Source organism: Sarcophilus harrisii, chromosome 2 (genome assembly GCF_902635505.1).
Source record: "Sarcophilus harrisii chromosome 2, mSarHar1.11, whole genome shotgun sequence".
Classification (NCBI taxonomy): domain Eukaryota; kingdom Metazoa; phylum Chordata; class Mammalia; order Dasyuromorphia; family Dasyuridae; genus Sarcophilus; species Sarcophilus harrisii.
The window spans coordinates 632,575,105-632,642,056 of NC_045427.1; the positions used below are offsets into that span (position 1 = coordinate 632,575,105).

The 66,952-nt window shown below is 48.4% G+C and overlaps 1 protein-coding gene and 1 pseudogene across 2 annotated transcripts; one reads left to right on the plus strand and one right to left on the minus strand.

Annotated features, from left to right (window-relative positions):
• The first annotated feature begins 7,132 nt into the window (after window positions 1-7,132).
• On the plus strand, window positions 7,133-49,698 carry LRRC20 (leucine rich repeat containing 20). Of its 2 annotated transcripts, none has more exons than XM_031956826.1 (5): window positions 7,133-7,221; window positions 12,747-12,894; window positions 25,746-25,895; window positions 43,548-43,715; window positions 46,972-49,698. In XM_031956826.1, exons 2-5 carry the CDS (start codon window positions 12,813-12,815, stop codon window positions 47,127-47,129), a joined length of 558 nt encoding a protein of 185 aa, XP_031812686.1. In that variant the 5' UTR covers window positions 7,133-7,221; window positions 12,747-12,812; the 3' UTR covers window positions 47,130-49,698. The 2 variants fall into 2 exon arrangements, with proteins under 2 accessions (XP_031812686.1, XP_031812687.1); XM_031956827.1 differs by lacking the exon at window positions 7,133-7,221 and adding an exon at window positions 11,513-12,526.
• Window positions 27,410-28,364, minus strand: LOC105749281 (annotated as a pseudogene).
• Window positions 49,699-66,952: the final 17,254 nt, after the last annotated feature.

Genomic DNA, 66,952 nt, shown 5'->3' on the forward strand with positions numbered 1-66,952 from the left:
TTACCTGTAGAGTGGGAGGACTGTACAGGAGGAAGTATGTTAGAGTGGGTAGGGCCTGAACTTGGATCCATGAAGACCCAGGTTAAAGTCCTGCCCAGATCCTTTTCTAGCTGTGACCCTGAGTAGCCCTACCTCATAGAGGGGTGAAAATGAACATGTATAAAATGCTTTGAAAATCTTAAAACACTCTATAAATGCTAGTTATTTTTCTTTGAATTATCCATCAAATGAAGGGGCTGGAGTCAAAACCTCTGAGTCTGAGACCTATGATCCTGTGATCCTATGATGTGATGGCCAGAAGGTCTCTCAGTCCTGGTCTAGAATAGGGTGCACCTTCCCTTTTAAAGTAGCATGTTCCATTTGAAGGAGCTCTGATTTTAGGGAAATTTTTCCTCAGAACTTCCTTTGCAGAATCTTCCATCCCTTATTCATAACCAAACCCTTTGGGCAATAAACTTAATTCTCTAAAAGGTTTGTACTAGGATTCCAGTTCTGTCTGATGTGGATTTTTCCTTGGGTGAGAGCCAGCAGCCACCAGTTCTGTCAACTTTTTCCTTCTCTTTCCTTCCCTTGACAGAGAGAGAGAGAGAGAAAGAGAGAAAGAAAGAGGGGAGAGAGAGAGAGAGAGAGAGAGAGAGAGAGAGAGAGAGAGAGAGAGTTGCTGCAGGTATGTCTTCAAGGACCAGACTTGCAATGCACCCAGTTAGGCACATGCTGTAGGAGTTAGACTCAAGTCCTGTTGTATTCCACATCTATGGACATGGCCACTGCCCTCCCAGGCTGGGTTGCAATTACATGAAGTTCCCAGCATCCCATTACATACATGTCCCAGTAAATGTGAGTTCCATGAGGACCAGGACAAAGTAATATTTTGTTGGGTATCTCCTCCAGGTCTATAACACTTATATTCTTTTGACATTATCACTTGGTAAGAATCATGGACTAATAATTCTCTGAAGAGGTGAAGCTAGAGATCTCCAAAGGGCAATGGAGAGATATATACCCCGGTTATGCTATTCTTTCTGTAACTGGAAGAAGGCTCTTCACCACTCTGGGTCTCAGTTTTCTCATCTATAAAATGACTAGATGCCTTTGAAAAACAGAAAGGGGCATATAAAGGATGCTTGCAGATGTAAGCAATGATGAAGATATTTTCAAAGAAACCTGAGAACACCGGAATGAACAGATGCAAAGTCAATTGAGCAGAACCAGGAAACAATTTACACAATAACATCATTGTAAAGATAATCAGCTTTGAAAGATTTAGTAACTCATCAGCACCACACCAATCACAATTCCAAAGGACTCATGATGAAACATGGTGCCCACCTCCAGATAGAGAACTGATGGACTAAGAGTGGAGTTTGAAGCTTATTTTCTTCTTTTGGGGGGTAGCAGATGTGGGGTGACAATAGGGTGGGTGGGTTACATGGCTAATGTGGGCACTGGTTTCACAGATTTAAAATAGGTCTTGATTTCTTTGCTTTAGCAGGGGAAAAAGTTTGAAATTACAAATAAAATTAAACTGAACTTTTAAAAATGCCATTAGATAAAGCAAACAAGCATTTGTTAATCACCTACTACATGCCAGGCATATTACAGGACCACAGATTTAAAATAGGTTTTAATTCTTTGTCTTAGCAATGGGTAGGGGACTGAGGAGAAAAGTTTGAAATGAAAATAAAATAAAACAACTTTTAAAAATGCCATTAGACAAAGCAAACAAGCATCTATTAATCACCTACTACATGCCAAGCACTGTGCTAGGCATTAGGAATACAAAACAAAATGGAAATATATTCTGTTCTAAGATATTTAAGCTAGCCAGGTCCTACTTTCCTCATTTGTTAAATGAAATTGAATTAGGTGACCCAAGGTCTCTCTCTTCCAATCCTAAATTTACAACCCACAAGCTAATAATAGGCTTTGAGCAAGTGTTTACTGAATGATTGCTTGCTAAGGAGTTCCTTGGGGGCAGGGATCATTTCAGTTTCAGCCTTATATTCCCAGTCTGGCACAGAGTACCGTGTGTGCTCTTAAAAGATATTTGTTGATTTGAATGGACTCCCTCTTCTATAAGGATTGAGGTCATCTGATTTCTGAGAATGTCCATCTTGGAGAGGGCTATCATCCTTTCCTTTGGTCTGGTTTTGTCAACCCCATTTAAAAGTGATTTAGAATAAAAAGAAGGGTAGAGACGATAACTAGAGAGGGTGGGCAATTGGGGATTGGCTCAGGGCACCAAATTGAGACTGTGTAAATACTTAACAGTCCTTCAGCAGGGAGGAGACCACAGACCCAGTAGGAATCATTAGAATAGGAAGCACCAAGCAGTGGGCTGAGATTCTCGGCTCCCTTTTCAGTTCTAAGCAGGAGCATTGGTCTCCTTATCATGAGGCCGGGTCTTGCTCATAGCCCACTTGGATGGCATCTTGGCAGAAGAGAAAGAACCTGGGCCTTGGAGGCAGAGGACTTGGGTTTCAGTTCCACCTCGGATACTTCCCACTTGTGTGATCTGGCTCAGGTCAACTTCTCCAGGCCTACTTTTTCCTTATCTGTAAGATAAAGAGCTTGGTTCCCAGCTCTTGCTCTCTGGCCTTCCAAGAACTTCATGCAGTTTATCCTGGGGCCAAAAGTTCCTAGTTTCATGTCATGTGGAGTTGTTTCAGTTCCAATGTCAGAGTGATCAGAAGAGAGTGAAGAATGAAATAGAGTTTAGTGGTTAGGCTCAAATACAGTGAGAATGTATCCTGGAAGTGTCCAGAATGTGAAACTGGAGAATCTGGCTTCAAATCCTGGTCCTGGCCCTCACTGCTGTGTGATATTTAACTGCATTGCAGTTTTCCAACTTCAGTTCTAAATTTGGACCAGCAGGTCCAAAGAACCTCCTATATGTGTATAGAAGGGGGCTCTTATTCAGGTATATTTGGATCTTATGGCTTTCTAGAAGAAGTCAAAGTGATAAGAGAGAAGTCTGCGCTTTGAGGAATCCTTCATAGAAAAGAACCCTTATCTCTAGACTGAATAGTCTATTTCATCTCCAGGACAGACCTAGGACTCCTTCTGATTCTGACCCTATTTTGTTTGTTTGTTTGTTTTTTAAATTTTCAATAGCATTTTATTCTTCCAAGTAGATGTAAAGAGAGTTGTCATGTATTTTTGTAAGACTTTGTGTTCCAAATTTTTCTCCCTCCTTCCCTTACCTCTCCCCTCCCCAAGATAGCAATCTGATATAGGTTAAAAATATGCAATTCTTTTAAACATATTTCCATATTAGTCATGTTGTGCAAAAAAAAATCAGGCCAAAAGGGAAAAAACACAAGAAAAAAAGAAACAAGTAAACAAAAAAGGTGAAAATACTATGCTTTGATCCACATTCAGTCTCCTTGGTTCTCTGGATGCAAATGGCATTTTCCATTTCAAATCTATTGGAATTGATGCTGGAGTCACATCTATAAAGGGCCTGAGCATAGGATGATAAAGGAGCAGATACAACCAATAAGACCTGAATATAGACCTAAAAAAGATAAGACTTCACTTGATCGATCCATGAAGTCTGCCATGAGGCAACAATGTCGATCTTGTTCATTATATCTCCTCTCTACAGGGCAGCACATAGTAGGAGGTTTCAGGGACTGCAGGAAGCCTGGCTGCCAGCTTAGACAAGAGATCTCCACTTGCTTGACCAGCCTTGTGGAAGCAAGTTAAAGGGCATGGCCACTTCCTTATTGCCAGGGAGACGGCCTCACAAAGAGTCTTGGGTCGAGGGGTTGGAGGAGCCTCTGTCTGGAAGGGAATGACCTCAGCTTCTCCATAGCTCTGCTGCTGTGCTTTAATACACTACCCATAAAACCTGGGAAGTCAACTTTCTTAGCTGTCCATAGCAATGGAAATACAAGGGAGTGGACAGCTCGGAATCCCAAAATCTCAGAGCTGGAAAACACCTTAGAGCCCTGAAAGCAACAATTATAACAAGAATGTGTGCTCCTCCCCCCAAACAACATACTTGATAAATTCTTTCCCGCCCTTTGCCTGAGGGTCTTTCATGATGAACTCATTTGACATAATAATCATGAGAAATCACTTGTACCACTAGCATTTCTAATTTTGAAAATGGAGCAACCTGTAGCATATGTCTTACAAAGTGATCATTGATATTAAATGTGATTATGAAGAGCCAAAGATAAAATGTGCACCATGCACTTGGTAACCCTTAAAGCACCATATAAACGGCAGTTATTACAAGACAGCCCATTTTTCTTTGGAAGAGCTGCCATTGTTAGGAAGTCTTTTACAGCTAAAAACCAACAATCCAGATTTTTGTCTGGACCTGTAATATTTCAACTTGTTGGGAATTTCCACACAAGGGAGGGTATGGGAACTTTCTTTACACAGGGAATCTTGAACATGTTTTTAAAAAATATTTAGATAACTATATTTCAATTTTGTTTTTTGTAATTTTGTTTTATGCATTAAAAATACGATTCTGAGAATTGTATGGGGTATAGAAGGGGACTGAGAAGGGATCTATAGGCTTCCCTTCACTGTCAAAGGAGACTAATACAAAAAGGTTTAGAACCCCTGCTTTTCTAAGAGGCAGAAGGATCACTCAATAATTTACAGTCTCAGAGAGCCGCCTAGAGTTTCCAAGTTTTAACTTACCTGGTCTTCTGCCTCTGGCTTATCCCTGGCCCAATCTGAGCCCCTCTTTTGATTGTTTTAACCTACCAGAACCTTTACTCTCTAGGCATAGCCCTTGAAAGCCTAGACCTATCACTGCTATGCTATGGAAGGTATTGGAGGGAGGACTGCTGAAGAATGTATTATAGGCATTTTAGCATCTATTTGCATAAGGCACCTTGTTACTAGGTGATTTATAAGGTGTCTTCCAGATCTTGATCTATGATGCTATGTTAGGTGTTAGGGACATGTTAAATAAAGCAACAACAGTTACTTGGCCTTGAGGGGGCTTATATTCCTTAGTTGGGAAGAAGGAAGAACATGTACATACAGGAAATATATACAAAATAATCTAAAATAGAATTTTAAAAAATTAATGAGCATTTATTGTCTCTTCTTATTTCTCCTTACCCAGACTGAAAAAAGAACAACAACAAAATCCTTATAAAAATATTTATAGTCAATCAACCCAACTTCCTGCATTGGTAAATCCCCCCAAAACGTAGATCTTATTCCTCACCGTGCGTGGATAGCATATTTCATCATCAAGTCTCTGGAATCATGGCTACTCCATTGTTCAGAGTTCTTAAGTCTTTCAAAGTTGTTCTTTAGAATGTTGATGCTACTATATACACTCCTCTCCTGATTCTGCTCGCTTCACTTTGCATCAGTTCATACAAGTTTTCCCACACTCCTCTAAATCTTCTAAATTTCACTTTTAATACCTTTTTATTTTTGAAATAGATTGCAAAACCTTGTGTTCCATATTCTTCTCCCTGCCTCCTTCCCTCTCTCTCTAGAGAGTGAGTAATCCAATATATGTTAAACATGTGCAATTCTTTTTATTTTATTGTATTTTATTTATCATAGCTTTTTATTTACAAGACATGTGCGTAGGTAATTTTTCAGCACGGACAGTGGCAAATCTGTGCCATTCTTCTAAACTGTTTCCCCATCTATCACGCTGCACAAGAAAAGTCTGATCAAATAAGAAAAAACAAGAGAGGAAAAAACACACAAGCAAACAACTACAAAAAGGTGAAAATACCAGGGAGAGTCCCCATAGTGCTCTCCTCTCAATTCAGTGAGAACTGGTCGGACTCCCTTTATCATGTAAAAGAGCCACGTGCGTAGTAGATCATTCTATGGCTGTGTACATGGCCTCCTGGCTCCGCTGGCTCCCCTCGGCATCAGCTCCCGCCGGCATCCCCGGGCCTCTCTGAATCTTAGGGAACAATAGTTTTCCTTTCCATTCACAAACCGTGATTCATCGGAATCCCTTTCTGTACGAGCAGACATCAGCATTAAAGGGCTCCTTTGACAGCAGAGTTGTGGATGGCTCAGAGCAATTCTCACGCACTGAGAGAACAATGGTGATAAATCACCCCCTTTGCCCTTCACCGGATCGTGGCGGCGGCAGAGCGGGAGCGGTCCCGGAGACCCGAGCTTGCCGTCTGATGTTAACCCCTCCCAGGTGCTTCCTCTTAAAAACGGTGTAGTCGGCACCCGTACAACGGGGGTGCCGAGAGGTGCGGTGCTTGCAAACCTTCAAACGCTCCGTGAACGCTGCCATTGTAGCCACGGCGAGCCTTCTCTTCCCCGTCAGAAAGTCACCTGCTTTTCTTTTTCTATCTCCGCCTTAGCCCAGGATTTATACATGGAAAGCGCTTAGTGTCATCCGTGTGTCCCCCCACCCACCTGCCCTTCCCTTCCTCCCTCCGTCCCCTCACTTCTTCACCCACCCACCATCCTTCCATCCCTCTATTTGTCCATCTTCCATCCGTATATCTCTCCCTCCATCCCCCACCCATCCCGCCTTTTATCCATTTACTCCTCCCTCCATCCCCCACCCATCCCGCCTTTTATCCATTTACTCCTCCCTCCATCCCCCCATCCCTCCTTTTATCCATCTGCCCCTCCCTCCATCCCCCCATCTCTCCTTTTATCCATTCGCCCCTCCCTCCATCCCCCCATCTCTCCTTTTATCCATTCGCCCCTCCCTCCATCCCCCCATCTCTCCTTTTATCCATTCGCCCCTCCCTCCATCCCCCCATCTCTCCTTTTATCCATTCGCCCCTCCCTCCATCCCCCCCATCCCTCCTTTTATCCATCTGCCCCTCCCTCCAGTCACCATCGCTCCTCCCACACTGTCACCGTTCCCCTTCCTTCTCTTCCCCCCCCACGGTCCCAACCAGCCTTTCCCCGACCCCTTCCGTCCCGGCCTGGGAGGCGCCAGAGGAGATTCTTTAGAGAGAGGGGGAGGGATGGGAGGGAGCACGCGCACCGTTTTCTCCTTCGGTCTCTTTCTCTGCCAGCCCAGGTGGGGCTGGAGAGCGTGGATTGGCTGCTCGGGGATTAGAGGACGGCCTCTTGCGGTTCTCGCAGTCGCGGATTGGCAGGAACTAGATGGGCACGCCCAGACTTGCGTGCGCCACGCCCCCTTCCCCGCCCTCCCGCCGGCTCCGGAGCAGGGGGCGGGCGGCGGGTGTCGCGAGCCGAAGTGAGGCACAGCGGTCGCTGGGGGCCGGAGCCAGTCTCGCTGTAAGTGGAGGAGAAGGCAGCCCCCAGCGGGCAGCCGCTCTCTGTGCCCCGGGTTTAAAAAAAAAAGAGAAAGAGGAAGAAAGGGAAGCGCCGCATGACGTAATACCGCGAGGAGACCTCGGGGAGGGGGAGGGGGAGGGGTAACCGGAGAGGGAGAAGGAAGACTGCTCGCAGGGCCCCGCCCCAGGGCAGGCCCCGCCCCTAGTCCTGGCCCCGCCTCCAGGGGCGAAACCATCGTTAGCCGAACACCGCCCCCTCGCCATTTACGCTCCACCTCCGGGACGGCTCCGCCCCCGAGCCTTCTGCAGGACTGGGGGGCGGTCTGGGGGGCGGTCTGGATCCAGGGCGGGGCCGGGGTGGGGGGAAGGGCGGATCCCCGGGGGCTTTGGGCCGAGGGACCTTCCTCCGCTGGCGGGTGGAGAAACTGAGGCAGGGCTCGGCCGGGGTCCTCCCCCAGCTGTAGGAGCCTGCCTCAGTTGTTTCTTCTGTCTGAGGGTCGGAAGGGCCCCAGCTCCCGGGGCGGCTGTGAGGCAGTGCCGTCTCCGCCCTCACTGCCAGCAGCGCCCCGCTCTCTGGAACTTTCCAAACGCGATCATTGCTTCAGTTGCAGGGGTCTGCTGGCAATCCTGCCTTATGACCGCACAGCTAGAACTGTGAGCGCCCCCGGGTTGCCCCCAACATCTGACAGGCGGGGAGGCCGAGGCCCGCACCGGCTCCTGCCTGGCCCCCCCCCCCACTACCAGAGAGGGCGTCTGACCAGAGTCCTTTGCGGGGAGCTGTGGGACCTCTGCCTCTTTCTGCCTCAGCGGCGCTGGCTGTGACTGCCCGCAGGGGCACGCGGGGCCCCGGGAACGCCTTGTGGGGGCGGCGGGTGGGGGTCTTCCTGGCGCGGGGCTTGGGGCAGGTCGGGGCCTGCTGGTCTCCCACCCGAGTCCCCTTCCGGGAAGGAGGGGCTCCTTTGCTTAGACTCTGGGGACGGTGGGCTCTCTGTCGGGGGCCCATTGAAAGCCTGCCCTCCCGCGCGGCCCGGGCTGCTTGGGCTTCCCAGAGGCTGCCCAGGGCCCAAGTTTCCCTCGCCTGGCCCGGAAACTAGATGTAGGAGCAGCTGGCCACAAGCGGGGCCGTTGGAGGGCGGATGGACTTTTTTATACCAGCCCTGGGGACCCCAGAGTAGGGCCCTTGGGAGCAGGGCTCTGAGCCTGACTTTCTGCCCTTCCTACAGTGGGACACCGAAAGCCCCGCTGGCCGACGTTGGACAAGCTCCTACGGCAGGCAGAGGGAGGCGGGGCAGTGCTGAGAGTCTGAGCAGGGCGCGGAAGGCTCCTGGAGGGGTGGGATGTATGTTTCTAGTCCTGAGGCACATGGGGAGTTCTTGGTCGGGCTCTCTGGAGCTGCTGCTCTAATAGTGGGCCCCGAGTCAGGAAGTCCTGAGTTCAAATCCTGCCTAGTTATTTAACCCTCCGGCCCCAAGTCCCTCATCCAGTAAGCTAGAATTTCCAGTGAGGTTCTGTGCCCAAGGATGGGTAGTATTGCAGGATTGGAACTCAGGACCTCTCATTCCAGATCATTATTCCAGAATTCAGACAGACAGATTTTTTGGATTGAGGAAGAGGATGTCACCACATATTCTAATGTTGGGCTGGGCTGGAGATTATGGGTCAGTACTGAGGGATCGGTTTGTCTGTGAAGGGAATTGGATCTTTTTTGAAGGCAGCCAGGAAAGAGGTAGGAAATTAGGGAGGCAAAGGGCGTGATCCCAGGGGCATCTGAGGAGCCGGGAGGGGACAAGGACACCCGAGGATGGGCTGGCCTCGGAAGCCAAAGGGCCCCTCATCCTCTAGGAGCAGGCTGGGATGGAGAGTGATGCTGAAGAACAGCGTCGGGCAGAACACGCTCCTGCACAGACGGTGTCCGGATGCTGTCTCAGAACCGAGGGGGCAGCGTGTCTGAGGGGCTGAGGGGCGTCGGGAAGGGGAGGTTAGGGAAGAATGCGGGGTGGCCACTGAGGCATGACTCGAGGCAGTGAGCTTTCAGGAAGGACCCCGCCCTCAGGGAGCTTACAGTGAACAGGGAGAAGCCCACCCGCAAAGGGAGGGGGCCAGAGTGTCAGGGCAGTGAAGGAGTGAATTCCATGGCCTGAGCGCTTTCTCCAAGGGGAGAGTCCTCTGGGAAATCAGCGACAGAAACTGGGGAGAGAAGGCCGGAGGAAAGGCCCGGCTGAACTTGGGTCAGAAGCTGTGGGGGGCCCAGTCAGCCTGCTGCCAGAGGCTGGGGGGTGGGGGAGGACGTCATGTCTCCTGATTCTGAGGCCGGCAGGGCCCCCTCCATCGAGGACTCGGGCCCATGAGAAATGGATTAGAGAGTTGTGACATCAGACGCCACGGGGGCTGGCCGGGGGAGGTCGTTTGTGGGGGGTCAGGCAGAGCCTCCTAGAGAGGGGCCCTCAGAGCTGGACTTTGAAGGGCGGCAAAGGAGACCAAGAACAGCCACAGCAAAGGAGGGGCCGGGAGGAAACTGGCAGATCAGTCCAGTCTGGCTGGACGAAGGGATCCCAGAGGTAGCTGAGATGGAGACGTGTCATGAGGGCCGTGAAGGCTGCGCAGAGAACCTGAGCATTCTTTTATTCTTGGCAGGGAGCCCCAAGAGTTTGGAGCTTTTGCCTCATACCAAGTGGTTCCCATTGGACACTGTGGTCAAAGGTTCCATCCTGGGAAAGTATCCAGGGGAAAGAGGGGAGGAGCAGGGAGTTGGCTTGGAGCATTGGGCCTGAAGTCAGGAAGACCTTTGGCTTCAGACATTTCTGGCTATGTGACCGTCACTTCACCATTGTCTGCCTCAGTTACCTTGACTGTGAGATGGGAATATAATAATCAGTTTTGTGAAGAGCCAATGAGGTGGTGTTTGTAAGGCTCTTAGCACAGCACCTGGCATTTACTGGGTTCTGTGGTTGGGCAGCCAGGTGGCACGGGGGTAGAGTATGGAGTCAGGAAGACTCATCTCCCTGACTATAAATCTGGCCTCAGACACTTCCTAGCTGTGTGACCCTGGGCAAGTCACTTATCCTTGATTGCCTCAGTTTCCTCATTTGTAAAATGAGCTGGAGATGGAAATGCCCTCCCTTCAGTATCTCTGCCAAGAAAACCCCAAATGGGTTCCCCAAAGTGGGACAAGATTGAGATGACCAAACAGTTGCAAGGTGTACCTCTTTTATTGCCCTTTGCTTTATTATACTTCTCAGATATTGCTTGCTTTTTTTTTTTTTTTAAACAAATTGAAGGTTTGTGGCAACCTTGGGTTCAGCAGATCCAGCGGTGCCATTTTCCAACAGCATGTGCTCACGTTGCGCTTTCTAATTTTGGTCATTCTTGCAATATTTCAGACTCTTGTGTCGTCATCCCATTATCATCACCCTCCTTGTTGTATTTATTATGGTGATGGTGATCAATGATCTTCAGTGTTACTGTTGTAATTGTTTTGGGGAGTCATAAACCACAGCTATATAAGATGGCAAATTATTGATCAATATGTGAGTTCTGACTGCTCCACCCACTGGCCATTCCCTGAAAACCAGCAATATTGAAATTAGACTGATCATTGCTCTACCACGGCATCAAAGTGTTCTGATCAATGTAGCAGACTTCATTTTGTCTTATTTGAAGAAGTTATCATAGTCGCTCCAGCCTTTAGCAGTCAGCACTCTGATCAGCATGGAGGCAGGACCCTCCACTGGCAAAATTATCACTCGCTGAAGGTTTTCAGGGGTCGTCAAACTTTTTAAATAGGGGGCAGTTCACTGTCTCTCAGACTGTTGGAGGGCCGGACTATAGTAAAACAAAAACAAAAACTTTGTTTTATGGGCCTTTAAATAAAGAAACTTCATAGTCCTGGGTGAGGGGGATAATGTCCTCAGCTGCTGCATCTGGCTTGTGGGCCGTAGTTTGAAGACCCCTGGCTTAGATGACGGTTACCTTTTTTTTTTCTTTTTTAGCAAAAAAAGGATTTAAAAAAATGTTTTAATAGTTTTTTATTTTTCCAAATACATGTAAAGATGGTTTTCAACATTCATTTTTTCCTTCTTTTCCCCTTTATTAAAGCTTTTTATTTTTCAAAACATATGCATGGACAGTTACTCAATATTAGCTCTTGCAAAACTTTGTGTTCCAATCCCTTCCCCTTTCCCCCATCCTTTTCCCTAGATAGCAAGTAGTCCAATATATGCCAAACATCAACATTCATTTTTGTAAGACTTTGCATTCTAAATTTGTCTTCCTCCTTCCCTTCCCTCTCCCCTCCCCAGGACAGCAAGCAATCTGATGTAGGTTAAATACGTGCCATCCAGAAAAGTAATTTTATGCTATATACATTGTGTTTTAGACAAACTACTGTAACACACTTAATATGTACACACTTTAGTATAAACAATTTTTATATGCACCGGGAAACCAAAAAAAAAAAGAAAAAAAAAAACAAATCTTGTGGCTTGCTTTGTGCAATTTTCACTTTACTGTGGTGGTCTGGAACAGAACCCCACAGCACCTCCGGGGTCTGCTGGTGTATGGGAATGCTTGTTACCTTCCCGTGGCTTAGCCCTGCTGCTCTCTGACTCGGCTGGGCTGTCCCTGGGGGAGGACTGGACGCAGCTCAGAGGTGTTTCCCTGTGGCTTCATTCTCCTAATCCCTTGGTCTGAGGCTCTCCTAGGGTGAGAACCCAGGCCTGGGCTGCTCTTGGGAAGCATTCATTTCTACAGCCTTGTACTTTTCCTCCCTCCTTCTCCTTTGTCTGCTGGGGATTTTCAACATCTGCGGCCCATTTTCCTGAGGCTTCTGGAGGAGTCTTGCCAAATCTAAAAGCCAGTGACAGTGTTAATGATGAGTTATAGCCTAAAGCTTGCACTCAAATGTTTGCATTTTTAAGGATTTTTTTTAAGGAAGATTGGGTACCTTAATTGGGTACCTTGAATTAAGGTACCCCAAAGGAGTTAGGCTCAGATGGGTAGAGAGGGGCTGCTCTGGTCCCACAGACAGGGTGAGAAGGTGGAGTGGATTGATCCTCGCCTCAAATGCACGTCCTGCAGAGGGGCCAAGAATCTCATTTCATCTTCCTGACCTTCTGTCTGCACCCTGGAAGTCACCGGGTGTGCCCTGCTCAGCCAGCCTGGCTCCAGCCCTGGTATTAGCAGCCAGATGATTCAGAGCCCACACCCCAGGGTGCTCACAGCCCCCGCTCTCATCTTGCCATCTCAGGTTTCACGCTTGGCTCTGCTGGCTGCTGAGATCACCATTTGTTGCTCTCCTCAGCAGACAGGTATGACCTGAGTTGCTCCTTGCCTCCCCAGCGAGGGCAGTGGGATGATGTGGATGGTCACTTGGGGCTCTGGACCCTCCAGGGCCCAGGCGAGTGGGGACCCTCGCCGGCCCGTGTGTGCATCCCCACGTGGGGCGGCCTCCGTGGCGTGGGGCCGTGTGGGGTCTAGCTGCTATGGAGCACCTGATCCCCACCGCCTTCTCTTTTTCTTGGGCGGCAGGTCCCCGCGTCTCCCTCCCGAACAACCCGTTGGCGGTGCTTCTCTGACAGGAAGGACTGGGTCTGCATGCTGAAGAAAATGGGAGAAGCGGTTGCCAGAGTTGCCAGGAAGGTGAACGAGACGGTGGAAAATGACTCCGACACTTTGGGTGAGTGGGGAGTCTGCTGGATCCTATGTGTGCCCGTGGGGGTTTAGGGAAACAAAGACGCCTTTCAGCAGAAAAAAGGCCTCGGAAAGTGCTCTGTGCTACCGGGCTCTTGCTGTCTCACCCAGCCTGCAGCGAGCCTGCAATTCCAGCTCCCTGAATGTTCTGGGTAGGCCCCTTCAAGGGGTATTTTTAGCATGAGTGGCAGCCTGTTAGAGGGCCCACCTGCCCAGTGAAACAGAGAGGCCCCACTGATAGAACTGCACGGACTTTTCCCAGCTGCAGTCTGGCTGGAGGAAGCTGCAGGGCCCGAGGTCCCCGACTCTGACCACAGCCCGCAGACACCGGCAAGGCTCACAGGATGTAAAGGACTCCCGTGTGGAGACTTTGTGACAGCTCGTCGTCCTGCCCCGGGGGCCTGGTGCCCGAGTCCTCAGGCATCTCCCCGCACTCCCAGGACCCAAGAGGTTTTCCTGGGGGCTGCCCAGGGAGACCCCCTGAGATCACCCCAGAGTTGCTTGGGTTTACTGTAAGGGTTTCATCTGAATCTCTCGCTCACCTTGTGTTTGGATAAGTGGAGCTCTCGAGGTACAGGATAAGGACCTGCTTAGAAAGTCCTCCCTGGGGAGCTTCCGACTGTTCAGCTTTCAGCTTCCTACCTTAGACTGGGAGAGGAATCCCAAGTGTTCCAGTGGTGGTGGTTCGACCTTTGCTCCGGAAGAGAGCCAGTGACATCCCAAGGGCCTCCCAGACTCTGTGCGGGGCACATGAGCCAGGTTCTGGTCCGGTTAGAGCAGCACAGAATGTGTCTCAGACACCAGTGACGCACTGATGGCTCTTCCTGAGGGAGGACTCTCGAGGACCCACAGGGATCTGTCCTGGGCTTTTGAGGACCCACGGAGATCCATCCTGGGCTCCATGGGGATCCGTCCTGGGCCCTCGAGGACCCACGGGGATCCATCCTGGGCCCCGGTGCCTTGTGGACTCGGATGGCCACTGATTCATGACTTGGAGGATGACATCAATCAGGGAGGTGGGGCCAGCCCATGGAACAAAGGGGCCAGGTTCAAGTTACTTCTGCAGAGCAGTCACAGGCCATCTAGGAAGGGGGACGTTCAAATCCACAGAAATATCTTTGACATCTGTGCTCTGTAGCACACGGAGTAATTTCTGGGCGGGAAGGGAGGGCTCCGCGGCTGGAGGACAGGCATTTGGGCTGAGCCTTGTAGAAAGCCAGAGAGCCTCTGAGTCAGGCTGAGGAGGAAGTGGGCTCTGGGAGGTACCAGAGAGGTTCCGGGGCAGGGGTGTCGGAGCCCCTAGCTGGACCCTGGCGGGTGTCTGAAGAGCTTAGATTCAGTAGTGGGATTCAGGATGGCAGCGGTAATGAGATCGCTCTAAGCAGGGACTTTTGGGGCTTAACTGGGAAGGGAGGTGAGGAGGGGGGGCAAAGGGGCTACAGCATATCCAGGAAAGAGAAGAGGGAGATGAAGGGCCATAATCGATGGGACTAGCCCCTGGGGCAGCCTTGGGGAGGCCAAGAACCTGGACCTGGAACAAGAGGAGCAGTTCTAGAGAGGCATCTGGCCTAGGGCATAGGAGACATGGGGAACCTTAAGGTCAGCCTTTATTTTCTCAGGGGAGCCTTGGGTGGCCAGTCCTCCACTATGAATGAATGAATAAGCAAATGGAAAAGTATCGATAATGTGCATTCTGTGGGCCAGGCACTGGGCAAGTGGCCTAAGGGCCTGCCCTCAAGGAAGGGTGGAGCTCAGGTCTGGAGGGCCCTGATTGAGGGTAGACCCAGCATGACTGGTGGCTGGACCAGGGGGGATGGACACTCAGGGCTGGAGGAGGTGAAGGCTGGGGAGGTGCAAGAGCACCTGGAAAGCAAGTAATCGCCGGCATGATAACAAATGGTCTGAGGCCCACTAGGACACACGTGAGCCCCGGGAGGAAGGCGCCGCCGCCATCTCTGTACCTCTGGGCCTCTTCCTTCACTCTCTCAGGGCTGGGCCCTGCAGCCCAGGCGTCTGTGCCCCAGTCAGAGAGACCTGGTGCCAAGCGGTGCCGGGGCCCAGAATTCAGGTTTGGCCCCCCATACTCTGGGTGAGGAATGGGGGGCAGGCCCCTTAACCCCTGCCTGCCTCAGCACGCCCCCAGTGGTTGTGAGGGTCAGACACAGAGTTGGGAAAGTACTTGGCAAATCCGCAGTGGCCAAGCCCCAGCCCTGCCAGGGCCTCTGCACTGCCTCCCGGGGCCGTTTCTTCTTGGGTCACGTCTGCCAGTCAGAGCAGGGCCAGGGAAGCGCTCATCAGTGACTCGGAGCATCGGAGAAAGAGAGCTTTCTTCTGTCCCAAACGCCTTCTGTGGCCTTTTTTTTTTTTTTTTGAAAAATAATTTTAAATTTATTTTAACAGTATTTTATTTCCCCAAAATACATGCAATGATAATTTTTTTCTCTTTTTTTTTTTTTTTTTATTTAATAGCCTTTTATTTACAGGATATATACATGGGTAACTTTACAGCATTAACAATTGCCAAACCTCTTGTTCCAATTTTTCACCTCTTACCCCCACCCCTCCCTAAATGGCAGGATGACCAGTAGATGTTAAATATATTAAATATAACTTAGATACACAATAAGTATACATGATCAAAACATTATTTTGCTGTACAAAAAGAATCAGACTCTGAATTATTGTACAATTAGCTTGTGAAGAAATCAAAATGCAGGTGTGCATAAATATAGGGATTAGAATTTAATGTAATAGTTTTAGTCATCTCCCAGAGTTCTTTTTCTGGTATAGCTAGCTCAGTTCATTACTGCTCCATTAGAAATGATTTGGTTGATCTAGATTTGCTGAGATGGCCTGATCCATCAGAACTGGTCATCATCTAGTATTGTTGTTAAGTATATAATGATCTCCTGGTCCTGCTCATTTCACTCAGCATCAGTTAGGTGTAAGTCTCTCAGGCCTTTCTGAAATCATCCTGTTGGTCATTTCTTACAGAACAGTAATATTCCGTAATTTTCATATACCACAATTTATTCAGCCATTCTCCAACTGATGGACATCCATTCAGTTTCAGTTTCTAACCACTACAAAGGGCTGCCACAAACATTCGTGCACATACAGGTCCCTTTCCCTTCTTTATAATCTCTTTGGGATATAATCCCAGTAGTAACACTGCTGGATCAAAGGGTATGCACAGTTTGATCACTTTTTGAGCATAGTTCCAAACTACTCTCCAAAATGGTTGGATTCGTTCACAACTCCACCAACAATGAATCAATGTCCCAGTTTTCCCACATCCCCTCCAACAATCATCATTATTTTTTCCTGTCATCTTAGCCAATCTGACAGGTGTCTTCTGTGGCCTTTGACCTCTATCAGCCAAGAGGGGCCTCCCAGCCTCCTTTTAGCGGGGCCTGCTCCTGGGGTCCAGGAGGGCCCGATACGTGGCACAGGAGGAGGACCTGGAGCTGCCCTCCCCGAGAGCCGGCCGCAGGCAGGCGCCGGCCTCCCAGTCCTTCTTCCTGGGGTCTCTGGGCCTTTGCCCGGGCGCCCTGCAGGCCCCGTACGCTTCTTGGAGGGGGCAGCCTCCTTCCTGGCCCAGCTCAGGCAGCTCTCCCCACCCCCTCTCCGGAGGGCTGTTCTTTCCCCATCCTGCTGGCTGTCCCGGCACAGCCTCCTGGCCCAGCCCAGGCTGCTGCAGGCAGGGAGGGTTTGTGTCCTGTCTCGGCGGCCCCGACCTGCAGCCAGAAGGGAGCTCCAGGGCCATCCTGTCCAGCCCCCCCCCCCATCTGTAGCTGGGCAAATTGAGGCAGAACCCCCGGATCTCTGGCTCGGAGGGGGTCGGGTCCTTGAGGATGGGGACCTTCTTGGTACGCCCCAGAGCCTGCCCTCCGTGTGCCGGCACTGGCCAACGCTTCCTGAGGGAATGCTGTGCCAGGGACTCTGGCACCTGCACTTGTGCCCACGGACGTGTGTGCCCCGACCCTGCCGGCCGGGGGCGCTCAGCCTCGGCCTCCTTGTTTTTAATTTTTAATGATAGCACTTTCTCTTCAAAACTCATGCAAAGGGAGCGTTCCACGGTCGCCCTCGCAAAGTCTGGGGCTCCCAGTTTTTCCCTCCCTCCCCCACTCCCCCCTCTAGACAGCAAGTGAGTGGAACTTTTAAAAAGTATTCTGCCAGCTGTCTCAGCAGAATGGGTTTCTTTCCTGTCCTGGGCTCCAAGGGCTTCACCAGCCACTGCCCCAGGAGCCCAGGACTCCCACGGTTAAGAGCCCTGGAATTAGGGGCAGCTCGGTGGTGCAGTGGGTAGCGCTCCAGCCCTGAACACCAGCCCACGGTGTTCACAGGAGGGGAGTGTAAAGTGTCTGAGGCCAGATTTGAACTCTGGCCTCAGACACTTTACACTTCCTGGCTGTGTGGCTCTGGGCAAGTCACTTAACCCCAGCTGCCTCAGGGGAAAAAGCCCCAGGATCGGCAGAAATCATGCGTTTTGTCACATCCTACACAACTACCTTCGCTCTGCCTTGTGACACCCTTTCCCTGGGCTCCCCCGGCCTTTCCCTGAGCAGCCCCCGGCCGGCCCCAGATTACCATCCCATTCACAGATTTCTCACAGTCGCACAGGGGCTGGTGACCGATAGGGAGCTCGTTTTGTGCCGCGTCCGGGGATAAAGGGGTCAGATCGCTTGCCGTCACGATGGGCAGAGGAAGGGCCGGAGGGAGGGAGACAATTGGGAGTTCAGGATTTGAAAAACAAAATTAGATTAATGTTTTTTAAAAATCACAAGACAAGATCTGGTGAGTGTGGAACAAGGAGGGGGGCCTGGGACCGCCCCTGTGGGCCGTGGAGGGGAGACGAGGGCCGGCCCAGGGCTGGGGATGCACCGGGACCTTGCCCCCAGAGGCCGGCTAAGAGCCGGGATTTCCGAAGGGAGTGGGAGGGAACGAGGTCTCCTAGCAAAAGCCAGGGGCCTCCTGCCGGTCACCTGGTGAAGGGGGCTCTCGTTGGCCCGCTCATACCCAGGAGGTACAGGCAGCGCGGTGCCGGCAGGTGGCGCCCTCCTCCAGGTCTCAGAAGCTCTGCTGGGAGCAGATGGGGCTGGGGCCGGGAGGGGAGTGAAGAAGGGTGGAGGATGGGGAGGAGGGATAAAGGAGGAAGGATGGGGAGGAGGGAAGGGGAGGAGTAATAAAGTAAAGGAGTAATAAAGGAGGAAGGATGGGGGAGGAGGGAGGGAGCATAGTGGAGGGCCTCCTTCCAGTCCACCTCCCTAGTTGGGGAGGCCCTGTGGGGCGGCTGCTTTGTTGGACAAGGCCCTTCATCTTTCTGAGCCTCAGTTTCCTCTGCTTTAAATGGAATTGGAATGAGATGCTCTGGCATCTTTCTCTGAGCCTGCATCCTGGAAGCCTAAGGCTGCCTCAGCCATGAGGAGAAGGAGTCAAGGATACTTTATACCGTTGGGGGGCGAGGACACAGGCCTGACTTTCCAAGGCAGCAGCAAGAATGGAAGACCTTGGCCCCGATTTGGCTCTGCCACGTGCCCCCGGAGCCTTGATCGTCTGCAGAATGAGCGGGGTAAATGCCTTTGGAAAGCCTTCCAGGTCTAGAGCAAGCATTCAGTGAGCCCTGGGCTGTGTGACCCTTCTCAGGAAGCCTCTGTCTCCTCCTCTGTAAAAGGAGGGGGTGCTGGTCCCATCTGATTCTCTGAGAGGTGGGCAGAATCTCGCCCCCTTCATGAGGAGGAATTTGCCCCTGACTTCTTCCCCTCAAGTTTCTGGAGTTCTCTTCAGCCACTTGTGTAGCTGCCGCCCCAGTAGGGCTCCCCCACATCCAGCCTCTCTCACTGATTTGTTTTTGTGCCCATGCTACTGCCAGCCTGCCCCTCCCCCAGCTTCCAGGGCAGGGGGCTCACCCTGCTTCTCCTCAGCTTTTGGGGAAAAAACCCTCCCAGAGCCCATGGCCATTAGTCATTCAGTGAGCTTTTGTGCTGCTGAGGGCGAGGCCTCCCGAAGCGCATAAACGTGTTGAGGGAAGAATTCAGCCTCTGAGAGATAATTAGAGAATTTTCTAACATCAGAAATCCCATACTGGCCATAGAATGAAAATGTTCTGCTTGAGAGACTCAAGGATGTCATTTGTGATATCAGAGAAGCAGGTGCTGGTGAAGAATGGGAGTCTTCAGCCAGGCGGAGATGATTTCGGAAGTCTTTTGGAGCAAGTGTTGAGATAATTGTGAGGTAAAAGCAGGCCGGTGAGGAAACAGCCCAAAGAAGTCCTGCCTGGCTTTACTGTGCTTTTCTTTTTGCTGCTTCCTCTCCCCCAATATCTTCTTTTGTTTTATTTATTATTTTCCCTCAGTTACATTTAAAATAGCTATAGTTTTACATTTAAAAAAATGTTTAGTAAGTTCTCTCCCTTATCTTCAACCACAGTTAGGAAGCCACATGTGAAATCATGCAAAACACTTCCATAAAAGTCATGTTGTGAAAAAACAAATCTCCCACCCTAATGAAAATTAAAACCTTCAAGAAAAATAAAATTTTAAAAAAAGAGGGAAAGAAAGAGAAAATGCTTCAATCTGCATTCAGACACAATCAGTTCCTTCTCTGGCTAGCATTTTTCACTGAGGAATTGTGGATCATTGAACTGCTGAGAATTTTGCTGCTGTTTTAGTGGAAAGTCCCCCTTATTCCTGGCATGATGCTGGTTTTGTGGCACAACCTAGCAAGAATTCTGTTCTAGGGCAGAAGCTCCTAAGCTACCATCCATGACCTTTTACAAATGAGGAAACCAAGGTCCAGAGAGAGGAAGGCGCCTGTGCAGATCAGCCAGCCAGCAGTCTAAGGTAGAATTTGAACCCAGACTTTGTGGACTCAAGAGTCCAGTTCCCTGTAAGAGGGGTCATCAAGTCAGCTTGTGCCGGGAGGGACTAGGAGGCCAGGATTCCCAGCTTGATCTTCACTCCCTGGGCTCCTCTCATGGAAAGCAAGGAAGGAGCACCCTGACAGTGGGGAGGGTCAGGGGTCCCAGGGGAGTGGCCAGCTGGGGCCTACGGGGTTGGGCTTGGCCTGGCACAGCCTCAGAGAATGTGGCTGCCTCCTTCCCACTGTGGGCCTTTGGTGAAAGCCGTCAGGGAAGGGGGTGTGGGTGACGGAGGGCCTCCTCCCTGACCGTGAACCACAAACTCTCTGACACCTGCCCATGGCCGCCCCCTTTGCCCCTTTCTGGAGGTTGCCCACTGCGGGGCAAGGCGCGGTCAGCCAGTCATGCTGCAGTCATTGCCGGGGTTTGAGTGTACCCCCCAGTCATGCCCATTCCCGTTCCCCAGCTTTCAGCCCCACTGCTCTGCTCCTTCTCTCCGAACTTGGTGCCCAGGTCCTGAGGAGGCCCCCCTGCTGTGGCCTGTTCTAGGCAGGGGCTCCCGGCTTCTTGGGGGCAGAGAGAAGAGCTGGGTCCATCGCTTATCTTACTGGGAATGCTTCCAGTTTGTCCCCACCACATAAGATGCTTGCTCATGGTTTTAGATGCTACTGATCATTTTAAGGAAAACTATTTATTCCTATACTCTAGTATTTTTGATAGGAATGGGTGCTGTATTTTCTCAAAAACTTTTTCTGCCTCTATTGAGATAATCATAGGATTTCTCTTAGTTTTGTCATTGATAATGATTGCTTATGCTGATAGTTTGCCTAATATTGAACTAGCCCTGCATTCGTGGTAGACGTGGTCATAGTGTATTACTCTAGTGATAAATTGCTATAATCTCTTTGCTAATATTTTATTTAAAATTTTTGTATCAATATCCTTAGGGAAATTTGTCTACAGTTTTCTTTCTCTGTTTTGACTCTTTGTGGTTAGGGGTCAGCACCCTATCTGTGTCATAAAAGGGCTTCCCATTTTGAAAGGGGAGACAGTCCTGGAAGCAATGATAATATGTGTGTGCTGCTTTAACATTTGTTTACGGAGTCTCTGTTGTCACATAAGGTAAATGTCACCCCAAGTTTGTGGTGGAGACGACTGAGGCTGAAGGCAGGTCAAGGCCTTGCCCAAGATCCCACTCATTGTCTCAGGCAGGAGTCACAGCTGGGTGTCCCGCTCTCACCATTGCTCCTCCTGGCTTCTCGTTTCACTCTAATTTCAGAATGTATCTCTCCCCTCTCCTCCATTCACTGAATCAGTTCAGGTAACAAAACATTAAAGAGAGGGAAAAACCTGCAGCCATTTAAAAATGGGTATCTTTTATTTTCACAGTTGCCTACATTTCCCTCTTCTTCATCCCTCTCAGAGGGGCATCCTATATAATAGGACTTTTTAAAGGGAAAAAAAGAGGAAATTAAAAAGAAAAAACTTGATCACAGTTTGAAAAAAATCTGTAGATATGTGTGGTGTCCCATTGCATGGCTTCCCCACCTCCATCAAGGGGGGGCAGGGAGGCGCCATCCTCAGCTTTGTGCTAAGGCCCTGTTTGTTCTTGGCGCTTGTGTGACGTTCATTTTTGATGGGCTTGTGGGGTTGGTCCTGCTGATATCATTGTGCCTGTTGTTTTCTTGGTTCATCACTTGGTGTCAGTTTGTGTGAATCTTTCAGTGCTTCCCCTGGGTTGCCATATTGATAGTTTTTTACTTCACGGTGCTGTTGTGTTCACGGCCCAGAGTTTTTCCCACTTCACCCCAATGAGTAGGGAGCTTTGCTATCCACACAGAGGCTGCTCCCCAAATACATGAGAACTTTCTTTTTATCAGTAACCCCCTTGGGAGATATGATTAGCAGTAGAATCTTGAGGGCATTTTTTCCCTTTGGTATAATTCTAAATTGCTTTCCACAATGGTACTGATTCAAGTTCCCATCAACAATACATTAATGTCTTCCTAGATATTTTTTTTTTAAGATTTTTATATAAAGCTTTGAGTTCCAAATTCTATCACTTTCCCTCCCTTTACTCCCCCCTCCCTGAGAAAATAAGTAATCAGATATAGATTGTGCACCTTCAATCATGTAAAATATTTCCATATTTCTCATTTTTCATAAGAATACTTGAATAAAAGAAAAAGAAAGAAGAAAGGAAGGAGGGAGGGGAAGGAAAAGTGGAAAGGAGGAAGAAAGGAAAGGAAAGAAAGGAAAAAATAGCATGTTTCAGTCTATAGTCAAACAATATCAGTTCTTTTTCTGGAGGCCACTAGAACGCTTCATCATAAGTCCTTTGGGATTGTCTTGGATCATTGTATTGCTGAGAAGAGCTAAGTCATTCACAGTTCTTTTTTGAACAGTATTGCTGTTCTCCTGGTTGTGTTCACTTCGTCTTGCATCAGTTCATGTCAGTCTTTCCATGTTTTCCTGAAATTGTCCTTGATTGTCATTTCTTACAGCATAGTAATATCCTTTCACAGTCATGTTCCACAGCTTCTTTAGCCATTCCCTTATTACATGGGCATTCCCTCAGTTTCCAGTTCTTTGCCACAAAAAGAGCTGCCATAAATATTTTTGTGCTTGTGGGTCCTCTTCCCTTTTTAAAAATCTTTGGGACATAGACCCAGTAGTGACATTGCTGGATCAAAGGGTATGCACAGTTTAATAGCCCTCTGGGTATAGTTCCAAATTGCTCTCCAGAATGGTTGGATTAGCTCACAACTCCACCAACATTACATTAATATCCTGATTTTCTGACATCCCCTCCCTTTTTTGTCATATTAGCCACCCTGATAAGTGTGAGGTGGAACTTGCATTTTAATGTACATTTCTCTAATCAGTAGTGATTTAGAATATTTTTTCATATGACTGTAGACAGCTTTCATTTCTTTGTCTGAAAATCTCCTTTTAACCATTTATCAGTGGGGGACCTCCCACAAATTTTGGGGGGGTGAGGTAATTGGGGTTAAGTGACTTGCCCAAGGTCACACAGACAGTAAGTGAAGTGTCTGAGGCAGGATCTGAACTCGCCTCCCTGATTCCAGGGCCCGTGCTCTCTCAGACACTGTGCTATCATTGTTATGTCTGGAGTATGTAATGCTTCCTTTCCCCTTCATATACTTCCGGCCCTTAAAGAAAAAGGCCGTGTCTTTGACCTCATTTGCTTGGCCTGGTGCCAGCTCAGCCCTGCGGCTCCGGAGCTGCGCTTGCTGAGAGCCAGAATTGGAAGGGGGGACTCTCGGAACCAGGGCTGGCCCGTAGGATGTGGCCCTGCTTCCTTCTTAAGGGGAGTCTAGTGTCTAGGCCAGAGGGGAGTCCAGAGGGGCACAGTGTTTGCATTGGTTTCAGTGCTTTTGGGAATCAAGACCCAGAGATCTCTCCTTTTTCTTTCCTTTTCCCTTTCTTTCCCTCCCAGAGGCAAACCAACAAATATTAAGCACCTGCTATATACCAGGTCCTGTGCTGAGGGCTGGGGATACAAAGAAAAGCAGAATCCAAAAACCTGGTCCTTGTCCTCCAGGAGCTCTGGTATACCTCAAATCTCTTTCCACCTTTTATCTCCCGGGGCCGGGCCCAGCATCCTCCATCTTGTCTGCCTGCAAGGACCCCGCTGGAGGCCACCCGGCCTGTTCTCTGCTCCTTCTCCCAGGGACTTAGCTGACATTTATTTACTGGAGAAACCTGCGTGTTAAGCTGGGCGTCTGGTTCTCCCCTGCACCCCCTCAGCGGGGGCTCTTAATTAGGATTACTGAGATAACATTTGTCAGCCTCCCTGCCCTTCCTCAGTGAAAGGTGCCCTTAGCCGCATGAAGGCCTGCCCTGATCAGAGGGGTTGGCCTGTGCCTGCTGCCTTTTCTTTTATAATAATTTTAATTACAAGGATGATGATTCTTTGTGCTACTGGGGCCAGTCTCCAGGGAGTACGTTGTCCAGGGCAGGCGAAGGAAAAAAGGGATGTGTCCTGGAGGAGGGGGCCGCCGGGGGGCACCATAGTGCTGAGAGCGCCCGACCCGAAATTTCAGATCCTGCCTCAGACACTTCCCAGCTGTGTGACCCTGGCCAAGTCACTTCACCCTGTCTGCCTCAGTTTCCTCATCTGTACAGTGAGCTGGGGAAGGACATGGCGACCACTTCACTGTTTCTGCCAAGAGAACCCCAAATGGCGTCACAAAGAGTCGCACATGATTGGGCAGCAACAACAGAATAGCGGGGAAAGGACTAGATTTACAGTCAGAGGGTCTGAGTTTGAATCCTGGGTTTGCTAATGTGAAGTTGTGGCAAGTCACTTAATTTCCTTTTTTAGTAGCATGAAGAGCTTGGAATATATAATTCCTTAAGGGCCCTTCCACTGCTGACGTTTTGTGTTCTCCAGCCCTACCCACCTGGATAGCACGTCCATGTCAGCGCAAATACTTTGTAACTCAGTCCCTCTCCTGACATTGTTTCTAGGTTCATTGCCATCACCACGGACTCCAGTCTGTCACTGGCCTCTTGGAATGGGGGGCTTAGAATTGAACTCAGTTTTCCAAATACAAAGTTCCATTTCCCCCCAGAACTTCTCTAACTCCCAAACTCCCTTCACAGCAATTATCCGTGTTCTTCATCTGGCCCTTGCCCTGTGCCTTTATGTCTTGCAACTGCAAAATAAGAGCTAGACCATAGATATCCAAATGGGTGCCACAGTCAGTCTCTTCTCAAAGATAGACATATATGAATTTTTGTTTTTCATACTGGATTTAGAAGCAAGTTTGGATAGTATAGAATTGTTTTTACAAAATATGGTCACAGCAGATTGAGCAGCTGCTTTCCGTTGTTCTGCCTAAAGATAGCAAAGCTTTCCATGACTAGGACAAGGCAGCAATTTCTGATATACCCAGAGCCTCTTGTGGTGAGATTCTAGAATGATTCTAGGATGTGGCAAGTTGCAGAATAGAAATTCTCAGCCTTTTTGTGAGCTGCTTCCTTTGGCAGTCTGGCACAATCTGTGGACTCTTCTTAGAAGAATGACTTGTTGCCTGTATTCATAATCGAAGGAAATGCTCAATTTCAGTTTAAAGATATATTTTTTCCTTGCCCAAGTTCACATACCCCTGCAATCTGTCCATAGCCTCCTTGGAGATGCGTAGATCCTATGGTCAGAATTCCTGCTCTAGAAGCGTGGCAGAAAAGGATAGGCCCAGAATCCCATTTTCACAATGGTGATCTCCCCGAGGGCAGGAACCACATCTAATATACAGATATAAAAAGCGGGTGTGTGTCTGTACGTGTGTGTGTACATATCCTGTATCTCTGTAGCCTCACCGGCTGGCAAAGACCTTGGTGTTTGGGGTAGGTCTGAGGGCAGATCCAGCCTCAGGTGCTTCCTAGCTGTGTGACTGTGGGCGAGTCAGCTTCCTCACCTGTAAAATGAGCCAAAGAAGGAAATGGCCAACCAGGGTAGTGTTTCTGCCAGATGGGATTGTGATGGGTCAGACAGAACTGAACAACAGCAAGGAAAGGAGGGAGGGAAGGAGGGAGAAAGGGAAGGAGGGAGAGAGGAAAGAAGGGAGGGAGGGAGAGAGGAAGCAAGGAGTCATGCATTTACTTTATGCTCTGTGCCAGGCAGTTGGCGAAACTTTTTGCCAATATGATCCCATTTGATCCTCTAGTAACTGGGAAATAGGTGCTATTATGATTTCCATTTGTGGTTGAGAAGCAGAGGCAAACTGAGGTGAATGAAGTTCCTTCACCAGGGTCAGTGCCCAAGGCCTGTTTAGACCCCAGCTCTTGAAGCTCTGGGCCTGCAGTCTGGGCACTGTCCCCTGGGTTCTCCTCTTCACCCTGCTGCCTACTGCGTGGGTGAGCCGGGGCCATGGGATGGGAGGGGTGTCTGGGGGCCCTCGTTCTGTTCTCTGCTCTCTGTGACTCTGCCTCCTCCCTTCCTCTTGATACAGACTTGGCCGAGTGTAAGCTTGTCTCCTTCCCCGTCGGCATCTACAAAGTGCTCTGGAACGTGGCCGAGCACATTCGCCTCATCATTCTGGCCAACAACGAGCTCCAGGCCCTCACCAGCAAGTTCATGAGCACCTTCAGCCAACTCCAAGGTAGGTGCCCAGGCACTGAGGCCAGAAACGGGGCCTCCCGGCCTCCCTTCAGCTCTCTCCTCCTGGCTGGCAAGTCAGGAGCTCCCGTGTCCCAGGGGCAGGGTCCAGATCCTGTCTACACTGCCTTCCAGCTCTGTGACCGTGTGTCCCTTTGGACAGTCACTCATTCAGCATTTTAAAATTTTTATTTATTTCATTAAATATTTTTCAATTACATGTTGAAAATTTAACAAATATTTAAAAAATTTTGAGTTTCAAATCCTCTCTCCCTTCCTCCCACCCTCCCCATTCCTTTAGAAGGTAAGTGGCTCAGAAGTCCTTGAACCTCAGTTTCCTGGGCTGTCTAGTGGCCCGTGAGGTCCCTTCTGACTCTGAAGCTCTGATCTTATGGTCATGGTCTCCACAACAGGGCAGGGGCATGGGAGAGGAAGGAGCTCTGTAGCCCTCCTTGGCTTACAAAGTACTTTAGTGTCTCACCTCAGTTCAGAGAAATGGGTGCTGTGATTCTCCTCATTTTGTGGGGAGGTTCCATAACTGGCCAGGGGTCATCAGCAGCAACTACATGTTGGCCCATCCTGGCTCCTTGCCCCTCTGATGGACACCCCCTGGCTTTAGTGCTATGCTGGAAACCTGTCATTTGCTTCTGTGGGCCAGGCAGTGGGGTAGGGGGTTCATCTAAGCTTGTTCTGTGGACCGTGCCCCAAAGAGGCCTTGGCCCTTGTAATGGTCCTGCCCTGGGCCTGAAGGCCCCGGCACTGGGAGGGCCCTGTTTTCTCTGCCGCTCTGCTTGAGGTCCCCACTGCTCTGGGTGGGATTGGGGAGAATGTAGCTGTTGCCAGGGCTGGCCTCTGAGCGCAGGAGTGATGGGGGCCGGGGTCTAAGTCGGCAACTCGGCTCCCAGTACTCCGCTTTATGGCAGCCCCCGCCCTTGGCTCTTGATGGCAGCATTGCTGTGCTCCGCCTGGGCTGTCTGTGCCCTGGGCTGGGGGAGCGGGGGGAGGCTGGGGTAGTGGTTGTTTGGATTGAGAGTCGGTGGGCAGGCCCTTTGGGGCACCTGGTGGGGCTTAAGTCTGAGATCATACAGCAAAGAAATGTCTGGGGCAGGACAGACCCTCAGTGTTTGCCTCACACTCACCTGATGCCTGAAATGCCGTACAGTTCTTCTATATATATTTCCACATTTATCATGGTACACAAGAAAAAACAGATCAAAAAAGAAAAAAGTGACAAAGAAAACAAAAGCAAGCAAACAACAGCAAAAAAGATAAAAATACTATGTTCCAAATTGCTCTTCAAAATGCTTGGATCATTTCACAGCTCCATCAACAATGCATTAGTGTCCCAGTTTTCCCACATCCTTTCCAACATTTGTCATTATCTTTTCCTATCCTTTTAGCCAATCTGAGAGGTGTGTAGTGGTACTTCAGGGTTGTCTTAATTTGCATTTTTCTGATCAATAGTGATTTAGAGTAATAAAAAGCTATTATGGAAAATTTTTAAATAAATGATAGGAAAGACAAAGTGCAAAAAAAATTTTTTTAATTAAAAAAAGGAAAAATAAATTTGCCATGAAAGTCCTTACACCATGCTTGGCATAGAGAAGCAGGAGAAAGAACCAGAAGGACACATAAAAATAGCATTCCAACTGCAACTCTTGTTTGCTTTCCTGAGCTTGTAGGTTCACAGTTCAGTCGCCTTCCACTTCAGACTCAGATTCTTCTTCTGCATTCTGGAGCCACTCAACAGATTTTTTCAGTTGCTCAAGAAAGACACTTTCCCCTTTGCAGCATGGTACATCTTACATCACTTCAAAATGGACTCTTCACTCATGACTTCAGCTTTATTAAAAAAAAAAAAAAAAAAGCACCACCATTTTCTGGAAGGCTTTCACTAAGTAACTGTCATAACAGTATTCCTGAATCCTCAGTAACAGTCAGCTCAGACTGACCTTGAGTAGTAAAGGCAGCAGGTAGAGCTTATGTTGCTTCCAGTGCTCGACATCTTGCTTTGCGACCAGCATCTCCTTTTCGTTCTATTCCACAGTGCTCATTACGCTTGACCAGACTATGCTTATAACAGTCTGTTGTATTTTTCCTTATCTTGACATGCAAAATGATATCCTTAAGTGCATTCATGAGACATTCGTTCTTGAAGTTCTTTTTGTAGCTCTTTATGAGCTCCTCTAGTTTGCTGGTTCTAAACAAATTCAGAAACTTCTTTTAGATCTGCTTTGGTAAAATATTTTGTGAGAAGATCAGCACTTTGTTTGTTAGGAGGAAAAAATTCCATCAGTCTTTTGTCCATGCTGACTTTTTTGAAGACTGGAAGCTACTGCACTGATCTCTTTTTCATTTAACCATGATTTAAACAGCTTTACAGTAAAGATGCTAAAACACCTTCTTTAATCAAATTCTCATTTAAAAGGCTGTTAAGAATGCATGCCCTGTGTGCCACTTTTGGGTCTGTACCCCAAGGAAATCATGAAAGAGGGAAAAGGACCCACATATGCAAAAATGTTTGTAGCAGCTCTTTGTGGGATGGCAAAGAATTGGAAAATGAGTGCATGCCCATCAATTGGGGAATCACTGAACAAGCTGTGGTATAGGAAGATAATGAAATATTATTGTTTTATAAAAAATGATGAGCAACCAATGATCTTGTGATGAAGAGAGCCATCTACATGAGAGAGAGGACTGTGGGAACTGAGTGTGGATCGCACACAGTATTTTCACTCTTTTTGTTGTGATTTGCTTGCATTTTTGTTTTTTTCTCTCATTTTTCCCTTTTTGATCTGATTTTTCTTGTGCAGCATGATATTTGTGGAAAATGTATGCATATATTGGATTTAACATATATTTTAACATGTTTAACATACATTGGATTACTTGCCATATGGGGGGAGTAGGAGGAAGGAGGGGAAAATTTGGAAAACAAGATTTTGCAAGGGTCAGTGTTGAAAATTTATCCATGCATATGTTTTGAAAAAAAAAGCTTTAGTAAAAAAAATTATAAACAAGTTGAGTTTAGAAAGACCTGGAAAGATTTACATGAATTGATGCTGAACAAAATGAGCAGAACCAGAAGTACATTGTACACAATAATAGTAAGAATGTGTGATGATGAACTATGATGGGCCAGCTGCCCCTGGACATTCTCCATGATGTGAGTCCCCAGAAGAGCTGGCCTTCCCTTCAGAAAAGGCTTCCTTGCTTTCTCTTTGGTTTGGCCCTGCAGAGGTAGGATGGCCGGCTCTTTCCTGCTTCTGGTGAATCACAACTTGTTGACCAAACTGGATGGGGTGAAGAGGGGGCCCATCTCATTGCCAGTGTTGGGTAGTCGGTTCTTCTGGGGCCATCAGTGATGTCTCGAGGGTCTCACTCCCATCAAGATGTCGAGTTTTGCTGACCCAGATTTCAGCTCTGCTTATTTTGGGCAGCATGTGGGCCAGGGTTCCTCGCTGAGAAGCCAGTGCTGGCACTTGGGTGACATTTGTCTCCACGTGGGGTCCCAGTAACCCTTCCCGATGCCCTTCTGTTTCCCATTCTAATGGGTAACATCTGATTTCCTCAACTCTTCCTCCTTGTGCCGTCCTCTGGGATTGCCTCTGATTGATCATGTGGGTGGTTCTTATTGTTCACATGCCAACTCCCCGTTAAATTGTACCCTCAGAGCTTGACCTGGCACCTTCCCTAGAAACCCTTAAGAAAAGCTCCTTATGGGTAGTCTCAAGTCTCTCTGTGCTGCCCGCTTCCTCCAGCCCCTTGTTGCCCCCCGTATCCTTCCAGGTCATAGGCTCCTAGTTAGAGCTGGGGGAAGCTGTCTGGTCCAGCTTCCTCATTTGACAGGTACAGAGACTGAGGCCCTCAGGAGGGCCCACGAGAAGGGACAAAAGCAGGATTTAAACTCAAATGCCCTGGTTATTTCTCACATAAAGTCATGAGGATCAAATGTGATTGTGTGGAAAGCCCCACGCTTCTCACTTTAGAGCTCCTGTTTCCTTCTCTAATCCCAGCCTCCTGTCTCAGCAGGACTGGAATTCCTTGTCAGGCCCCAAGGAATCTTCATTGGGCCATAAAGTGAGAGGAATAGCTCTGAAGTCATCTTTATGCCTTTCCTCTAAAGGTTTCTTTTTCTTACTTTATTAAGTTGTTTTTTATTTAATGAACAACCCCTTATTTTTCTTTTTTTTTTTTTATGTAGCTTTTTATTTATAAGATATATGCACGGGTAATTTTTCAGCATTGACAATTGCAAAACCTTCTGATCCAACTTTTTCCCTCCTTTCCCCCACTCCCTCCCCTAGATGGCAGGTAGTCCCATACATATTAAATATGTTAAAGTATATGTTAAACACAGTATATGTATACATATCCATACAGTTAGTTTGCTGCACAAGAAAAATTGGACTAAGAAATAAGGTAAAAATAACCTGAGAAGGAAAACAAAAATGCAAACGGACAAAAACAGAAGGAGTGGAAATCTATATTATGGTCCACACTCATTCCCAGAGTTCTTTTGCTGGGAAGCACTTATTTTTCTCTCCCATTCATCCCTTCTTTATTTTCCTCCCATCAATCAGTGTTGAGCACCTACTGGGTACCAAGGTGGGATGCTAGGATGTAGAGACAGAAATACAAAGAAGGAAACAAGTCTTGCTCCTAAAGAACTTACCTTCTACTGGGGAGGGACCATGGGGAAGTCTGTATGGCAAAAAATTAATAAATGGCAGTATCATCTTGCGTCTGAATGAAGGAGGCAGCTCAGATTTTACAGTGATGGAACACAAAGTGGAGCTGTTGCAAGAAAAATCTTTGTTAGGGCTTCCCCCAATCAGAATAAGGGGGCAAAAGGGAGCCTAATGGGCCAAGTCCCCAAGCTCGGGCTGCTAAAGACAGATTTCTGTAAGTACAGAAGGTCCCTCTGCCAACTTGGGAACCACAAGGGGCTGGGCTTACTCTCTGGCTGGGTGGCTTTCAGTGTAGCTAGAGTTGATGTTGGGAAGGGACCTCAAAAGGTTGGGGGTCACAGACCAGTGTCGGGAGGTGTTGCAAAAGAATTTGCAGGCTTGAACCCATATTCAAGTTAAGGGGCAAAGTTTATTGGGATTGTAACATTAATTGAAGCAGACCAAGTTCCAAAAGAATTTAGCAAAGGACCCAAGAGAAAAGAGACAGATTTATAGTACAAAGTTGATCAAAGCTTCATGTAACTTTTTTGCCAGTTTTATGGCTCACAGGCAGTTTTGAGGGCTGGTCTATTCAGTATTGTCTCAGGAACTTGGTTATCTCAGACCAACAGATTACCTGCCTGACAGTCCGCAGTGTTTGCAGGGCTCTCCTAAGGCCAGAAGACTGAAATCATTGACAGACGGATTATTAAAACAATAGCATTCTTAGGTCAGAGGGCCTTGGGATCATGGGTATATCATCCCTAAAATCTAAGGAAACAATGTCTTTCTAGGCCAAAGGACTTTTACAATCATTGACGGACAGATTGCCAGAAAAATAGCCCTCCGGGGGGGGGGGGGGGGGGGGGGGGGAGGAGGGCGTGTTTGAGATCACAGATTCCAAAGCCGGAAGACTTTAGAGTCGCTGACAGAACAGAAGCTCCCCGAGGTCAGGGGGACCTCCCTAGTGCTGTCTCTCCTCCTGCACTGGAGGCCGATTTCTGGCGGGGATCTCCAGTGAGAGGGGTCCCTGGGCAGCCCTTCGCCTTATAGAGGTCCGTCCCGTATCCTTGGCAGAAGCGGGGTGGGGTCACAGAGTTCCCCCCAACAACTCAGCGCTGGTTGTTTCAGTCGTGTTGACTCTTGGTAACCCCTGTGGGGTTTTCCTGGCAAAGACCCCGGAGGGTTGCCCTTTTCCTTCTCCAGCTCATTTTTCACATGAGCAAACAGGCAAAGAGGATGACACACGGGGTCAGAGCTAGTCTCCCTTGGGGAGATGAGGCTTCCTGACTCCAGGCCTGGCACCTGGGCACCCCAGTGCCCCCTTGCTGCCCTGATCAGTGGCATGAAGGGGTCACTCAGCGAGTGCCAGCGGTCTGGCTGCCGTCCGTCATTGTGCGGCAGCAGAGCTTGTCTGTCTCCTTCTGGCCTGCAGGTGGCATTAGAGCTCACTGAAAATGCCAGCCTTCCCTCCTCTGTGGGTGCGTGTGACCACATGCCAATCAGCCCCACTGGTGGCAGAATATGCAATCACGGCCGGGGCACACAGAACGCTGAGCAGTCACTAACATAAGGCTGGGAACCAGAGTCTTTGGAAACCTTGCAGAGCTGCCGGAGGGATTGTCCGGTGTCTGATCTGTGCCATGCTGTACATGGTGACCCTCTGACCAGTCACTCCCCTGCTCAGAAAACTCAGCCGGATCCCCAGGGCCGGAGGACAGCCATCTGCTTTTGTATCCACAACACTGCATGATTCATATAACTATAAATGGCTTTAATTTCTTAATTAAAAAATTAAGAAATTAAAAGGATGTGTGTTCATGTCCTTTGATGATTTATCAACTGGGGAATGGCTTGTATTATAAATCTGAGTCAGTTCTTTATATATTTTAGAAATGAGGCTTTTATCAGAAACACTGGGTGTAAATATTCCCCCTAGCTTTCTGCTTCCTTTCTAATCTGGGCTGCATTGATTTTATTTGTACACAACCTTTTAAACTAAATATAATCCGAATTATCCATTTTGAATTTTATAATGTTCTCTGGTTTTTCCTTTGACTAAAATTTCTCCCTTCTCCACAGATCTGAAAGCAAGACTATACGCCTTGTTTTCCTGATTTACTTATAGTATCACCCTTTATGTCTAAATCATGAACCCATTTCGCCTTACCTTGGTATAGGGTGTTAGGTGTTGGTCAGTACCTAGTTTCCACCATATTCTTTTTCAGTTTTCCCAGAAATAATAGTGAGCTCTTATCCCAAAAGCCGGAGTCTTTGGATTTATCAAACACTAAATGACTGTAATCATCAACTATTGTGTCTTGTGAACTCGCTTTATTTTGCTGATCCCTTTAGCCTCTTCATCCCCAGCATTTAGCACAGTTCCTGGCATGAAGAAACTTAATAAATATTGATTGATTGAGTGTACTTTCAGGTACCTGAGCTAGGGGCATCATGCTGTGGTCTGATCCCTCCCCTGCCCCAGTTGAAATCTGCCTAAAAAGGTCAAGTCTGCCTTGATCAACAAGCTTTAAATAGAGACAGCAGATGAGGAAAGCGACCCATAGCCGGGGGGCAGGGGAGGAGGAGTGGAGAGGGATCGTTGTCAGGCAACCTGTGAGCTAGTGCTGGGGATGGCTTGTCTCATGGAACCCTGGAGCTGGGAGGAGGCTGGAAGAGCTGGGGACATCAGATGTCAGAGTTAGAAGGGAAACTAGAACTTGGATTGTTGGTTACAAGAGCTGGGAGAGACCTTAGAGCCTAAGAAGTGTCAGGCTTTGAAGAAGCCTTTGGGCTCAGATCCCACCCCACTTAAATAAACTCTCTCAGCCTCTGTTTCTTCATCTGTAAAATGGAGGGACCCATAAGGCTATTTGGAGGGCTAATGCACTGGTCTGTGTGAAGTGCTTTGGATCCTTAAGGCCCTGTGTAAGCATCAGCTCCTGCTGTTATTATCCAAAGATCATTCAATATAGAACTGTGGACATACACTGACTAATCTCTGGACCAGTCCTGGCTGGACCCCATAGGAGAAGGATGGTAAGAACAATCATTCATCAATCACACATGAATTTGATTGTTCTTCAGTCATTACCATTGTTACTATTAATCATGTCCGATCTGGAGGGCCTCTTAGAGCAGGTGGCCTGGGACACGTGGGGCAAGGAGGCCCACTGGAGTCCTGGAGCCCTTTGGCAAGGCGTGCAGCCTTTCTGTGCTTCCGGTTCCTCCTCGGTAAGTGAGGGCTCATGCTGCTGTTCTCTAAAGGTTTTTCCATTTCCCAAATTGTGATTCCATCACAGAGAACAGAGGATGCCAGAACCCAGAGCCTTTAGGACGGAGGAGGTAGACTTGGAAGGGTCCCAGCAACATAAGATGCTCGGCCTGGAGAGTGTCTTAGAAATCACTCCCCAAACACTCTCTGCGCAGACTCAGACACTGAGAATCCGGGACGGTTACCGGCCTGCCATGGCCGGGCCAGGGCTGGAGGCAGGCCCCAACTTCCAGGCCCAGCTTGGAGGAGGATCATAACGATGTGACTCCATCTCTTGTGGCACCCATGGGCCTGCCCATTGCCTTTCCAGTCAAGTTCCCACCCACGCCCACCAGCAACTGGAGGAGGGGTCCTTTGGCTTGGGAGATTGCTTTCCCAGGGAGCTTAGTGGACCTTCCATAAGCCCGGGGCATCCACGGCTTCTTCCTTGTTCTTTGTCCACGGACAACAAATTGGAAAAACTTGGTGTGGAATCAGTCCTGGTGACTGTAAGGGAAGACATTAGATGGCCCAATTTCAGGATAATTGCCCTTCTGCAGACCTTACCTGTTAGCTACCTTTGTCAAGGTAATCAATAAACATTTATTAAACACTTGCTGTGTGCCAGGGACAGGGTCTGCTCTTGAGCTCCCAGTCTAATTTATTATATGCACTCTATTTCTAGTTAGGGTCCCATGGTTCCCAGGCTTTGACTTTGCCTGATCTGGAAGCTTCCCTCGCTTTGTCTTCCCTCATATGTTAGTTGACAAGTCCCATTCGTCCTCTCCCAGCAGTTTCCCCCCATCTGGCTTCTCTTCCCTCACTCGTCTGCGCCTGATTTCTTTTGGCTTAGACTAATGGCCCAGCTTCCCAGGTCTTTCTGCCCCCTGCCTGTCTTCTTTTCAGTCTATCATCTGCGTGACAGCTTGAAAAGTGGAGACCTCTGCCTTCAAAATTGACTTTTAAAATCCAAATACAAGATGGGGAAGATGGATCTTAGCAGGAACGTCTCTGAAAAAAGCTTGGGGATTTGGGTGGATAGGAATCTCAATATAAGTCAAAAGTCACAAAATAACAGACAAAATAATCCAGTTCTGTTAGACTACACTTGGGCTTCTTAGCTTCCAGATATAAGGGGTGAAAGGAGGGGAAGTAGAAGCAACAAGTATTGACAGTTTTTAAGGCATTTGGCTCAGGGAGGAGACAGGATAATAGCTTAAGGTGATGGTAGGGGGCAGTGAAGGCTTTTAAAAGATGGAAACCTGGGCTTGTCTCAAGGAGAGAAGGAACCAATTAATAAAGAGAAGGTGAAGATGGGAGGGGTAGGATGATTAAGGATATAATCTGCTGGAGAAAGAAGAGGGGAGGGCATCAAGGTACTTTGGTGAGAAGGGCCGCCTCCTTGTCAGAGACTGGGCCAAAGGAGGAGAGGCTGGAAGATGTCAAGGGGTCTTGAGATGAAAAAAATGGGAGAAAAGGAGGGGGTCCCATTTTCTTCAATGAAGTGTTAGGTCTGATAACACGAATGTGTAATGGGCCGTCAGCACTCAGGAGCTTTGCTCAGCCTCTGTTTGGCCATCTTGGAATGGTTGTGGAGGAGACGGGGGTCAGAGGAATCAGACATTTAGCCTCCAACCCTAAATATGCACACTGAGCTTTGGCACGAGAGGGGCATGGCCAAGATCTGAGAGGACAGGGCAGAGTGGAAGTGGTCACCTGCAAGGTTAGGGGGTGAGGAGATTGAAGGTGGAACAGGAGCCTGAGGAAGAGTAGTGGGATGGAGGGAATAAGGGAAACGGCTGCAAGAGCGAGGCCGAGGATCAGGCAGAGGAGATGCTTATTTGGTGCCGTTAGCTCCATGGCCGGCCCCTCCAGTGCCAGGCTCTGTGATTCCATGTCATTTCAGGGGCTCCCAAAGAGGCCCAGGGCCTGCTTTCTCGACCTACCTTGGGGAGCTGGGGAGGTTCCTTTCCAGGGCCTCAGTTTCCTATTCTGTAGAATGATGGTCGTGGCAAGGTAGCTCAGAAGCCCTTTCCAAGACTAGGCTCCCCCCACCCACGGCACGCACAATACAGGTGGAAATGCAGGCGCTCCAGGCCCTTACCAGTTGGGCTTATCTCACGATTAGTCAGGAATGGACTTGGGTACTGAGTCCTTGTGAGTGATCCCTAGCTGCCTGTGAGGGGGAGGGAGAGGGAGGCTCCTGGCCGGGAAGGGAACAGGACTGAGGAGCAAGATGTGCCGCTGCTCTTTGGGGAATTTTGCTCTGAGCAGGACATGTTGCCCAGTGGGCCCAGGAGCAGCTTCGTCGATATTCAGGAGAAGGGACCCTCCAGGTCCCGCTGTGGTCAGTGTCAGCTCTTCGTTGGAAACAGGCAGTAATTTTGCAGCCCAGGGCATGCCCAGGGACTGCCCGTGTCCTTTGATGCTAGAGGTGGGTGGGAAGAAGGAAAGATGCCCAAGACCCATTGTTCTCCCTTGGAGCCTCTGGGAATCAGTCTTTTCTGCTTATTTCAACTTGCTCACTTAGGCTTTGGAGAAAAACCCCAACACTACAACTATAAAAAGCTTCACATAAACCTGAAAGAAGAAACTACAAAAACTGTCTGGGAGAGAGGCTTGTTTTGTCATGCAAAAGCAGCTTCTCAGACCCACATGCCTTGCCTTTGTCATCCTGGAAGGGGCCTAGAAGATGCTCCAGGCTGGGATGGGGGCCTGCACCCTCCCCTGGACACCCTCCCTCCCCCTTCAGCTCACTTTTCCTCTTCACTTCCAAATTTGGCTGGAAGGTAACTTTTTGGATTTAGGAGGCCTGGGCTGAAGGGCTGGACCCGGCACTTAGCACCTTAGAGACTCGAACACCTTGGATTCAGGGCTGGAAAGGACCTCTGAGCTCATCTTCTGTTTGGCCTCCAGAACCCTTCACAACCTGCTTCCATCTTCTCCCACATGGTTCCCCTTAAGAACTCTTCGGTCTTGCCTAACCAGCCTTCTGCCCTGTTATTTATCTGTGAATAACTATAGACATGTCTCTAGACATAGAAATACATACACACATGTATATGTTTTTATACATATATATGGGGAGAGATGGAGATGTACTTGTGTGTACACACATGCTTAATATCTTTATTTGTAGATACATGTGTATGCATGTTTGGGTTCTCCTGGTATAAGGTAAGCTCTGAGAGATGAGGGACTGTTTAACCTTTGCCTTTGTACCCCCAGTACCCAATAAAGTCCCTGACACATAATAGGCACTTAATAACTATTTGGGGAATTATTGATTGATAGAGAACTGGAAGAGACTTAGAGACCCACTGGGCTGCTTCCCTAAAACATGCACACTTCCTACCACATCTCCTAAGGAGTCATCCAGTCCTTGCTTCAAGATTTGTAGAGACAGGCAGCTCACTACCTCACAAGGAAGCCTATTCCTTTTTGGGACTATCCTAATTGTTTAAAAAAAAAAAAATCTTCCTTATACTGACCTGCACCAAAAAAAGGAAGAATATTTTTTGTTCTTGAATCCCTATGACAATAGGCATCCAATAAATTTTAGATAAAGAATCTCTCCAACAACAAGCTCTCCTCCCAAGAAATCCCAGACTAGAAATTCCCCACAATGCAAAATATGGAGAAAAAAGTCCCAGAGGATGAATCTCCATATAGTCAGTGGTTACCAAAAAAAAAAAAAAAATCCTCAATAAACCCCAGTGTAACAGTTACATGGAGTGGCTGCTTCCACTGATAGTGCCTCCCACTTCACCTGGGCTTTGAGACAGACAGCTTTTCACTTGCTGGGCTGGTTGGGTTGCTCTAATTTACTCTCATGCTAGTAGGACTGGGTTTCCCCACACAATGAGGTTACTGTCAATTCTCTCAATTGCCAAGTTCTCTATTGAGGAGAAATAACACTCCTCTATTCACCAGTTTAGTTCTTGAGCTCCCACCAATATATTTCTGTGTATACAAATAGATACTGTAAATAACAATACTTTTAGATCTTAAACATAACTCTTTACTTATTAAGGTCAAAGAAATAATATATATAGATATATTTTTAAATGCATAAATAATTAATACATCACAATTCACATGTAAATCTAGATCCCACTCTCCTACTAATACATTTGTTACCTGTAGGGAAAAGCTTAGCAAGGCTCCTGTCCTTCCTGCCCACCCTAATGCAACACAGGTATCGTTCAAATGTTCCTTTAGAGAAGTGGCAGGGACAGCGAGATGCTCAAACTAATTCATACTCTTATTAAGTAAGGGGACTGCCTCTCTTAGTCCTGTCAAGTACTTTTCCATGATAAAGAAGATGCTTCTTGACCTAGGTAAATCTCGGGTTGGTGACCTCTTTGGGAGGAGGGAAGGAAGCCTTCCTTAGGCTGTTAAATCATACTGGTCCTGATTCAAGATTGGCCATGGGATCCTGACTTTGCCAAGATCCTCACAGCCCACAAAGAAGTCCTCCAGCCCTTTGGAGGCTGGAGTAAGAAATCCGTTACATACCAAACTGGGGAAGTCATGCCTTATTCCAAGGTACTCTCTTGGGGCAAGTAGTGAAGCTTCTTAAACAGGACAACGGTGTGGTCAGACCTGGTCTAATAATACCGGCTGGGTGACTGTATGTGGTGCCTTCTGGTATATCTTCTTCTGCAGGCTCCAAGCCCTGAGTCAGGGGCTGGGGGCGGGGTGGACAGCCACTCCTTGGGGTTCTTGGTGGTCTCTGTTAAAAATCATCAACAGAAATTCTTTCACATCAAAGGGACGCCTGCTCCCTGGGTATAAGATGTTGATGGAAACAGTGATGGGAAAAGCCTTGAAGATCCAGAGGCTCCCTATGGCGGAACCTGAAGGAAGAAGGCCACCGAGGGGCCAGCCTAATCTGCTCTCCAGGCTAGTCAGACTTCTAGATCTTGTCTTGTGGGGGAGGGAGGAGAGGTTGGGAGGCTTTCAAACGGCTCATCTGTGGTGTGTAAGGAAATGTTGTAGCTAAAACATCATGATGTAATATCCCAAACTGGAATGGAACCCCATTTTTTAGGACCATTTTGGTCTGGAAGTGGAGGGACATGAACATGGAAGCTTGGCTGATGTGGATTTCTGTGCCATCAGATACAGCCTGCTAGATGGGAGTTAGAGTACCATGGGGTCCCTCAGCCCCTTTCCACTTTAGGATTCTGTGCCTAGATTTCAGCCATTAAGCAGATAAGTGGCTTCCAGGATTCTTACACTGAAGCTACAAAGAGAAAAGCAAGGCTGTCAGAGTTCCTTAAAGTACTTGTGTTCTCGGAAGTGTGTGCACAAGAGATGGGCAGTGACTGGGGCTTCTGGGACCATCAGGAAAGGCCCCTTGAAGGAGGCTATGCTGGTGGGGACCCAGGCTTGAAGGGACCCAGGGTTCTAAGAGATGGAGGTGAGAAGGAAGAGCACCCTCCATGTAGAATCAGGCCATGCAAAGGGCTGGGGGCAGGAGGTGTCATACCATGGGTGAGGAAGGGCAAGTCGGGGAGTTCGGTAAGAGGCTAGAGGGGGGAGTATAGTATGGGGTAATGAGGCTAGAGACAGAAAGGGGACTTGATCTTTGACACTGGAAGCCCGGGAGCTTTGGGAAGCTTTTTGTGGCTAGACGTGTTTTTTAAGAATATTATCTAAGGTTTTGGGTGGAGAATGGATTGGGGAAGGAAAAGCTGGGATTCACGGAGATCAATTAGAAGGCTATTGCTCGGGCAGCTGCTGTGGATAGACAGCTCAGAAGTCAGGAGGATCTGAGTTCAAATGTGACCTCAGACACTTAATATTTCTTATCTGTGTGATACTGGTCAAGTCACTTAATCCCAACTGCTTCAGCAAAGAAAGGAAGAAAGAGAGGATGGAGGGAGGGAGGGAGGGAACGAAACAAAACGAAACTGCAGTTTCCAGGCAAGAGATGGTTAGAGCCTAGACTACTTAGGGTGTGGACCCTGAGAAGGGGATGCATCAGAGATGATGTTGAGTGGCAAGATTGACAAGTCCTGGCAACTGCTTCACTTTGGGGAAGGGGAGGTGTAGAGAGGCAGTGGTCAAGGATGACCTGAAGTAGTGAGCCGAGGTCAAAGAAAAAGGCCGGCTGGAGCCAGGTTTTGAAGCAATTTCAGTACTAAGCAAAGGAGTTTATATTTTATCCTACGGGCCATGGGAAGCTTTCTAGAGTAGTGAAGTACCAAGATCAGGCCTGTACTTTAGGGAGACCCATGTGCCGGCATGTACTGGAGTCTGGGTGTGAGGGGTTAACTATAGTCTTCATGGGAGGGGATGAGATCGTAAGTGCGTGGAGAACAAGGGCGGATGATGGGCATGATGGGGAAAGAAAATTGGAAGAGCAAGAGGTGAGAGGGAAGAACTGAGTGACTTCTAGGTTGGAAACTTCAGTAACAGAGAATGGTAATATTCTTAACAGGTACAGGGAGAAAGTATGGAGTTTTCAATCAAATCAGTCAACATTTATTAGATACCTACTGTGTTCCCTGTAAGGACAAGGCAGGTGGGTGGCGGAGTGGATCAGATCCAGGCTTGGAATCAAGAACTGAGTTCAAATCTGGCCTCAGGTGCTTACCAGCTCTGACCCTGGGCAAGCCACTTGGCCTGTTTGCCTCAGTTTCCTCCTCTGTAAAATGAGCTGGAGAAGGACATGGCAGAGCTCCCCAGCATCTCTGCCAAGTAAACCCCCACTGGGGTCCCGAGGAGTTGGACGTGACTGGAACAACTGAATGACAGCAACGTGGCAGGCACTGTGCTACTTTGGGGGGATAAGAAGGAAAAGACAGAGCCTGCCCGGGCTTACAATCTAATGGGGAAATGACACCAAAACTTACACAAAGCAAGTGGTACACAGCATAAATAACAAGTCATTAACAGAGAGAAACCCCTGGATTCAAGGGAGATTAGTAGTTGTTGCTATGTAGGTGCCGGTAGTTGGGGGAGGGGGGGATGGAATTCCAGGCCCAGAGAGGGCCAGAGAGAAAGCCAAAAGACCAGTGGTCCGGAGGCCAGTGTCATGGGGTCAGAGGGGCCCTGTCAGGGACTAAGATACCGGAAGCCAGGAAAGGAGGGGAGGGCGAGCTGATGACAGCCTCTGGAGGCCCTGCAGAGCTGGGTGTGCACGTGCTTCCACTTCTGCAGGTCTGGGTCAGGCAGGGGAGGAGCTCCAGAACAAACCCAAGGGCCTGAGTCAGGGAGGCCGGCGGAGGGCAGCACCCTGGACAGCTCCTCTGCTGGGGTCCCATGCACAGTCAGTGAGCTGACCTTGGAGTCAGGCCTTCTTTTCCTGGGGTGGGGGGTGGTAAGTTCTTCTTCTGCAGGCTCCAAGCTCTGAGTCAGGGACTGGGGGCGGGGTGGACAGCCACTCCTTAGGGTTCTTGGTGGTTTCTGGTAGAAATCAACAGAAATTATCGTTCACATCAAAGGGACGCCTGCTCCCTGGATGTACGATGTTGATGGAAACAGTGATGGGAAGAGCCCTGAAGATCCAGAGGCTCCCTGTGGCGGAGCCTGAAGGAAGAAGGCCACCGAGGGGCCAGCCTAATCCGCTCTCCAGCTAATCAGACTTCTAGATCTTGTCTTCTGGGGGAGGGAGGAGACTTGGGAGGCTCGCAAAGGGCTCATCTGTGGTGTATAAGGAAATGTAGCCAGAACAGTTGGGACTGGTGTGAGTTGTGGAAAAGAGCCACATCCGTCAGAACTGATCATCGTATAGTCTTGTTGCTGTGTACAATGATCTCGTGGTTCTGCTCACTTCCCTCAGCATCAGTTCCTGTAAGCCACTCCAGCTCTCTCTAAAATCCTCCTGCTGTTGTTTCTTACAGAACAATAATATTCCATGACATTCATGTCCCCTAACTTATTCAGCCATTCTCCAGCTGATGGGCAGCCACTTGTTTCCAATTTTTTGCTACCACAAAAAGAGCTCCTACAAATGTTTTCACACATTTGGTCTTTTTCCCTTGTTTATGATCTCCGGAATACAGGCCCAGTAGAGGCACTGCTAGAACCTCAGTTTCTTCATCTGTAAAAATGAGGATAATGATAACTCCCATTTATAAAGTCCTTTATGGTTTGAAAATGTCTTTAGGCCACAACAACCCTGTGAGGTGGGTGCTATTAATATTCTTGATTCAGTGACCTGTCCAAGATCACACAGCTCATAAACGTCTGAAATGTGACTAAATCCCATATCTCCCCAACTCCAACTCCATTCATGGAATGTGGACGATATCTTTACTAAGAAAGGCATTGTGCTGTGGTACCTTAAAATCTAGAAGTCGATATTCAAATGCTCCATGTGCTGCTTTTTTAGCTTTGGGATTCCTAGCAAGTACCTAACTTGAGACTCAATTTTTTCATCTGTAAAATGGGGATCATTTTAGTCTCACTACTGGCTTCATAGTGCTCTTTTGGGGAACTTTCTATAAGAAGTAGCTTTCAGGAGAGCCTTTCTCTTAGTTGTACTCTAACCTTGTTAGGTATGGGGAGGGAACAGACTCTAATCTTTTTAAGAGCAGAGACCAGGCCACATAGATGTCTTTTATATTCCTAGATAGAGCTTAGCACAAAACTGAGCATGGAATAGGTGCCCAGTAAGGGCTCATTTGTTGGCTGCCATTGGCCCTCCTGGTATAGGGAGCTGAAATGCTGTAGATCCCTAGTGACCCAGCCTCCAAACATTCTTTCCACATCTACACAATCTAATCAAGGCACTTAAAAACACGTACAAATTTATGGGTTTGTCTTCTAGGCCTTGGGGATAGAACCATAGAACTATTGTTTGAGCAGTAAAGGGAAAGGGGGACATATTGGGAAATGTTAAAACAAAAGCTAGAGATAAGCTTTAGAGCTCTTCTGAGTTTTGCTCCTTCATTTCACAGATGAGGAAACAGACCCAGAGTCATATAGCAGGTAAATGTTGTCTTCACAAATCCTTAACATAGTAAGCTCAAGAGTACCCATGTTCTCTGATCAAATAATACTTTCCACTTACAGAGAGGGACTAGTATATTTTACAGATATTTTCATTAGAAATAATTTCATTAATTCCTTGGGATGAGAAAGAATGGTTGACTTTTAACCCTCCCTGTGGGAAGGAGTGTTCACCTTGCTGATACATTGACATTTCAAAGCAAAAATCCACGAAAAGAATAATGGTTTATGTTCAGTCTTCATTTGTAAGGTCCTTTGTATTCTTCTTTAGGGTAGGTCTCTTTTTTAATATCTGGTGCTTAGCACGGTGTCTGGCATATAGCAGGTAGATGCTTGACAAATGTTTATTTTAAAAAGCAGTGAAAATGAGAAGAGTCCCAAACTCCAAAGAAACATGAGCTGCTGGGAACAGTATAGGGAGAGTCACAGGATTCAGAGCTGGAAAGGACCTCAGAGATCAGTTAGTCTGCCCTGCTCATTTTACAGAGAAGGAAGCCGAAGTCCCCATAAGGAAAAGGCTTGTCCAAAGTCATACAAATGGAATTTGAGCTAGGACCTTAGACCGGCGCTGGCAGAGGTCTCACAGGCAGGTCTGCCATGGGGAGTTACAGTGGTAGTAGTAAGGAGGCAGATTTTGAGACCACGTCAGCTGCTCCCTAATTCTATGCTCCAGAGCTGAGACTTTCACTTCTTAGTATCCAAGGAAAACTGGAAGAGGCAGGTGAGCTCTTGTGTGTCTTATCAGCTCGCTCTTTTCCCATCATCCCAGAGCTCAACCTGGAGGGGAACGCTCTGCGCCGGCTGCCTGATGAGATCAGCACCCTACAGCACCTCAAGGCAATTAATCTGGCCCGGAATCAGTTCCAGGACTTCCCAGAGAAGCTCACGGCCCTGCGGGCTCTTGAGACTATCAACCTGGAGAAGAATGCGATTGTGGGTGAGTTCTCGCCTCTCTGCCAGTGAAAGCAGGGGTGGGGAGTGGGCGTGGGCCTGGAGAGGGAAGGGGCCATAAAAGGTCAGAGCTAGAGGCCCCGGGCCAGGTGTGTTACAGGTGGGGCTTGGCAAACCTTTGCTAAAGTAACCCTCAGAAACAGAGAAAAAAAAGCTCCACCAGATCTATGAGACAAGCAGAGTCCTTACACCTGAAACAGGGAGGGATTAAACAGAGAAAACAGGAGACCAGTTTTGCTAGCAAATAAATGAGTATTTAATCCCAGCAACAGGACTGTAGATTTCTCTGTTTCTCTGCACATACACATGCACACACACATCCCTCTACATGTATAATTGCCATAACCAAGACAGATTTATAGCAAGGATTCAATGTTAGGAAAATGATGAACATTAGCTAGAGGGGACCACAGAAGAGCCTGTCAAAGCTTGTCAGCCTCTTTCCCATCATCTCCACTGGCCTCATTGTATGCAGAGGATCTGGAGGCCTGGGGAGGGCCCCCCCAATCACCCAGTGCACTAGTGGCAGAGCTCCGCCCAGAACTTAGACTTGGCGCTTGTCACCCAGGACTCTGGTCCCCAGGATAGGCTCTCATTTGGCACTGCCCACCCTACCGGACACTATAGGCCTTTGCCGCTTGACGGCCGGGAATGCCAGTCTGGGCTGTGACGAGTCACTGGCTGTCTCTGGGGCTCCGTCCCTGAGACCCTTCCGGGGCACCAGGCACCGAAGCCTTAGTGAGAAGGGGGCTGTCCACAGGCAAACACTGGTTCTGGGGGCGGCTGCAGGAGGGCTGGCGTGCTGACCTGAGAGCCAAACTAGGGGCTGCGGGATGGAGTGCAGCGGGGAACGGGACTCAGCCCCAGAGACCTGAGTTCAAATCCTGACTTTGCTGCCTCTTGGCCCTGGGAACCTATGCAGGTCACTCGATTTCTTTTTTCTCTGTTGGGGGGTGAGGATGGAAGGAGCAGCAGATGAGAGGAAGGAAAAATGCTTGTGAATGTTTTTAAATTGTCAGCTAATGTGCATTTATTAAGTTCTTTATATGTGCTCGGCCCCGGGAGGGAAAGCCTGAAGCAGAACGCAGTCCTTGCCTGTAGAGAGTTCTAGGGAAACTGTGTGGGCTGGAAAATGGATCCCACCCTGGGCACTGGGGGGGGGGGGCAGGCGGGCGGGCAGGTGGGCATGCAGGTTGGTGGGCATGCAGGCAGGTAAGTGGGTGGGCAGGTGGGCATGCAGGTTGGTGGGCATGCAGGTGGGTGAGTGGGTGGGCAGGCAGCGGCCAGGCTCCCTAACAATGCTTGGGAAAGGCTTCTAGAGGCAGAACTAGAGAAAGGGCTTGCAGGGCCTGCCAAAGGGCCCGAGCTTGGAAAGAAGGGGATGATTTCTGCTGGAGAAACAATGGGCCCCGTGACCCTGGGACGGTCATTCCGTGTGCTCGTTGTAATGTGTCCGGAGGCCGGACCCTCGCCTCCCTGCCTCTAGGAGCAGGGGCGTCTGGCTGCGGAGGCGCTGGGGGTCCTATAGCATCATTCTGAGAAGGGATCTGTGGATCTCATGAGACTGCCCGAGGGGGCCAGACACCAAAAAGGTGAAGAACAAGGGGGCCATCTAGCCCCCCCCCTCCCCACCACTCCCTGAAGGGCCTTGGCTACAGCTGCTGCTTCCTGGTCCGAGGGGCCGATTCTTCAGGGCAGCGCTGGCTCTGCACGACAGCAGGCAGAGCCACACAACGCCGGCCCCGTGAGGTGTCCCCAGCCCGGTGCCCTGCTTAGCCAGGGCAGGAGCCGCTGGCCCCGAGTCCGGGCCTCGGTGCACCCAGGCGTGCAGGGGGTGGGGAGGAGCAGCCGGACCCTGGCGTCCGGTGCAGCAGGCGGGTCCCTGGGCCCGGACCTTCTCCCCCGGATGTCCTGTAGGTGTCGGGGCGCCTGAGAGGGGCGGACAAAGGGCTGATGGCCTCCTGTTGCTCCTGTGGTGGGGCCTGCCCGGGAGCCTGGGCTTGTCAGCAGAAGGAGCAGAGCCCCCCGGGGGGCAGCACGGCCTTGGCGGGCAGCGAGGGATGGCAAGAACTTCAGGACTCCTTTCACCCGCACTTTGTAACCTGGGGTCCGGGAACTTGTTCAACATTTTGATCAGTGGTGGGCCTTAGTCCATCAGGGCACATTTAATAAGTAAGTGGCTCCTCTATGCTGGGCCCTGCTCCAAGTGCCAGGGCTACAGAGGGGCAGAAGCCAGGCCCTTTCTTCAAGGGGGGGAACAGGAAAACACCGAGGGACAGACCAGAGAAATTCAGATTAAATCGGGGCTGATCTCCTCCTAAGGAGGATTGGCAGGGCTTCTTGCCAAAGGCGGGACTTAAGCTAAAATGGGAAGGAAATGGGGTGGGGGACACTAAACAGAGATGGGAGAGAATTCTGGCCCGGGGACAAGGGGAGGCAGAGTGTCCTAGTGGCCCGGAGTGCAGAGCTGGTGGGGTAAGGCGGTGGGGGGGAGTCCCCAGGCTGTGCCCTTTCTCGGTCCCCCGTGGGGTCAGGGGGTCCCACAGCGAGAGCCTCCGCATAGAGGGAAGCTGCAGCTGCAGCAGAGAAGGGCCACAAGCCCTTCTCCAAGCGTTCAAGGCTCGTCTGATGCCCGGAAGAAGAGCTAGCCTGTTGTGGGTGGCCGCCGTGGGCATGGCTGGGCCCCGGAGGGAGGAGCCACGCGGGCTGGCCAGCAGACAACTCGGGCCGTGGGCCGTGGGCCTTGGGTCGGGAGCTTGAGAGCCCGAGTTGGGTTGGGGGAGGGACCAGCGCCACCTCCTTGGCAGCAAAGGGTTTCTCCTCCTTGGGGGGAAGCCTGGCGGGAGAGGAGAGGAAAGAAGGGGCACTGCCACCGAGGTCCGGGCCTTGGGGCATTGCTGGGCCCCTGTGTGTGGTTCGGCAGGTCCCTCCTCTGTTCCTGGGCCCTCGGCTCGCCCACGGGCGGATGGGAGGGCTTACCCCCCGCCCCCCAGCCTCCAGGGAAGCCGTCCCCAGCCTTGGGAAGCCACGGCACAGCCCCAGGTGGACAAGCAGTGAGACATCCTTATTACAGCTCCGGCTCAGCTGGTGCAGCCTGGAGCTGACCCTCGGGGTCACTCGGGCCCTGCCCATTTGGCAGGCGAGCAGACTGAGGCTCAGCCGGCCAGACGCAGCCGCCGCCCTGTGGTGGCCAGGCGCCCTTTGAACCCCGTGCCCCATGCGCTCTCCTCTCTCCCCAACAGATGTCCCTGTGGAGAAGCTGGCCGCCATGCCGGCGCTGAGGAGCGTGAACCTGCAGCTCAACCCTCTGAGCCCCGAGGTGCGAGCCATCGCCAGGCCCCTCATCAAGTTTGACCTCCTCGTGTCCCCCGAAGGAGCCCGGAGCGATTCCGCCCAGTAGGGGCTCAGGCCACCGGACCGGACTTCCAGAGGGGCGGAACCGAGGGGGCCGGGCACCGGAGCCTGGCACAGGGCCCAGCGGTCACCTCTAGGGGCAGGAGCGGGGAGGGTGTGTGTGGGCATGCTGTGTATGTATGTGACATGGGGGTGCTGGCATGGCGGCCGGACCCCCAGAGCAGTGGTGGAGGAGGGGAGGGATGGGGCCGGGCGGCCCTGAGCTTCTGGCAGAGAGGATTGGCCCTGGTCAGCTTCTCCTTCCGTCCTAGGAAGTAGCTGGAGGGGAACGGAAAGTGGCCTAGGGTCCCTGCGGAGGAGCAGGAAGTGTCTAGGAGTCCCTGGGGGGGGAGCGAGAAGTGTCCTGGGGTCCCTGGGGGGACTCCTTCCCGTGGCCCTCAAGGGCTCCAGGCTCTGACCCTCCTACCTTACTGGGCTCTGGGAGGAAAGTGTTTTCTCCCTTCCCAGGCCCCTGGGGGATCACTGTTCATGGGGGTCTTCTTCCTGCCAAAGTACAGCCCCCCCAGACTTGTCCTTGAACAGAAAAGGAAACTGAGGCCTTGAGACAGACATGGCTGACTCACAGTCACGGAGGCAGTGAGTGTCTGGGCTGGGTCCTGGGGTCCTGGCTCTGGAGCTGGGGGGGGGGGTGCAGTCTGGAAGAAACGGGCCCAGAGGGAGCCTGCAGGTGATGAGTGTCAGGATTTGAACCCAGGACCTCCAGCTCCAGCCAGGCCGTTTCAGCATCAGGTCGCTCCCACCCCTTGCATCCTCCAGCCCTTTGGGTCAGGGCTGGGAAGTGGCCGCCCAGGGGGGCCTGTGGTCCCAGGAGGGAGGCAGAGGGAAGTCTGGGTGACATGGGGTGCTGCCCCCCGAGTCTGGCCTGGGCTCCCTGCTGGCCTCTCCCAAGCTAAGTGGGACTCTGCCTCTCTAAATGAGATCATTTGTGAGCATCTATTAGGTGCTTCCTGCATACCGGGCTGTTGGTCCCTGCTGGAGTTTACACGAGCACACAGAGACACATATGCAAAATGCATACAAAGTGAATATAACGTGCTGGGGAGGGGGGGAGCGAGCGGCTGCAGGAGGGGCTAGGGAAGGCCTCGGGTAGGAGGGGGCCGTGAGCTGCGGGCAGGCGGCCCAGCCGGGGCAAAGGCCTCCGTCCTGAGCGGTGCTTCTGTCATCGGCCACAGCATCTGCCCCCCACAGCTGCTCGCTGGGCCCGACGCCGGGCGCTGTGCCCTGACTGCCAGCGTGCCCGTGACCTCCGCCTCCTCCCTGGCACCAGATGGCGGGCACTGGGTCGGGCGGCCCCAGGAGGCCCTTCCCCGGCGGCTCTGGGAGCGCACTGCTGTGGGCTCGAGCCCTGGCTCCGGCCCAGTGACCGAGGGCAAGTCACTGACTCTCTGACCCTCAGTGTCCCCCTCTGCAAGTGGGAGGTGGTCACATGGACCAGCCCTGAGCTCTGAAAACTGGCTCCAAGTTCTCTAGAAAGGGGAGCGTGGGTCCTTCGGAGCTCCCCCCCCAGGTCCTCCCCAGAGACGGCAGAAATGGGCCGGTCTCGTACAGAGAGTCTCTGACTGGGGGCAGGGGGGGGGGGGGGCACATGGTGAGGAGCGAGGGGACGTCCCGGATCCAGGAGGCCTCCCGGGCCCCCGCCTTTGGACCTCCCCCACCGACCCCAGTCTCTGGGTGCCCCCAATGGCCCCCCCCTCCCCGTCAGTCACTCCGGAGTGACTCCTGACACACACACACACTCACACACACACTCACACTCACACTCACACCACTGCCTTGTGCCTTCCTCTTGACCTCTAGACAGAACCTCGGTCCCTTGTTCCTGGGGGTCCCTTGTTCCCGGCGGTCCCTTGTTCCTGGGGGGTCCCTGTTCCTGGGGCCTTAGAAGGACGCTCCCTGAGGGCAGGGGCCGGTCTTTGTTGGGCCCTTTTTCCCCTCAGTGCCCGGCACAGCGTCTGGCACATAGTAGGCCCTTCCTAAGTCCATGCTGCCTGCCTTCCTATGTTCTCCTCGGCTCACCCTCCCCCACCATCCCCAAGGGCCCATTTCTGTGACCTTGTGCCTCGGGCCTCAGTCTGCTTATCTGTAACATGGGGGCTGCCATCCTGACTGACCAGGCCAAGCCAGGGACAGGGGACTGCGGGATGGGGGCCGGGGTCAGGGTCAGTCTGCCAGGGCTGAGGGTCAGGGCGGGGGGTCAAGGTCAGAGGCCCAGCCGGATGTTTCTTGGATGATTTCTGCCCCCCCCCCCTCCCCCGAGGCTTGGAGCCTAACGTGTCACTAAAGTTCAGAGAGAAGAACCGAGGGGAAGTGACCGGTCCAGGACCATGAGCCATGACCGGACTGGCCAGAAGCCCCCCCGACCGTGGCTGCCCGGTCTTGTGCACAGGGTCTCTGCGTTGCCCGCCTCCTGGGCACAAGGACGGGACGAGTTGTGCCTGCGGGAAAGGAAATCCCTCCCTCGCTGGCTTCTGGGGACTTGGCCAGAGGAGTCTTCCGGCGGACTCGTGGCGCGCTTGATTAGTTTTGGGTTTGCAATAAAGGACATGTTGACTTGGGCTGTGCGGTGGCTGGTTTGGGGGGCGTTTTGTGGTGTTTTGTGGCGTTTCGGCCGCTGTTTCCCCCAGCACTTCCTACAGAGTCGCACATAGTAGGCATTTAATTAACACTTATTGGCTGGCTGACTATCCCCCGCGGCCCCACGAATCTCACCTGAAAAAGGTGCGCCCTGCTTTTCAGAGAAGGAGGGATGCCCCCAAGCAGCGCCCTCCCCAAGGCCTGAAACTGGGGGAGAGTCTTCCTTTGGGTTTGGCCGTCTCCTCTCTGCGGTTTTCTGAAAACACAGTAACTAAAATACAAAGTGCTGATGACCGGAGAAAAGGTAAAACACTAAATCCCTAAAATCGTGGGAGTTTGCTTTAAACCAGAGGCTCTCTGGGAGAAATAGTGGCCTGGGGTTCCAGAAGCTGGGGTTCAAATGTTGTCTGTGATTGGGGGATGGGTTTGGTCAAGGACTGTTCCCTCCTGGGCCTCAGTTTCCCAGATACTTTCTGCGCTCTGGCAGCCAGATCACATGGTCTCTGTGGCCCCTTGGGGCTATTGCAGTTCTGCAGACGGGGCTTGTTCCCTGAGAGGGAATGGGGCACCTTGGCAGCGCTGGGTCCTGAGGGGGGTGGTCAGCATCTCTGCCCCGGTGTCCTTGGGCTCCAGAGCGGTCTCCCCTCCGGCCCCGGAGCTGCGCAGAAGGCTCCACTTCCTCCCGACAGCCCGGCTCCCTGGGGCTGCGGCATTTCCCCAAATCCCCTGGGTCTGAGCGTTTCTGGCTCGGCCTCTGCACCTTATTCTTGTTGCCTTGGGCACTTGCAGAAAATCTCTCATGAGCAGTTAAATGTCGAAGCCTCTGTGGGGAACCCAGAATCACAGATTTGGAGCCAAAAGGAATCTCCGAGGCCCTTCCCAGGAAGCCGGGTGGGTCCCGGGGGCACAAAGTGGTAGGAGACAGAGCTGGGCTTTAGTCCCGGATCCTCCGATGATAAATCCGTGTGCCCAAGCGATGGCTGGTGCAGCCGAGCTGCCCAAGCGGCAGGGAAGAGCTGGTGCGGAGGGAGAAGGGAGAGGATGGGGGGCAGGGAAGGAAAAGGGGAAAGGGAGGGAAGAGAGGAAAGCCCAAGCAGGGAAGAGGGGGGAGAAACAAGGATTTGTTAAGCACACACTCTGTGCTGAGGTAAGGAACAGGCAGGCAGTGCCTGTTGTAGGGGGAATGTCGGACAGGAGAGTGCAGCTGCAGGGCAGGCGGAAAGGCCCTGTGGCCCCTAAGGCATCTTCAGGGGCACTTCGCTCTCACTGAGCCTTTACCAGTGCCCACGGCTTTGGAGGGGAGAACTGTGAGTCAGCGGCCATGGGTACAGGAGTGTAAGGGAGACAGACAGTGACCTGGTGGCCCCTGGAGGACGCCTTCAGAGGCTGGGATGGAAGGAGGACCCTGGTTCCCCCCAGCAAGCCCCTCCTTGCTGGCAACCTCCTGGGGGAGTCAGTCCCTGGGAAGCTAAGAAAGAAGATCCTCTGAAGCCGAGGTAGCCCCTCGCTCCCAGTCAGTGCTTCTGAGGGAAGGGCAGGGAATGTCTCAGGCCGTTGTAGTTCTCAGCTGTGTGACTGGGGTGAATGGCCCGACCCGTGCCCAGGCCCTGTGTTGGATGATAATTTGCAGATCGGGTTATGCCTTACGAGTCCCCAGCTCCAGAGTGGGAAGGAACCTTGGCGGCCACTGGGGCCTACCTCTCACGTTATGGCTGAGGAAACAACTCCAGGGAGCAAATGGCTGCCCAAGGCCATAAGGAAACTCGGCGTTCCGTCCATCCACTCGCGTCCTCGGGTCTGAGCTGGAGACCACCACCGTGCCGTCTCTCTAGACCCCAGCGTTTATGTGCCGCGCCAGAGCAAGCAAGCACAGGTGGCTTATTGCCCTGAGAAATGATGGATGTGGAGAATTCAGAGAAGCACCTGGAGACCGAACTGAGGCTTGATGTGAAATAAACAGAACCAAGAAAACAGTCGACATGGTGGCTACGGCACAAAATTAAAGTCAATATTGGGAACTTAATACAATCGAGCTTGGTCCTAAAGAAGAGACAGAGAAGGCATCCCCCATCCCTTTGTAGAGGGAGGATCATGGCAACACACATTCTATATAACATCAGACTTTTTTTGATGCATTATCTAGTTCTGTTGATCTTTTTTTTTAAAGTTTCTGTATTCATCATGTTTCTTCAAACACTATAATATTCATACATTACTTAGCAATTTTCTAATCTCTGATTCTTTTCTAAAGCAAAAGAAAAATGAAACTGGTTCCTCACCCCAGTCGGTATAAATGTGTATTTCATTTGTTTTTCAGTTTGTTATGCAACAGATGACTTTGGTTTCTGAAAATTCAAGGAGACTTGCATACGTTTGGATTGTCTATATTATGAACTCTCAGATCTGAGCCCCATCGCCTCCACAAAGCTTTTCCAGCCTTTTCACCTCCAAAAAGAGGCAATAACTACCCCTATCTATTTCACTCTATCTGATAACAGCTGTTTCTCTTAGGGATGCACAATTCCCTCCCAACAAGTCTGTGATGGAAGAAGGGTTAGAATTATCTGCATTTTACAGAGCAATTTGAGAGGGCCTCAAAGACTCTCTGAAAATCAGCCAGGATTAGCATCTGCAGACTAAGCTGGACAAAGAATCATTGCAATCTGTAGGTGTCCCTGTGGACAGCAGAGTTGATTCACTGGGCCTCTCTGTGGGTAAGGGGCCGGCCACCATGCCTAGCTATTCCTGTCAGGGCTGGCTGGAGGCAGGACTTACCCAACTTCCCCTGGAAAAGGGATGGAGACTTTGCTCAAGTGCCCATGTCCTATTATTGTCAACTCTTCCTTTTTATATTACGACTGGATTTCTTAGCTTCACAATATGGCTGATGACTCTGGAAATACAAGAGGAAGTCAGATTCCATCAGAAATTCTCCTTTAGGTAAATTTAAAAACTGAGCAATAAAATGATGGTTAGGCAGCTCTTAGTCAAGCTGGAAAGGTAGTTTCTTACTGGCTAAATTCTTCATGGCCAAATAGCCAGTGGCTTCTGTAATTGCAAGGTATGGACAACAAATGCACATTTCTCAGTTGACCATAAATTTATATGGAGAAAGAACAAAAGCAACGTAAAGGAACAATTTAGAAAATAATAAGGAAAATAAGGCATAAGGGATTTCTGATAAGGAATAAGCATGTGGAGGTGGCAGGATTTAAAGAGAAAATTTCGTTGATCTTCAGGTCCTCCACAATGGATAATTAATTTCCTCCATCTTTCCTGCAGAGGCATTTCCTCATGATTGGAAGAAGCCCAAGCCATAAAGGGTAGGCGCCTACAATCAGGTCAGTCTCTGGTACTGTCTGACTACCTGTTGTAGAAGCAGCCATATATCCATGACAGTTTCTTAATATACAATTTTCCTTCCTCCAGACAAGTCTGAGATTTCTACCAGGTCCAATGCAAACTATGAACTATTCCTTCATCTACCCCTGTGCCAAAAAGAAGGAAAGGGAACTACAGCCCCACAGTTCTCATTCAGAGTTTAAAGTAGTTTCCTTGTCCATGTGGAAATTCATTAGAAATTGTCTCAAATGAGATAATTTTTGTAAAAGCACTTAACACTGGCACATAGTAGGCACTCTATAAAATAAATGCTTATTCCCTTCCTTTCTCCCTTTCTGTCCAAATATGTCTCATTCATTTCTTCCTCTTTTCACATAACTTAGCCTACCTTGAGGAGGAAAGCAATGGATTTGAAGTTGGCAGATCTGAATTTGAAATTTAACTTTCTTAACTGTTGGGATGACTTTGCCCTCTTTGATCCTCAGATCTAAGACTGGAAAAGGTCCTAAAGATCACTTAGTCACAGCATCACAGATTTACAATGGGACTCTGGTCCGAATCCCTCATTTCATGATTTTTATTTTGAGAACTAAGGTTCAAAGAGGAAGGAGATTTGTTTCAAGGCACACAGGCAGTAAGCATCAGAGATAGAATTTCAACAGAACCTCTGACTCTTATAACTGGACCTTTTCCCCTAATACCCTCTTCTTAATCTCTTAATTTAATAATTATTCTTTAGTAATAGTACATTCAAAAGAAGTCTAGGCCTTCTCTATCCTGCTTCTATCTTCTCACTTTTAATTCCTGAACCTCTACATCAGAACTTTGGCTATCACTTGCTGCATACCCTGACCATTTTAGATTATGTATATTACTATAGTTATATCTAAGACTGAGCATATGGTAAGCACTTAATAAATGCTTGTTTGTTCACTGAGTAGGTAGTCAGTGCCTTGACCAAGACCACAACAACCATTAAGAACAGCCAGGAAGCAAGATTTGGGGTCCCCACATCCAGTCTAGGACACTAGCCATATGCCCCTTGTTAGATTCTCAGCTCCCTGAGACCAGACTGTCATCTGTTTCATTCTCTTGTCCCTTGGTGCTAAATAGAGTCCCTTTCCTGCCTGCCTGGGGACTTCATAACCTTGAGCTGATTTAGCTAAGCTTGTCAGCAAAGCCTTCAGACCCTTTATTAGTCAATAAATAGATCTAGCCTCCCTCCATGGCATGTGCCGTTCCCAGAAGTGAGTCAGCTTATTACTGAGCTCTTCATCTGAAAAGTGGGGAGAGCAATTCTTTCCCCTTGCTTTGCTGAAGGACTTATTAATACATCCATAAAATGTGCCTGAAAATCAAGCAGCCCTGCGAAGCCAAGAAGGGGAAGAGAAGATGCTTCCTTCCTTCATTGTGCCTCAGACAGTGTCTCCTCTATCACATTCTGCCGTGTGTGTGTGTGTGTGTGTGTGTGTGATCTTTTCAGAGCTTTAGGCACTAGGAAGGACCTTAGAAGTCAACCCCACCAACCCCCTCATTTTACAGATGAGAAAAAAAGTCTGGAGATGAAATGGCTGGCCCAAGGTCCTTCAAGAAGTGGCAGCCAACAAACAACAAGAGAACTGTTCAGTTCTGCACACATATATTGTATCCAAGATCTACTGTAACCTATTTAACATGTATAGGACTGCTTGCCATCTGGTGGAGGGAGGGAGGGGAAAAATCGGAACAGAAGTGAGTGCAAGGGATAATGTTGTAAAAAATTACCCTGGCATGGGCTCTGTCAATAAAAAGTTATTTAAAAAAAAAAAAAAAAAAAGGAAAGGAAAGGATTATTCAAATGACTACTGCTCAATCCTCTACTAAGAAAGAAAGTCAGTGAACTTTCAACCAGTGCATAGCTGAAGGAAAGAGGATTACCCATTTAACAGTCCTGAAAATATGTTGACCTTATGAGAAAAGTCTGAACCACAGAGAGGTACTACAAGCTTTAAGGATATTATATAAGACTCTTGAAAAAAAGAATCCATCATTCTGTCAAAGTTTATCCTGATTACAAACTGTCAAGTTCACCCACCTTCTGAGGGAAGTTAATAAGCTATTTGAATACTTTATTTCCACAGATAATATGTATATATTGTCATTTATGATTTAAATTTCTTAGCTGTCATTAAAATATTGATCTAAAAAAAAAAGTGGCAGCCAGAATCATTTTTATGAATTTTTTTCAAAATACATGCATAAATGGTTTTCAACATTCACCCTTGCAAAAATTTATATTCCAATTTCTCTCCCCACCACTCCCTCCCCTAGATGGCAAGTAATCCAATATATGTTAAACATGCAATTCTTCTATACCTATTTCCAGTTATCATGCTGAACACGAAAAATCAGATCAAAAAAGAGAAAGAAAACAAAATGCAAACAACAAAAAAGTGAAACTACTATGTTGTGATCCATACTCAGTCCCCACAGTCTCTCTCTGGGTGGAGATGGCTCTCTCCATCACAAGATCATTGGAACTGACTTGAATCACCCCCTTGTTGAAAAGAGCCATGTCCATCAGATCATCATATCATTTTGTTGCTGTGTACAATGTTCTGCTCACTTCACTCAGCATCAGTTCATGTAAGTCTCTCCAGGCTTCCCTGAAATCATCCTGCTGATCATTTCTTACAGAACAATAATATTCCATAACATTCATATGCCACAACTTATTCAGCCATTCTCCAAATGATGGGCATTCACTCAGTTTACAGTTCCTTGCCACTACAAAAAGGGCACCCAGAATTTTAACTCAGACCCTGTGTCTCCAAGTTCTGTGTCCCTTTTACCAAACTGTGTTTTTTTTTTTGGTAGGGGTCCTGTTGTACCTTACTAATCCATAAACTCCTTGAAAGCAGACTTGAGATCCTTTTTCATCTTTGTGTGTTCAAAGAAGCAAGTGCCTTGTATGTTTTTTGTAAGGGGATATCTTATGGGAGAACTCCCAGTATGGAAGCTCCCTCTACCAAATGTACTTCTCCAGGATAGTGGCAAGCATCCTTGGCAAGTATCAATTTCCCTCTTTTATGCCTTGATTGATAATAGTTATAGAATGATCAAATCAACCTCTCAATATTGTGTACAGTTCTGTACCAAATGTAAAACAAAATCCACTTGGGTTCACAATATCAACTCCACAAGTGCAGGATGGGGGAGTTATGGCTAGATCCCAGGTAATGTGATAAGATGAGGTCTTCAAGGTCTTTCAAAGTTAACAGTGTTGCATGGAAACCTAAAAGTCAGGGCAAACAGGCTATGTTAAGGAAATGGTGACATCAAGAAGAGGGAAATGCTAGTCTCATGGTCCCACACTTTGGTGAGATCACATTTAGAGAAACGTTTTCACTGGTGAGCACCATATTTTAGAAAGGTCATGGACAAGCTGGAGAATGACCAGAATGGGGAAGTGGTTGATGACCATTTCATATAAGGAGAAAGCAAAGGAATTAGGGATGTTTAGCTCAGAAAAAAAAGAAGACTGAGGGATTGGGGGTAGACCTGAGAACTATCCCCAAATATTTACTAAGTTATCACATGGAAAACTTGCTCTGCCTGGCCCCATGGAGCAGAACAAGGAGCTGCGTCGAAGCACCGACAGGCAAATTTCAGCTCACTGGGAGGAAAAACTTGTACTAAGTAGCATTTCAAAGTGGGTTAGGTGCATCAGGAAGGAATGAGGTTTCCCTCATTCAAGCATAACCAGCTGGTCTCTTGTGATGGATGTTGTGGGGGGAATTGATGTCCCAGGAGCAAGTTGGACTAGATGACCTCTGAAGGGCTTTCCAACCTACAATTCTAAGAAACTCTGGGAAAGTTTCTAACTTAAAGTCATGAAACACCAGCCCAGAGGCAAGTCTATAATGGAAATCTCGCTCCCTCTAAAGTGTTTTGTAAGGAAGAATGGGAGCAGTAGAATACTCATGAGAGCTGATGGTTAAATTTTCATTGTGAAAATCTATAAGAATACAACTCATTCCCCAAGTGATAAGTGGTCAAAGGATATAATAGGCAATTTTTAGAGAAATCGAAATAATGTGTCTGAAAAAAACTGCTCTTAATCTTTACTTATTAGAGAAATGCAAATTAAAACAATCTTTAGACCATTTTATATCTTTCGGATTGGTTAAAATGGTTGAAAGGAAAGTGACAAATGTTGGAGGGGATGTGGAATGAGTGTGGGCCACTAATTCACTGTGGTCGAACTGTGAACTGCTCCAACCATTTTGGAGAAGAATCTGGAATTATGCCCAAAGGATTATTAAACTGCTTATACTCTTTGACCCAGCAATAGCACTACTGGGTCTATTTCCAAAAATATTTAGGGAAAATAAAAAGTACCTGCATGTTCTAAAATATTTTTAATTGCTTTCTTTGGGGGGGGGGGCAACGAACTGGAAATTGCAGGGATACTTGTCAGTTGTGGAGTGACTGAGCCAGATGAGGTATGTGATTGTGATAGAATTTACTATGCTATAAGAAATAATGAACTCAGTTAACTTAGAAAAACATGAATCGACTTGCAAAAACCAATGAAGAGCAAAATGAGCAGAACCAAAAGAATGTTGTATAAAACAGCAATATTGTTTTAAGAACTTTGAGTGAATAATATACTCAAGTTAATTGTAAAGGACATATGAAGGAAGATGCTATCTGCATCCAGAGAAAGAAATGGTAGACGTATGTATAGAATGATTTTACATGTATATATGTGTGTATATATATTTATATATATATATATGTATATATATATATATACACACACACACACACACACACACACACACACACATACACATTTGTATCTAATGATAGCCATTTGTAGGACCAGGGCAGGGAAGGAAGAAGAAAAAGGGGAAAAACCATGAGATTTACATGGTAATAAGTTTAAAAGGACTAGCAAGCTGTATATAATAGTTACAATTGCAATCATCTTTTTTATTATACTATGTTATGGAAATGCTTGTTTTATTCCATAAATTAAAATAAAGAAATAATTCTCAAAAAATAAATTTTATTGTGAGCTTTTATGCCTTGGAAATCAGCAAATACTGTAAGTCAGAAGTTGACTGTTGTTTTATTGATTGTCTAGACTTAGAAAATGATGGAGGAAATGCTAACAATTCAGATTCAACTTAAAAGTGCATACATGTTTTTCTCTGCAGAACTGGTAGTTAAATATTTATCAAGTCGCTACTGGTTAGGAAGCTGAACATGTATAAGAAAGTGAACTCGGGCATTCTGGGGCAATGTAGAAAGGGAATGTAAGAATGAAGCAGATTAAAAGGGGAAAAGTCCAAGCCCTGTCTCCCAGGAGAAAATGGGAGCTTCTCAAGGTATAAGAGTCTGCATACAGAGGAAGGAGCCCTAAATTTGCACTCCAAGGCCATGGATTTAAACCCTAGCTTTGCCACTTCCTATAGGATGGCTCTAGTCAAATTATAGCTCTTTTTGGACCTATAAAATGAGAGGGTTGGACTCAATGGCCTTGAAGAGCCCTTCTAGCACATTATGAGCAAAGCCAAGATTTGATGAAAATGAGAAATGGAAATTCCAACAAGGGATGCTTTCAATGAAGACGGGTTGCTTTGAAAGTTCAGAAAATTACCCTAATGTCTAGTAATCATGCTGAGCTCTGAGATGGAGCAATTATATCAGCAAAGTCTGAGTCAGAACTACAGTTGCTGCAGAAATGCACATGCAAGGGCGATTTTCTTGAGGTCACTGAGGCCATTTGTTGGTCAGGGCCTTGGGGCTAGTCCTTGATAGAATTATGGAGTCTGCAAGAACAATATAGGCTTTAGAACTAGGAAAGACCATAGGACAACCCCTTCCTTTTTACAGAGAGGGAAAATGAGGCCCGGAGAGGTTGAAGATTTGTCCAAAGAACAAAAGCCAGGACTGGATCCAGAATGATTTCTACTTTACCAGACTGAAATTTGCCTAACGTCATTGAGCAAATAAGTGTGACTACCAGAATTTGAATGCAGCTCTTCTGGCTCCAAACCTGGCTCTCTATTCCCTGCAGAGCCTGTTTATGAAGTGTTTTCCTCAAAGATTCTATACTCACACAGAGGTGAAGGGACCTCAGAAGATCAAGGGATTAGAAGCAAGAAGTCCCTTAGAACTCATTTAATGAGTTCTATCCTTTCTTTTTTTGGCAGATAAGAAAATAGAAGTCCAGATAACTTAATTTTTTACTGACTCACAATATAAATGAGATTTGAAAATTCCAGTAAAGCTGGAAGTTGAATCTGGACCCTCTGATTTTAAAGCAAACCTACTTTCACCTGCCTCTCACCATGATCCACTTCTCTCTGCAGCAGGAATCCCTTTATACCTGGTCCAACTTTTTGGGCATTCAGCATCTCTTTGGAGATCTCTAGAGAAAAGTGCCTTCCATCTCTCAAGGCGGTCCTTTTTACTTTTTTAAAAACAGTATTTTTGGAAGCTGAATAGATGCCCATCAGTTGGAGAATGACTGAGTAAGTTATGGAACATGAATGGAATGGAGTGAAGTGAGTAGAACCAAGAGAACATTCATTGTGCATGGCAACAACAAAACTATGGGATGATCAACTCTGATAGACGTGGCTCTTTTCAAGATGAGATGATCCTGGCCAGTTCCAATGGACTTGTGATGGAGAGAACCATCTGTATCTAGAGAGAGGATTATGGGGACTGAATATGGATCACAACATGGTATTTTCACCTTTGTTGTTTGCTTGCTTGTTTTTCTTTCTCATTTCCCCCCCCCCCTTTTTAATCTGATTTTTCTTGTGCAGCATGATAAATGTGGAAATATGTCTACAAGAATTTCTTATATTTAACTTATATTGAATTACTTGCTGTCTAGGGGAAGGGAGAGGAAGGAAAGGAGGAATAAAAATTGGAACATAAGGTTTTGCAAGGGTGAATGTTGAAAACTATCTTTGCATGTATTTTGAAAAATAAAAAGCTATTATTAAAAAATTGCAATAGTATTTTTTTACCAATTACATATCAAGACAATTTTCACAACATTCATTTTTTCATAATAGCTAGTAATAATTTTTTTATAATTTTATAATGTTCTTTTGGTTCTACTCCTTTCACTTAGCATCAGTTCATGTAAGTCTCTCTAGGCCTTTCTTAAACCATCTTGATGGATCTTTTCTTATAAAACAATAATATTCCATAACATTCATATATCATAACTTATTCAGCCATTCCACAACTGATGGGCATCCGCTCAGTTTTTAGTTCCTTGGCACTACCAAAAGGGCTGCTGCAAACATTTTTGCACGTGTGGCTTATTTTGCCTTTTCATGATCTCCTTGGGATACAGACCCTGTAGAGACACTGCTGGATCAAAGGGTATGCACTTTTTAATAGCTCTTTAGGCATAGTTCTGAATTGTTCTCCAGAATGGTTGGGTCAGTTCACAACTTCACCAACAATGTTTTAATGTCCCAGTTTTCCCACATCCCTTCCTTTCTAGAGGCAGAGGAGCCGGCTTGGCCCAAGGGGGCAGCTTTGGAGCTGAGCTTCAGGCCAGGTCTCCAGACACAAGGTCGGAGCTTGATTCCTCTGCAGTTAGTGAAAGTTCTCTAACATCGGCCATATCTGCTGGCCTGATGGTCGCTAGTCTGGGGCCCAGAGAAAGTGCTGAGATTTCCCGGTTGTCCGGTTGAGACTAGAGAAAGGAGAAGGGATCTAGCTCTGCTCTGACCCCCTTAACCAGAGCTGGGACGGCTGCCGTCAGACTTGGCCCCCCAGTCCCACCCACATCCACTATTGGAAGAGGAAGGCCAGTTCATCAGCTTGCTCGAATAGGATTTTTGCTTATTCTTTTAAATTTGTGGTGGAAACCAAATCAGCTCCAATGGAGCAGTAATGAACTGAACCAGCTACACCCAGCGAAAGAACTCTGGGAGATGACTATGAACCATTACATAGAATTCCCAATCCCTCTATTTTTGTCCACCTGCATTTTGGATTTCCTTCACAGGCTCATTGTACACTATTTCAGAGTCTGATTCTTTTTGTTCAGCAAAATAACTGTTAGGACATGTATACATATTTATACTTTAACATGTTTAACATGTATTGGTCAACCTGCCACCTGGGGGAGGGGGTGGAGGGAAGAAGGGAAAAAGTTGGAACAAAAGGTTTGGCAATTGTCAATGCTGTAAAATTACAAATTATATGTATGTAAATAAAAATCTATAAAAAATAAAAATAAATTTGTGGTGGAAAGGAAAAGGGAATTGTCTTAACTCCCTCAGAGCCTCTGAAGCTCATCGGGGCCACAGCTATTTCCTGGAATCTGAGCCTTTTCTTGCAAACCCCTGGGCTTTGCAACACGTCAGCCAGCTAGACTTCCGTCCTGGTGCCTAAACACTATGTCTGGAACGTCCCCAAAGGACTGATGCGCTAATAATCCATCCTGGATTGTGCCCAAAGTCTTCTCTAAGGAGAAACATGGGAATTCCCTTGACAACTCCCCTTCCTCAGCCTGAAATCGAAGCTAAGACATCCTGTTTGTATTTCTACAGAGATTTCTCTCCCAGTAGGGTCTCACTGATGGGTCTCAATTTAACAAACATTTATTACTCAATTGAACCAATGTTTATTGAGTTCTTGATATGTACAAACCAATGAGAGACATGAAGATTTATTAAAGAAAGAAAGAACCCAGTCTCAAGAAATTGAGACCTACATCCAGACATTCTTGGAATAGGAGATATTGATCCTTGTTTTGGAAGAAAGTAAGGATCATAAAGCCTCAGTTAATTAGAACCATTCATTTATCTACATTTAACTTTGTGAAAGAGAAAACAAGAAAACAAGTCAAAATCTGGGGCCAGCTAGATGGCGCAGAGGACAGAGTACCAGCTCTGGAGTCCGGATGGAGTTGGGTCCAAATATAGCTTCAGACACTTAATACTTACTAGCTGTGTAAGTGTGTCTCTCAAAAAACAAAATCCCAACTAAAAGCGAAATTAGAATTATACTTAACTAAATGTTCCAGGGACCTGTGAGTTGGTCATAGAGTCACTTTTTACTTTTTCCAGATACTTTACTTATTCTAGGATTTAGTAGATTTGTTCATGAACTACCATGGTCAATAGTTAGCATCTGGTGGTCTAGTGTGGATCCCCTCTGGACTTAGCTTGGCCAATCCTCCAAAAACACATATAATCTGTCCCTGGGTCTACACTCAAAGCTTTTTCAGACCGGTTGAAAAGACCATTTGGCTTTATAAGCACTTCTCTTAGTGCAGGACAATGCAGGACCATCTCCATCCCCCACAAGGTCTCAGAGTAGAACTTTCCTGGAGGCATAAAGATTCAGTCCAGGAAGAAAATCCCCAGGTACCTTGGAGTGGCCCAGATTCAAAGGATCACCTGAGACTGGTTGGTTGTACAAGAGTGACCAGGGAGATCCATCTTGTGAGAGCCTCCATCAGTCACCAGAGGGACGCCCATGATCATTCCCAAACTTTGCACCCAGAGGGAAGAGCAGACTTGGACATTTGGAAAAGATTCTCAACCATCTGATTTGGCTGAAATCTCCCTGAACTTGAACCTCCATTTTCTAAACTGCTCGGTTTGGGGGAGTGCACATTTCACATGTGAACCTTAATATACACGGTATCCATGAGCCCCTGGACTGTGACCTAGCAAGGTCATGGTTGGAGGGGGACCCTGACGTGGTCTGCTTGGCCCCCAGGACTGAGCCAGGAACTGTGGGGAGGTATCCACTGCTTTGAGCTTCCTGGAGAGAAAGCTTCCTAATTATCTGGGCTGTCCCAGAGGCAGAGTGGGCTTCTGAGGGAAGTGGGGTCCCGGTCCTTGGAGAAGAAGGCCAGGAGACTTGCTGGCTGTGTGGAGGCAGGAATGGGTGAGATGGCGTGGCCTCTGGATTCTGATTCCATCTTCACACAGGAAGAGGAAGGCTGTGTGTGAATCACTTTCTTGTATCCATGGGAGAAGGCCTATGTGGTCCGGCTCCTCCCTAGGCACACACAGCCCCTCCTTTGAAGTGTATTATTTGGCACACAAAGGTTTCCTTCAGTACTATCAGTCTCACGTTGTGTGGAAGACCACTGGGAGCTGGCTGTTTATTCAGAGACCTCTGATTTAGGGCTTTAAAAACAGCCAGAGGAAAAGTCCCATCAGGGCTCCCTCTGCCCCTGGCTGGAGCCTGGCCAGAGGTCCGACTCCTTTGCTTTGGAGCTTAACTTTTTGTTTAGTTGCTCTCACCCCCCCCCTTCTTTCTCCCCTGCTTCTCCCACGTCCCCTCTCAGTGAAGAGATGGTGGTGGGATAGCGTTGAAGCAAGAGCTCTGTCTTTGAAATCAGAACTTCTGGCTTCAAATCCTAATCTGCTCCTTCCTTCACCGTGAGCTATTTGGCCATATCTCTTTCCTGGCTTTAATTTCCCTTTCAGTATAATGAGCAGATTTGGAGATCATTATACCCTACATGAATACATTTCAGAAGCCCATGAACTTGGATGGGAAAAAATCTCAGCTTTATTTTAACTAAACTAAGGAAGATTTAACATTTCTTTCAATTATGAACATAGATAACAGAGCACGGTATTATCAGGATTTCACCAGACTGCTGAAGGGCGGACTCCAGAAAGGGCCAGCTTTTAAAATCTCTGGGGTCTGGAGTTATAAATACTGTGATAATTACTTGTCAGAGTTCACTATCCCTGGGCGTCTGCCCAGCCAATGTTACCTGGTTCTATAGTAGCAAGAAAAGAAACTATATTCCTGCTTCACCAACTTGTATTTTCTATAGGAGCAGCTTGTCCCTAGAGACTATAAAAGGTAGCTTGTATTTTAAGGAAAGAAGGAAAGAGGGAAGGAAGGAAGAAGTGAAAAAGGAAGGAAGGAAGGAGGGAGAAAAAAAAAGGGAGAAGGAAGGAAGAAGTGAGGGAGGAAGAAACAAATATTTATTAAGCACCTACTAAGTGCTATGCAACACACTAAGTCCTTATAATATAGCTAAGAATGAATATTGTGGTTTTTCCCCAAGGGGAAAGTGTTTATGGAAGATGGCTGGGGTGGCCCAGGTTTCCTAAGGTCATATTTTTTCATGGGCAGAAATCCTACATGGGGAGTTGTATGGAGAAGAAAGCCACAGGCCCAATCCAGCTCCCCCAGTGGTGGTCTCCATCCTGGCCCAGCCTAATTCAGGACAAACGGTCATTCTCATTCTGGGCCAGGGTTAATGAATGGCCTTTTCCGCTTCCCCCAGGACAAACAGAACCACCCCAGCCCAAAGCGACCGAGCTCCGGACCCTACCATCCCACCCTCAACCCCACAAACCACATCCACCCAACCCAAGGGCTTAGGTCTTCCTTTTTGGGAAATGAGGCCACATGGCTCCATTGGAGTTGGGATGGAGGGAGGAGCAGGAGATGTGGAAAGAGGTATCCCAACCACCGGCTCTGTCCATTCATCTCCCAAGCAAAGAGAGCCAAGCCGAGTGCTCCATGGACAAAGCATTTTTTATTCAACGGTCCCATCGTCCATCTCTTCCCTTAAGTCACCCCGCCTGCATCCCCGCCAGAAACGATAGATGGAGAGACACCGAGAATGGGCTTCATTATGGAGGAGCCACACTGGATCCACCCTGACTGCTTCGTTGTTGAACAACCAAATATTGACCTTCTCTAGCCATGGAGCGATTTATCTTGAGGGAGTGACTTAATGGCATCAGAAGCGGAGCCTCGGGTCATCCTCACTTAGCTCCTTGGATTTATTCAGCATTCATGGGGGGTTGGGGGCTGGACAAATCCAGGAGAGGCTGTTGTTGGGGCCTGGGCCTGACTGCCCAGGAGCTCTGGGCGCTCTCCCCAGCAGCGTGGGTCTCATCCCCTCTGGGTCGCAGTGCGAGGTCTGTGAGAGCTGCCATGCTGGAGGTCAAGCCCTCCGGACAATTCATTACTCTTCAGTTCGATGGGCTGCCTGTCAGGCACTATGCTAGGAGCTGGGGATACCAAGGCTGTCACCCAATCAGCAACTCTGATCAAGCACCTCTCAGGTGAGAGGACTGTCCTGGGTGCCAGTCCTGGCTGTGTGACTGTGGGAAAGCCATTTGCTCTTTCTTATTCTAGAAGTAAAACGTAGGGAGTTTTTTCACATGGGAAATCCCTACACTAATAAAATCCCAGGTTTCAGGCCCTTTCTAAGCCAGACCCTGGGCTGCAAACACAATGAATGAAATGGTCCCTACTCTCGAGAAGCTTGCATCCTAACACAGGGAACAACCGGTAATATATAAGTATATCCAGAAACGATATTAAGGGAATAAGCATAAGATCATTGGAGGGCACTAAAAAACGAGCAAGAACAGGAAAAGCTTCTAAGAGAAGGTCCAGAAGTGCATCCGGAAGGAAGAGGGTGGAGGTGAGGGTGGGGGGCATTCCAGGCTTGGCAAACTATCCTGGGCATTCTGTCAGGAGACAGAGGCTCTCCAAGCTTAGCCACCAGGGTTATGGAACCCACATTCAAAAACTTCCTATCTTGGTGAGAATGACAGTGATAGTAACCAGCTTAATTTATAGCGCTTGTAAGTCTGCAAAGCATTTCTTAAACATTATCTCATTTTATCATTCATAAATTGAGATTTGGAAAGGTTTTTGTGACTTGCCCCCATCAAACAAGGAGGATCTGAATACAGGTCTTTCCTGACTGCAGCTCCTGCCCCCTAACCACTGTACCAGGTTGCCTCTCCAGGTTCTGCCAGAGCTTTGAATTGTATCCTTGGGCACATCAGCTCTGAGGTACACGTGGAGGATTCAGGTGTGTCACAGCTAAATCATGCCCGGAAGCTTCTCCAGCAATTATCTTCCCATTAGACTTGAGGAAACAGGCTCAGAAAGGCAAAGTCCCTTGTCCTCTTGTGCACAGATGGCAAGCCTCAGAGGCAAGAATCAAAGCCAGGCTCTTGAGGCTGTACATTGCCACCCTCCCCCCAGCCCTAATGTCTCCTGGGGCCTGGTATTGATCTTGTATATACTTATTATGTAAATGCTCATCGATTCATCATGTACCCCTGTGGTCTTCTCTGGGGACTGGAAGTTCTGGAGGGCAGGGACGGACTCATTTTAGTTTTCCTCTGCCCAGTGCCTCCCACTGGCCAAAAAACAGCTCCTTAATGATTTCTGGCTGATGGATCCATCCTGCAAGCACCCGTCATGCTGCAAACTGAACCTGAGAAGTCATGGCACCAAAGGGACTTTTCTTCCCTCAAATTACCTTCTTACAGCACTCAGTTTCCAGAGATCCATATAGTCGGCCTTTTAAATTGCTAGGAACTAGGAGAAGGTGTAAATGGTTTGTTGTTACACAGAATTGGACTGTCAAAAAAAATGCTCTCCATTCTATGCATTTGTCATTGTAAGATGGAAGCTTTCACACTTGTCAAGGTAACCGCCTAGGGTCCAGAACCAGCCCCTAATGTTTCACATACACTTTATTTTAATTTTAAAAAATATTTTTAACATACACTTTCAGGAGAAAAGAAAAGCATACATCCAAGAATGGATGGTTGTGGGTAGAAAAAACCCCAGCGGTGCTGATTTGGTTAAATTAGTCTATCTGTCAAACGGCCAGTGGCCCTATCAAGTTTCTCTGTGTGAGGAGAGATTGCTTTCCCTCTGTCTCCTGACTTCCTTTATAAAAGGTATTGAAAGCTCCCTTCTTTCTCCACTCTAGTCCATCCTTCCCTCCAGCATCATACTTATCTTCACTATCTCTGTTATCCTCTACAATGCCCTATGGTACCTTTGGGGTCCTGTGCTCAGAGCTCCTGAGGGAGCCCCAGCATCTTGGAGGAATTGGGCCAGCTCACA

Bases quoted from the DNA above. Each gene is read 5' to 3' on its own strand.
- LRRC20 (XM_031956826.1), top strand. From the start codon at position 12,813: ATGCTGAAGAAAATGGGAGAAGCGGTTGCCAGAGTTGCCAGGAAGGTG. The intron at 25,896-43,547 runs GTAGGTGCCCAG...CCATCATCCCAG, and splicing joins CACCTTCAGCCAACTCCAAG to AGCTCAACCTGGAGGGGAAC. The intron at 43,716-46,971 runs GTGAGTTCTCGC...TCTCCCCAACAG, and splicing joins GGAGAAGAATGCGATTGTGG to ATGTCCCTGTGGAGAAGCTG.